General features: G+C 49.3%; 1 protein-coding gene across 5 annotated transcripts; it reads left to right on the forward strand.

The window, feature by feature from the left end:
- The first annotated feature begins 5,884 nt into the window (after window positions 1-5,884).
- Window positions 5,885-39,917, forward strand: MTHFS (methenyltetrahydrofolate synthetase). Of its 5 annotated transcripts, XM_072737489.1 has the most exons (4): window positions 6,669-7,200; window positions 7,446-7,550; window positions 10,297-10,558; window positions 36,965-39,917. In XM_072737489.1, exons 3-4 carry the CDS (start codon window positions 10,351-10,353, stop codon window positions 37,192-37,194), a joined length of 438 nt encoding a protein of 145 aa, XP_072593590.1. In that variant the 5' UTR covers window positions 6,669-7,200; window positions 7,446-7,550; window positions 10,297-10,350; the 3' UTR covers window positions 37,195-39,917. The 5 variants fall into 5 exon arrangements, with proteins under 5 accessions (XP_025855863.2, XP_025855872.2, XP_072593590.1 ...); XM_026000078.2 differs by lacking the exons at window positions 6,669-7,200; window positions 7,446-7,550 and adding an exon at window positions 5,885-6,175; XM_026000087.2 differs by lacking the exon at window positions 7,446-7,550 and having other exon boundaries at window positions 6,614-7,200.
- Window positions 39,918-70,806: the final 30,889 nt, after the last annotated feature.

Below are 70,806 nucleotides of genomic sequence, written 5' to 3' on the forward strand. Positions count from 1 at the left end.
CCACTGTGATCACCTCCTTAACTTGTGGCACCACAGGATTTCCCAGGCCCATCTTGCTCCTGCCTCAACTCTGGAAACCTATTTTTTTTTTTGTTTTTGTGGGAGAATGACATTTGGAAACCAACATCTGGATGCCAGATATCACTGCTATGGAGGGTCCTTGTTTCTAGATCCTCTGATGAACAGAACTAGGAAACCTGTGTATGTAATCTAACACACATACCTCTACTTATTTCTGTATCTATCCATTTGTATATGTATTTAAAATCACAAATTCATATCAATACTTCCAATTCCAAGCCAACACAGCAAGGTCATTCCCACCTGTATTCCTTCCTTATCTGTAACTAATTTTTCCTGACAAGGAGAGGCTGGGATTCTCAGTGTATTCACTTATGTGTTCAATTCTAGAGCACAGATAAAAATAGTTTCACAATTACTAATTTATAACCCTACTAAAAAATATCTTCACTAGAGCATCATATTAGTGTAATGTTACTTCAGCCTTTAATATTACAGTAGTACACAGTCAAAATGCTGGTTTCCAAAGTAACTTAAGTTTTTTTCTCCACCATTCATGGTGATTGTCAATCATGTAGTTGTGTCCCTGCTTGCTGTGTTCTGGCTTCCCTCCACACCCTGGCTATATGTACTTGTGCACCTGTGTATGCAGTTGTCTGCATGGTTCTGAGTGTTAGAACTACCCAGATAGGTGTCATCAAAGAAACATCATTTTCCTCTCGTCATATGGCTATCCCCTTCCCACTCTCCTACCCTGTCCTCACAGATTCCCTACAGGACTCAAGGATCATTTCGTTTATTGCATTTTTTTTTAAAGAAATGAGCAGATACATGTATATTTTCTTTTTTACTGTTCTTTATTTTATAGAGATGTGGTGGACAATAAATTCACCTTTTCAAAATGTATTAATTTGTAGTTTTTAGTACATTTACAGTGTTTTGCAGCTATCACTTCTAACTTTAGAATGTTTTCATTACCCCAAAAAGAAACCCTGTACTCTATGCCCCTTCCTTCCATCCCCAGGCAACCTCTCATCTACTTGCTGTCTCTATGAATTTGTCTGTTCTGGATATTTCAAATAATGGGATCTTACAATATGTGGCCTTCATGTCTGGCCTGTCACTGAGACCTATCCGTGCTGTATCGTCTCATATTCCCACAAGTATGAGAATTCATTTCTTCACACCCTCACCAACTCGTCTTATGTATTTTATTTTTTTAAAGATTTTATTTAATTTGAGAGAGAGAGAGAGAGAGAGAGAGAGAGAGAGAGAGAGAATGAGCAGTGGGGAGGGACAGAGGGAGAGAGGGAGAAGCAGGATCTCTGCTGAGTAGGGAGCCTGATGTGAGCCTTGATCCCAGGATCCTGGGATCATGACCTGAGCTGAAGGCAGATGCTTTGACTGAGCCCCCCAGATACCCCTGTATTTTAAAAAATATTTTCTTTATTAATGAGAGGCACAGAGGGAGAGGCAGAGACATAAGCAGAGGGAGAAGCAGGCTCCCTGTGGGGAGCATCATTTGGGACTCCATCCTGGGACCCCAGTATCACACCCTGAGCCAAAGGCAGATGCTCAACTGCTGAGCCACCCAGGCGTCCCTGTATTTTTTATTATAGCCACGTTAGTGTGTGTGAAGTGGTATTCCTTCATGGTTTTGGTTTGCATTTCTCTAATGACTAATGATGCTGAAATCTCTTCATGTGGTTATTAGCCATTTGTGTATCTTATGTGAAGACATGTCTATATTTAACTCTTCTGCCATTTAAAATTAGATTATCCTTTTTTATTTCTGAGTTGTTAGAGTTCTTTATATATTCCGGATTCAATTCCAGATAAATAAATATCTGATGAAGACATATGATTTGTTGATATTCCTCCCATTCTATAGCTTGTCTTTTCATTTTCTTGATGGTGCCCTTTAATGTACTAATGTTTTTCTTTTATTTTTTTAAGATTTTATTTATTCATGAGAGACAGGGAGAGAGAGAGAGGCAGAGACACAGGTGGAGGGAGAAGCATAATGTTTTAAATTCTGATAAAATCCAACTTACTTTTGTTACTTGTGTGTTTGGTGTACAGCTAAGAAATCATTGCCTGATCCAAGGTAATAAGGATTTATGCCTGCTTTCTTCTTAGAGTTTTGTTTCAGCACTTGTGTTTAGCCCTTTGATCTATTTTGAGTTACATTTTGAATATGGTGTTAGTTAAGGGTCCAACTTCCTTGTTTGCATATCCCAGGACTGTTTGTTAGAAAAGACTGTTCTTTCCCTATAGAATCATGTTGGCACTTTTTTTTCAGGAAAATCAATTGATCATGATTGTGAAGGCTCATTTCTGAGCTCTCAATTCTATGCCAAGTACCCATATTTTTATCCTTATGCCAGGACCACACTGTCTTATTGCAGCTCTGTAGTAACTTGTTAGGTTTGGTAGTGTGAGTTTTCCAACTTTGTTCTCTTTTATTAACTGTTTTGGTTATTCTGCATTCCTTGCATTTCCATGAGAATTTTAGGATCAGTTTATTGATTTTTGCAAAAAAGCCAAATTTGATAGGTATTATGTTGACTCTATAGAATCAGTTCAGGGAGTAGTGCTATCTTAACAATATCAAGTCCTCCAATCCATGAACATGGGACATCCTTTACCTTATACAGATCTTCTTTCTTTCAACAATGCCGTGTAGTTTTTGGAACTCTAACACTTGTTAAATTTATTAAGTACTTTTTTGGATGCTACTGCAAATGAAATTATTTTTTAAATTTGAGACTATTTACTTTATTATAAAAATCTGTGTTAGGGTTCTCTAGAGAAAGTGAATCAACAGGAGATCCATATGTATAGGCTTATTACATATACCTCATATATTATATGTACCTACTATCATATATACTCAATAACATACACATATCAGATATACATGTAAATCTCATTTATAATATATATTTCCTGGGATCCCTGGGTGGCGCAGCGGTTTAGCGCCTGCCTTTGGCCCAGGATGCGATCCTGGAGACCCGGGATCCAATCCCACGTCGGGCTCCCGGTGCATGGAGCCTGCTTCTCGCTCTGCCTGTGTCTCTGCCTCTCTCTCTCTCTCCCTCTGTGTGACTATCATAAATATATATAAAAAAATAATATATATTTCCTGATATATATCACATATATATATATACAAAATGAAATACCAGTCATGAACTGTGTGGGTCTGCTTACACAGGTCTTTTTTTTTATTTTTTAAAGAAGACTTTTTTTTTTTTTAAAGATTTTATTTATTTATTCATGAGAGACACACAGAGAAAGAGGCAGAGACACAGGCAGAGGGAGAAGCAGGCTCCATGTAGGGAGCCTGACATGGGACTTGACCCTGGGTCTCCAGGATCAGGCCCTGGGCCAAAGGTGGCACTAAACCGCTGAGCCACCCAGGCTGCCCCAGATCTTTTTCTTTTTCTTTTCTTTTTTTTTTAATAAGGAGTCTGGTACTGTATTTGCTCTTATGAGTTTACTAACATCCTTTTTTTTTCTCTAGCTTACTTTATTGGAAGAATATAGTCTATACTAACGCCTGGGTGATTCAGTAGTTGAGCATCTGCCTTTGGCTCAGGTCGTGATCCCAGGGTCCTGGGACTGAGTTCTGCATTGGGCTCCTGCAGGGACCCTGCCTCTCCCTCTGCCTATGTCTCTGCCTCTCTCTCTCTCATGAATAAAGTCTTAAAAAAAGTCTATAACACATATACAAAATAGGTGTTCATCAACTGTGTGTGTTATCTATAAAGCTTCTGTTAATGGTAGGCTATTAGTAGCCTATTAGTAGCCAACTGTGTGTGTTATCTGTAAAGCTTCTGTTAATGGTAGGCTATTAGTTAAATTTTTGGAGAGCTGTGTGTCGGTCAATGCCTCTACTCCCCATGTTGTCTGAGGGTCAGCTGTATATGTCGTATACACATATACATGTTGTATATGTGTATATGTTGCACAACAGAGCCAATAGGAGGTGTCTGTTGATAACAAGACTTATGTAAAGAGCTGACTCATGTGATTATGGAGGTCAGCAAAATCTTCAGAGCCATGGTCCCAATTTGAATCCAAAGGCCAAGAACTGCTGTAGAATCAGAACCAGAAATATGTTCCATATGTAGAGTGCTGGGCTGGAAGAGGTATATTTGTATACTGGTCTTGTATCCTGCAACTTTGTTGAGTCCCAGCTTATTAATTCTGGAATTTTTATATTTTTTAAATTTTTTATGGATTTCCCCAGGATGTCATACATGTAAGATCATGTCATCTGAAGAGAGAGTTTTACTTCTTTCTTTCCAGTCTGGATGCCTGTAACCCCATAACCCAATTTTTAATAGTTTCTTTGTTTGTGGTTTATGTTGCAAGTATCTTGTCTCAGTTTGTCAGTTGTTGTTACTTATGCATATGGCTTTTTATACTATGCAAAAATTACAAAAAGCTTTCACGTAGTCCAATATATCAAACTTTTTTCTTACCACCTTGCCTTATACTGTGGTTAAAGGGGAACTGCTGTCTCTCCCACTACTGCCTAGTCTCTGCTTTTACACTAGATCCTTAATCCATTTGGAGTTTTTTATGTATGGTGTTAGATATGGACATTTTATTTAAAAAAAAATGGCTGTCCAGCTCTCCTTGGACCATTTATTAAAAGATGATGCTGGCCCCAGTGATTTGAAATATCATCTCTGTCTATACTAAATTTCCATAAGACTTCTGGTCTATTTCTGTGCTTTCTAATGTTGTACTGCATGTTCAAGTGGCAGTGCCATGGTATTCTTTTTTAATTTATTATTTATGATAGTTATGATAGTCACAGGGAGAGAGAGAGAGAGAGAGAGAGAGGCAGAGACACAGGCAGAGGGAGAAGCAGGCTCCATGCAGGGAACCCGATGTGGGACTCGATCCCGGGTCTCCAGGATCATGCCCTGGGCCAAAGGCAGGCGCCAAATCGCTGCGCCACCCAGGGATCCCCATGGTGTTCTAATACTAGAGGCTTGATAGTTTGTTTCAAGGTTTGGAAGGGCCAGTTCCCGGGGTGGGGGTGGGGGGCTCTCATTTTCAGTGTTTCTCTATTCTTAAATGCTTGTTTTCCAATGGGAACTTCGGTAAAATTGACGTTAAACTTACGAAATTTTCTCCTTCTAATTGTTTTACAGCTCATTACCTGTGAAATAATGAGCCCTCTCACCTTTCTGTCACTGATGTAAACTGAGTTTAAGAGCCTTTCTCCACATGGAGTTACTCCTTGGAACTATGGTTTTCCCTCCTCCTGGTCCAGGTAAGCTCCGGCAAGCACGGGAAGCCCGGAGCGTCCACCCCGGTGCCCCAGGAGGCAGAGCTTGCACAAGAGGCGCGCGTTGCCCGCACTGCACGGCGAGCACACTGTGGGCCCCGAACTGGTGGCCTGAGTCCCGGGTTCTCTGCAGGTGAACAGGAAAGCTCTGTCGGCCCCTTGGTAATACGCCAGCTCCGTCCTACCCACGGAAGAGAAGAGAGGGGGAAGCGTTATTGCCAAAACCCCACATCATTTCCCCTTTGGCCAGTGGGTCTGCGTCGGCCTGCCGTGGGCTCGCGCAGGCCCAGGCCCAGGCCCCCCACTCCCCGAGGCCGGGCCGGCCACAGCCGCTCGGAGCGGGGCAGGCGTCACTAGGTCCCTGCCCGGAAGGGGAGGAAACGCCCCTTGGGCGGGCCGGCACCCAGGCTGGACCCTCCCTACCCCGCACCTGCCCCCGGGGCCTCCCCGCGGGACCTTTGCCTCCCCCGGGCCCTCCCCCTGGAGCCCCGTCCCCCAGGGCCCGCCCCTACCTCGGGCCCTTCCCCCTACCCCGTGGCCAGCTGCTCCGCCCCTGGGGCGCCGCCTCCCCACCCTCCCCCCACCCCCGTCTCCCTCCGACTCCCCCCCAGTCCCCGCCCCGACCGCGGACCCTCCCCGCGACGCCCGCAACGCGGTCCCGCAGGAGGCGTGCTGGGGGCGGGGCGGCCGCGAGCCGGAAGCGGGACGGACACGGGCACCCGAGGGATGGCGGCGGTGGCGGCAGTGAGCAGCGCCAAGCGGAGCCTGAGGGCAGAGCTGAAGCAGCGTCTGCGGGCGATGAGCGCCGAGGAGCGGCTGCGCCAGTCCCGCCTCTTGACCCAGAAGGTGCGACACCGAGGGGACCCCGCGCTCGGGGACGGCTGGCGACTCTAGGCTGGCAGACTGCGCAGGCGCAGCTCCCGGGCGCGTACGGCGTTCGCGGGCGCGCGCACGTCCTTCCGTGGGCAGCCCCGGGGGCGCGCACGTCCCTCCGTCGGGCCCCCGGGGGCGCGCACGTCCCTCCGTCGGGGGCTCCAGGGCGCGCGCACGTCCCTCCGTCGGGGTCCCCGGGGGCGCGCACGTCCCTCCGTCGGGGGCCCGCGGCTAGGGAGGGCGAGGGTGGCGGGGAAGGCCAGCAGGCGGGGTGAGAGCAGGGTGGGGTCCGGAAGCTCCGGCCCGCTGAGCGGGGGGCCCCGTGAGTTCCCGGGAGCGTGAGCGTCCAGCGGCCTCGGGGACACGAGCCAAGAGCGCGGCCGGGAGGGTGGGACGCCCGAGGGCGGGGGCGGGGCGGGGGCGGGGGCGAGCCGTCCGGCGGCTTCCCCCGGGCGCCGGGGCCCTCGGTGCGGAGCCTGCGGAGTTCCCTGGAGGCGCTTCAGGGAGCTGAGCCCGCGGAACCCCTTCCTCGCCTTTCCCTGCTCCGTCGTCCCCCCACCTCCCAAGCGCAGGGTCCCCAGGGGTCCCAGCGGCCCGGAGAGCCTCCGTCTCGCCCCACGCAGGGGTGCAGGGCGGGTGTGTGCATTTGCACCGAGTTCCTGGAGCAGCCGCCAGAGGCCTGGCCGGGTGCCTCGGTGGTGTAGACAGTACCGGAGCCCGGCCCGGCCCGCAGGTGCTCAGATCCTGGCGGGTTCTCTCCCGCCCTGGGAGCACCCGTCCTGGTCCACACTGGCTGTGTGCGGGTTGCAGGGACTAGACAGATTTGGCGGTTGCTGTGAAGTAGAGTCTGCAGGAGGAAATGGGCCTGAGAATAGAGAATCGCAGTGCCCTCAGGTGTACGATGAACACCAAAGCTCCAGAAACCACCAGTGGAAGATGTTCGAGATGCAGTTTGTAGTTGAAGACGGGATTTGTCCGGTGGAGGCGGGATGGCCTGGGTGAGCCCCTGCAGCGTGTCCTGGCGAGAGGTGGAAGGACACCGGTGAGCAGGGCCTGTGGAGCCGCACAGATCTGCATTTTAGCGGTGTGTGGTGGTGGCCCGGGCTCCTAATCTTTCCCAGTGTCTGATTCCTTTTCCAGTAAAAGGATCACGTCATCCTTGTAGGCCTACTGTGAGGGTTTAAACAGGTGTGTAGATGGATGCATTCAGTGCTTCACATTGGTTTTTTTTTTTTTTTTACAGAATAAAAAAATATTTATTTACTCGTGAGAGAGAAAGAGAGAGGCTCCCTGCAGGGAGCCCGATTCGGGACTCAGGACCCCAGGGGGATCATGACCTGAGTCAAAGGTAGATGCTCAACCACTGAGCCACCCAGGTGCCCCTACAGATTTTTTTAAAAGTAATCTCTACACACAAGGTGCGGCTTGAATTCACAACCCCGAGATCAAGAGTTGCATGCTTCACTGACTGAGCCAGTCAGGTGCCCCTACATGTGTTTTTGATATATCTTTTAGGAAAAGCATTTTGGAAAGTAGGAGTCGGTGCGGCGAAAATCAGCAAGACCTGCCAACTGGTTGGATAAAGCTCAGAGAACGGGGGAAAGGAGGGGAGTCCTGTGTGATTTCAGAATTCAGAGCTGGCGATTTAATGTCAATAGGCAGGAGGCCCATAGAAGTCGGAGCAGATTTCGGAATTGCCCAGGGAAAACCAAGATGAAGTCAGTTTGTCCACCTATAGAAGATTAGATTTCATAAATTCCAGGTCGGAATTATAGACAGAACCAGTGACAGAACACGATGGCAACTCAGAGCTGGCGGCAGATGAGAGAGAAAAGCTGAAAAACAGACCCATGACCCTCAGTAATAAGTACAATTTACCTCCTGCAAATACATCAAAGAAATGTTTCACAACCCGGTGTTTCACAATTCATACTTTATACAGTGAACTTTGAACGTGATTTAATCTGTTCTTAATTCGAATTCTGCATTTCTCACCTACCTCTATTTTTTTCAAGGAGTTTCTGATTGCCTTTATTTTTCCTTTTTGGCAGAACAAGACTTTATCTTCTCAGTAGATTCTTCTTCATTTTGTCTATTAAAATAAACCCGTTTTCTTCTTGAGAGTACTCTAGCCCCTTTTCCCTCTGCCCCAGCCCAGGGCACGACCACTGTCTGGGTTCCCTCCCACCCTGCTTCTAAGCTGGGGCTGCTGCTCAAACCCAGTGTCTTCTAGGTTAGATTTCTTTCTTTCCATCTTAAATCTTTTTTTTTTTTTAATTTTTATTTACTTATGATAGTCACAGAGAGAGAGAGAGAGGCAGAGACACAGGCAGAGGGAGAAGCAGGCTCCATGCACCGAGAGCCCGATGTGGGATTCGATCCTAGGTCTCCAGGATCGGGCCCTGGGCCAAAGGCAGGCGCCAAACCGCTGCGCCACCCAGGGATCCCTCTTTCCATCTTATTAGAGTATTTTCTCAAGTAATTATTTTTGTGGGTTTTTTTAATTTTTTTTTTTTTTTTAGAAATGTCTATAGGGGAAAACTTTTTAAGACTATATATCTTAGAAAATATCTGTATCCTCATATTTGATTGATAGTTTGAATTTTAAGTTTCAAAATATTTTTCCTTGTTCTGCTCAGCACCCATAGCCTCCCTTCAGCTTGAAGAGTGTTATTTTTATTTGTTTTATCTTTGGTTATTTCTTTTTTCTTTGTCCCTTTCTGCATTTCCTGGAAGTCAACTAGGGAAAATCCTGTATTGCCTTTCTGTATTTCATAAGATTTTTTTTTTTTACTTCCTCCATTTCTTTGTTTATTTCTCCTATTTTAAGACTTTCTCCTGAATTTTTAAATTTTGGTATTCTTAATTTTAATTTTCAAGTGTTACTTCTTAGTTCTCTGATTGCTTTCTTTCCATAGCAGTCTGTTGTTATTTTATTTGATGCAACTATCTTCTTGAACTTGTCTGAGAAAAGTAATGAGAATTTCAAAATTCCTTGTTCTTTGAATTATCTCCATTTCCTCCTGGATCATCCCTCTCACCCCTTTAGTCCTTCTCTTTTATGTTTTGGCTTTCTGAAATGTTTGCTGAAACTTTATTGTGGGGACTGTTTGTGAATGTAGGTGTGACAACTCCTGGGGATCTCCTTGCCCTTTGCAGGCACATTGGGAGGAATGGGCTACAGCCACGTCTGCTGAGGGCTGCCTGTGCTGCAGTTTGTCTGGAAGTACAGCCCTGTCTTCTCTCCGTCTCGCAGAAATTCTTCAAGTCTCTCGTTCCCTGCGCTCTAATGGTTTTCCTTTTTTGTGCTTCATTACTGTCCCATAAATGAGATTTTAGGAAGCCAGAAAGATAAATGTGTGCGCACAGCCTTACGCTGAATTTTAGCCGATGTGTGTTGCTGTTTGTTCAGCTCTGGTTGTTTTATATTCTCTTTAAAGAGAACATGGCAGACACTTTACTTTCTCAGCAGATACTTGGGTGCCAGAAGCTCCTGGTCTGCCCAGGGTTTGAGTGTCGCATTTTTCTTTGTTTTGCATTATGTCAGACCTCCTACCAGTGTTCTGAGTTCCCAGGGAGATGGAGTTAACCTCCTTGGCACCTGTCCTGCATCCTCTATCCACCGAATTTCTATGCGCTCCTTCCTGTGAGGGATACCTTGACTTTCTGTACCTGTTTCTTTCTGCTAGTCCTGGTTATCAGCCAGTGTTGCAGCATCTTTGTCTTTTTAGTTCAGAAGAACAGAAAAGGAAGGGGAGATGACAGATGAGGGCAGCTGGGATGGGCTGCAGCTGGGGGGCAGGCCTGGGGTTCTCATGGGTTTTCCCACCTGCTGGAGCAGGTATGTGAGACCAACATGGCAGGGGGTCAGGGAGGTAGATGCCGGGTTTGGAACCAAGCCCTGGCTTCAGGATGCAGCCCTGACTGGCCCCCTGGCACTCTGCTGTCTGTTGTTTTGTGTTTGAAGCATCCAAGAAGCCCCAGGAGGCTGAGAGACCAGGGAGAAAGTGTGACAACAGTGAAGGGGGGGAGCCACTGGTGTTTAAGAGCATAACCTGGGGGCAGCCACGTGACTGCCGTCATTTCCCATGCAGGTGATTGCCCATAGTCAGTATCAAAAGTCCAAGAGGATCTCCATCTTTCTGAGCATGCATGACGAGATCGAGACAGAAGAGATCATAAGGGACATCTTCCAGCAAGGCAAGACCTGCTTTATCCCACGCTACCAGTTCAGGAGCAATCACATGGACATGGTGAAGCTGGCGTCACCCGAGGAAATCTCCTCACTTCCCAAAACGTCCTGGAACATCCACCAGCCTGGAGAGGATGAGATTCGGGAGGAAGCTTTGTCCACAGGTGAGCGCTGATGGTGTTAGAACGGATCCCCTTGGGTGCCATCAGACAATGACCCGATGGTAACAGGTTGTCAGGCCCCTGACCCACCGGTTACATTCAGATTGTGGAGGTCACTTTCTTAAGGGGATGAACTGTATGGGGCTTCCATTCCAAGTACCCCTATTACCCTGCTTAGGATGAGCAGCCCTTGGTAAGCTGTGAGAGTGAGGTATTGAGATGTGGTCATCTTTGTGCAAACTCAGGCCCTTACCTGTCGGTCTAATTAGACATTTTCCGTGAGTAATTTTATCATTTCCCTTGATTTCCCTTGTGCTCTGTATATTAATGAGTACGTTATTATTGCTAATAAGCTTTCCTGCCTCCAGATCAGCTGATGGCTTCTGGACATCTCCTGGATGTCCTGTGGGCATCACCTGCTCCAGGCTGAATTCTGTTGCCCTCAGTCCCTCCTGCTGTGGGTCCCTCCTGGCATGTGGGACCGGCAGCCATGCAGCAGACGGTGCCAGGAGTGTCAGGGTCCTCCTCGACTCCCTGCCCCCTCTCTCTCACACCCCTTGTGTGGCCCATTGCCAAGTCCTTCTGATTTTACAGCTGAATGGGTACTGAGTGTGTCCACTGCAGGGACTGTAGCCTGAGCCACCAGGGTGGTCCTGATGGCCTCCTCGCTGCTCCTCACTGCTCTTCTTCACTACATCTTGCATCCTCTCCTGCTTGTCGGTCCATTCTCCACGCAGTACATGAAATGAGATTTCCAAAACACCCATCTGATGGTTTCTTTCCCGTTTCAAGTGTCTCTGGGGCCTCCTGTTGCCCTGCGGGGGTGGGGAGATGTGAACACTCCTTACAAGGCTTTTCCTGACTTGGAAAAGGTTCTGTGTGTCTGTTTTCAGGTATTTCCACTCCCCCACTGTGTAACCTGAGTTCCAGCTGCTCTGAGTGTGTTTCCCAGCTCTGCTTTGCTTCCTTTACCACTGGACCTTTGCACACACTCTTCCCTGGACAGCAGCCACTGGGGAGTTTAATTGTTAATGAGCAGTCAAATTGCTGAAAGCAAAACAAGCCAGGAGCACTATTTTGTCAAATGATGACTCAGACCTGCCTTAAAGATGTATGTTTGACTAAGACTTAAGTAGTGGCAAGGAACCGCAGAGCAGCTTTGTGCGGTCATCTCTCAATTTCTGCTTCCTTCCAAGCTAACTCTGTAGCCTACAAAATTGACATAATGGGGCAGGAGAGGATAAGGTCATGGGGCTCATAGTGAGGGGGGGTTGTCATCTGCTTTGTGACCTTTGTTTCCCCTCTATGATCCAGTCCTGCACTCTGCTAGAAGTTAGGCAAAGGTATACACAGATCTACCTCCTTCCTGTCCCACATTTGGTAGACTGGAGGAACGCCAGTATTGGACTGGAGGAACGTTCAACATTGTTGGACCATGGCATGTCTTCAGGGGCAGAGATTGCAAGCGTTTGAAGACAGTGAGACAGGAAGGGGTGTGACACATCTTGGGGAGTCACCCAGGCTTGTTAATTGAGACTGAGGCCTTGTTCAGACTTAATGTAGCTGCTTCTCCAGACTTGCAGGCCTAGGGCTGGGACCCAGGACCATCCAGTTCTGTCTGAGCCTGAGAGCTGCTCCTCCAATGCTTGCATCACCTTGGAATGTCCTGCGGAAATTCCTGTCACCAGTTCTTCAGGGACACAGCCTGTGGTCTTTGTACCAGCTCGGCCCACTGTGGAGTGTATTCCTTAGGTTCAGCTAAAGCGTGTCCATTTATGCCTTTGTTCTACTTGTATTTGAGGACGGCAGTGGGAAGAGTGAGGAAGAGACACGATCTTTCCCCTTAATCTAGTTGTGCTTCCTAGTTACGATAAGCTCTGTCCAAGTAAATGAGGATGGTTTTAGCACAGGATTTGTCTCTAGAAGCTATTTGGTAAATAGTAACTATTCTTTTTTGTGTGTGGTGGGGAGAGAGCGCACAAGCAGAGGGGAGGGACAGAGGGAGAGGGAGAGGGAGAAGCAGGCTCCCTGCTGAGCAGGGAAACCGACATGAAGCTTGATCCCACCACCCTGAGATCATGACCTGAGCCAAAAACCAGGAGTCAGACACTCAACCACCAGAGCCCCCCAGGCGCCCCTTTTCTGAAATTCCACAAAATATAGGAAACTATTTGCTCGTATCACTGTGTCAGGGCTGTTTTGTTTCTTCCTGGAGGCTCTCTGGGAACTCATACCTTTGTGTGGGCACCTGAGACATAACTTGAATGAATGATCCTAATGAAGGCTGTCTCGTCCTCAACCAGAACATTTTAAAGTAATTGAATGGGATGTTGTCCATAACAAGTGTCACGTCCTTCTCGGTTGCTTGTGATCGCTGCTTCTGGGAGGGTGACGGTTGGTTCACTCAAAGTAATTCCCATTAAATTGACCTCATTTGTTTCTTTAATAGGATTGCATGGCCTCAGAAAGAAAATAATGAGGGTGGGTGTGAAATTCATCAAGGTATTTGACAGAGTCATGATATCCTTGAGGATAAGCTGAATACATTGAGATTGGATCATAAGACTTCATCCAGAAAATATTTATGGAGCACCCCGTCGGCGTGGGGTGTGATGGGGGCAGGGCGGGGAGCAGGCCTGGTCCCCGTCGCCGCGAAGCTGATGACCTGTGGTCCCTGCCGACATGGATTTGTGCTGGCCAGTCACAGGGCTCTCTGCTCTGTGCTGTCCCGTTCAGTGCTTTGCTGCCATTTCAATGTCCCACTGACCCCAGATTTCAGCATGTCTGGCTTCACCCTTCTCATTCTCTGTGTCTTTCCCCTTCCTATGGGTAGACAGTTTGCAAGACTGTGATTATCATATAATTTCACATATCACATATTACATATCATGTGTTTCCACCACCCATCCAGTTTTCAGATATCGCCAGATTTTTCCTTATAACGTTTTTATCACCTGCCTCTAATCCCAGTTATGGGGGGAATCTTTTGTCTACAGTTTTGATTCTTCAGATTAGTTCCATTGGAATAATCTCCAGATCGGTTTCTTGGACATAATAACTTTCCTGAAATTCGTTTTGTGGCAGGTCCGCCACCCTGTTTGGGCCTCTTCCTGGGCAGACCCCAGCTCCCACTAGGTGATTTTTGCCAGCAGGAGGGACACTGAATACAGTTTACGTATGGAGGTCACTCTCTAATCCTCCTGTCCTTCCCTGTAGACTCTCACTTCTCTCTGGTGCTGTCCTTCTTCTTCAGCCATAGTGATCAGCTGGACTACTGTGTCTGGAGCCCAGAATACAGATGGGAATCACATAGGCCTGGGCCTGAGTTCTAATTTTGCTCCTTTCTACGGTATGGCTGGAAAGGTCGCATGTAGCCTTGGAACCTCAGATGTCTTGAGACCCTGGAGATGGATGTCACGGCTACCTTGTAGTGCGATGGGGAAGCTGACACGGGACCATGGTGGTGGCCTGCTCCGTGTGGGCACCTGTCTGGCTACTTTGGCTGTATTGTGTACTGCTGTTGACCTGTCTCCCGAGAGTGTGCTGTGTGCCCCACGGTGACCCTGTGCCCACTGTCTCTCCGGGCTGGGGTGTCTCATGTGTCTGTTCATGGAAGTGTCTGTTAGTCCATTGCTTGAGAGTGTTGCCTTTGACTCAGGCCGACCTGAGTTTGAATCTAGGCTTTACTGTTTGGACAAGTTATGTAACATCTTAAAGTACGAATTTCTTTCATGTGAAAATTGCAGATAATGGCAGTGCCTGTGTTGAGAGGATGGAGTGGAATGTGTGTGAAGTGCCTAGCGTGCTCCCTTGTGTAGTTGGGGCTCAATATGTGGCAGTTGGCCATTTGTGAGCTCAGCTGCCTTTTCTTTTTCTTTTTCTTTTTTTTTTTTTTCAGCTGCCTTTTCTAAACCTTCCTTGGCTGCACCCAAAACCTCACTCCTCTCCTGCTCTAATGCCCACTCACCTGGCATCTAACATATACCTTGTATTATTTCTCCTTGGGGATACATTTTTTTTATTGCTGTTAGACTTTTTTGTAAAGATTTATTTATTTATTTGAGAGAGAGAGTGTGCATACGTGTACACATGCAAACGGGGAGCGGCAGAGGGAGAAGGAGAAGCAGACTTCCTGCTGAGCATGGAGCCCAACATGGGTCTCGATCCCACAACCTCAAGATCAAGACCTGAGCCAAAATCAAGAGTCAGATGCTTAAAGTGACCAAGCCACCTAGGTGCCTCTTATTGCTGATAGATCCTATGACATTGTGACTTATAATAAGAAATATACCTATTTGGTCTTTGGCTCTGGTTTCTGGCACGGAGGCTTCTAAAACCCCTGTAATTTCCTTAGTGATAAGAGTGATAAACATATCTCGATTTTAATAAAAATATCTTTCAATGCCACCCGGGTTTGTGTCAATGAGATGACAGTCGGAAGGCACCGAAGGGTGGGGGCTGTTAGTGGGGGGAGCGAGTTGTGTCAACAAGGTTTGGGATTCCCAGTTTAGGGATGCCAGTGGTCAGTGATGTAATCCATTCTGTCTATGCAGTGAAGCCCCCAGCATGACCTGACAAGGACCGGTTAGCTCCCTGCTTGGGGAACACCTGGCACTGGTCACAGAAGCTCCGCCCCCTCCCCACACCTGCCCTCTGTGCCCCTTCCATCTGGGTATTCCCGAGTGACCACTTTCATGATCATCCAGTACTCTAGTGAGGGAAATGTCTCTCTAAGGTTGGTGAGCAACTCACAGGCCCAGGGAGGGGCCATGGGTCAGAGGCACAGATGACCACTAGGACTTGTGATTGGTGTCTGAGAGGGGACAGTCTTGGGGGACCGAGTCCTTCCCCTGTGGAATCTGATGCTGTCTCCAGGTGGGCAGTGTCAGAATTGATTTAACTGTAGGATGTTGGCCGGTGTCAGTGAGTTGCTTGGTGGAAAGAATACACACCAGAGACTGGGATTCTGGAAGACCAGCGCTCCTGATTCCCCGTGCTCCGAAGGCATCATGTGGTGCTCATTGTAGACTTGAGTTGAAGTTTGTAGAGGTGGGGCCAGCACTGAGATTATCATGAATCTCGAGAACACTTATGTAAATTAACAGATGAGCAGTGTTTTATATCCCTTCAAGGAAAGTGAGGTTTTAAAAATAATTAGAAGACATACACAGGGGCACTTAGACAAGTTGTCAGAAATAGCTGTTGTATAAGACACTAGGAGTTGTTATTTTGTGTTTGTGAGTAAGGGGTTCACATCAGTCTTGGGCTGCAGGGACCTTGGAACTGGTCTTGTCCTGGTGCTGGTTTGGGGATGCTGCAGAGCTAAGGTCGACGTGGAGTGTGACAGCCACCTGTCTGCTCTTGGTGCTGCACCTGGTCAGGTGCTGAGTCTGCGCGCTGACCTCGGGTCTGTGGGTCTCGGCTTATGTAAAAGATGGTGGTACCTGGCAGGTGTACCAGGGAGTCTGCACGCACCAGGCTCTCAGTGCTCTCTGCGTCGGCGAGGGGGAGAGAGGAGCCGTGGATGGACTGCTGCTGGGCCAGGTGAGTGGGGTGTGTGGCTTGTGCTCTGGAAACCCGTGTCCACGTTATAATTCAGAACTGGATTGTGTCTCTCAGATCACAGGGCCAAGTGAACCCTGGAATGGCATCTGGGATTATCCAGCAGCACCGTGAAGACTCCCAACACGAGTCTCTGGAGGCAACTGGCACAATGTGAATTTTTTTGTGTGTTTAATTTTCCTAAGCCAAGAAATAAGTAGTTCTAACATCTTTCGTGGTTTGATGTTTTGGTGGGATGTATGGCAACAGTTCATGCTCTTACTAGAAGTGGTGTTTCTAGACCTTTAATGTGTCTCTTCTTTTTCACGGAAATCCCCTTCACTCATTTTACATGGACTTTCACAATAAGTTGTCAGGACTAAACATCAAGCAGCTGTAGTTGGGAGGGCATCCCCTGTGGTGGTGTGGGGGTTTGGGGTGACCTGTGTGTGGGCAGCTAAGAGCTGCCCCCAGAGGTCGGCTCCGCAGGATAGGGAGGAAGCCCCACAGTCTTCATGCATCTTCATGGTGTTCACATAGGTGGCCGGGACTGCCTGAGGGCACATGGGCAGTTGATGAGGTTGGTCATCTGTTCTCCTGCTTCCCCTCCAGTTCCTGTGGGAGGGCCAGTTCTCTTCCCAGTGCCTCACTCTTGAAGATGCTGGACCAACAGGCGAGCTTTCTTTGCTTTGGCTACATTCTGCATGAGCGACCTTCATGGAGTGGGCACCCTGGGGACTGGGTTCCTGGGCACACTGTCCTGCTTTCCCAGGGAGGAACCTGTGTTCAGTCACTGTATCTGAAAGCACACTGGTCTTCAAGTTCAGATGCCTTTTTTTTTTTTTTCTGAAAGATTTTGTTTACTCATGAGAGAGACAGGCAGAGGGAGAAGCAGGCTCCCTGTGGGAAGCCCAATGTGGGACTTGATCCCAGGACCCCAGGATCACACCCTGAGTCAAAGGCAGACGCTCGGATCCCTGGGTGGCGCAGCGGTTTAGCGCCTGCCTTTGGCCCAGGGCGCGATCCTGGAGACCCGGGATTGAATCCCACGTCGGGCTCCCGGTGCATGGAGCCTGCTTCTCCCTCTGTTTGTGTCTCTGCCTCTCTCTCTCTCTCTCTGTATGACTATCATAAATAAATAAAAATTAAAAAAAAAAAAAGGCAGATGCTCAACCACTGAGCCACCCAAGTGCCCCAGACACTTTTTTCCAGTCACTGTATTTTCAGGTAAACACACAGGAAGAACCTCCAGGGCATTTGTTTGAGTGACAGGTGTGTTCTCTGTAGGCTTCTGGGTTCTGTCCCAGGACTGTCTGCTTTATCTTTTGCAGGACAACTTCACAGCATCAGTTCACAGAGTAGTGCTGTTCCCTTGTTAACTCCCAGCCCGTTCAGATTAAAAGATCATTTTATAGAGGTCATGGCCTGTTCTTGCCTTGACACATGATTGGGTTTAGCACTCTACGCTCTTGTGATGATGCATCTGGCATCCTGGCCCCCGCCTCGGCGTCACTTCCACGACTGGCCCACTTGCAGCTCCTCATCCCATATCTTCAGGGGCTCAAACTCTTTCTCTTATTCAGTTTTTATTTTCTGGCCTTTAATCAAAACATTAGAGTGTTTATCAGGCTTATGGCTGTTTCTGTAGACGTTCAGCTCAGAGTAGATGCGGACTTTTTCATAGGGATTTGAATTAGGAAAAAGGAAATTGTTTTTAGTTTAGCCTTGCGATCCTTCAAGGGAAGCCTGCGTGCAAACAGGTGCCACTGTGGGTTCATGTGCCTGCAGACAGCACCTTATCTTGCCCAGGTGCTTTCCTCGTCTGTCCGTCTGCCGCCCCCAGGGGTTAATGGACAGTTGCAGGCACACACCCAGGTACTCCGTCACCTCCCTCTGGGTCACCTGTTCTGCGGGCAGGAGCCAACACTGTCTGTTTCTGTGAGTGCCGTCAGCAGCGAATGCAGCCTGTCTATATTCTTCATAAGAATGTCTCAGAAGGTAATAACATTATGTTCCTTCATGATACGTTATGATGTGTTCTTTCTTGAAAAAGGGCTTAGAGAATTTCTCCCTTGAGACACAAGAGTAAGAGGTACATGAAATGAAATCTCCCCTTTGCCTGTCATGACCATATGTGCCAGGCTGCCCTTCTGCGGACACAGGGACCCAAGCTCTCATCTCGACTGTATTCCTCTTGTGCCTGAAACAGAAGTCCACTTTCTGTAGTGGGATAGTAGAGAGAGGACAGAGGTGTGTGTGTCACTGTGCTTCCTCATTTTGAGGTCTCTTTGCTGTCATCCTGATGTGCCCCTGGTTTCTGTCAGCCCTTTGGGATCTTAATTGTCCATTTTTAAGGCTAAGCTGAAATGCTTCTCCTCCCAGATATAGTGACTTGGCTGCTGAATGGCTCCACATATGGTGCTGTCAATATCAGATAAGTGGTACCTGTATGCACTTACTGTAAATACAACATAAGCGTGGCTTCAAAAACCATATGCTGTAAATCTGTCTGTCACCCCGAAAGTTTACTCCCACTCTCCTTATTATTAACTCTCATCATTATGAGAATAATGCTGGCAACTGTCCCAGCTGACAGACCATGCTGCTAGCTACAGGTGCACTGCCGTGTGGCCCGCCCCACCTCCAGAGTGTCGCCCACCTGGCTTTGCTGCATCTTTCCTCCTGCTCCCATTTAATTAACTTCTATTTTTTATTTTTTTTTGATTATCACATCCCTACTCTCCTGTGGTTTCTTTTTTTTCTGACTCTTCTTCATTTATTTTCATTCTTTCCTGTTTGTTAATAAAAAACATTTAAACCTTCTAATTCTTTTCTCTGAGCATAGCTTTAATGACATTCCATGGATTTTGACATGTCATGTACTTGGCCCCATTATCTTCTGTTTTATAACAATAGTACTGGATGCTTCACTGGCTCAGGAGGCAGGTAACATAATTTTAAAAATTTCTAAACTGTTTTGACCACTTTGGAATTTCACTGCTCTGTATTAAGGGAGTATTGACACATAGAATTTATCATTTTCAAGTTGATTAGTGCTTTTTTTCTGGGTTACATGTTTTGCTTACTGCGCTTGAGTTGAGAACTGCGTTTGGCTCTAAGAAACAAACCCTGTGGGATGGGCTTTACACAAGGAAAGGAGTTACTTTTATTTTCATGCCATGAGGACTTTAGCAGCAGTGGTTGTTGGTATTGGCCCCCTCAGGATAAGGATGCCAGGTGTGCAGTGGTCTTCCTGGCCTTCTTCCTGTGGTTACAGAACAGCTGCACAGATCCAGCCATCACGTCTGTATTGGGCTCGAAGATGGAGGAATGAAGCAAGGGGCATTGGTTGAGTCTCCCTGCTTTAAGAAGCTTCTCTGAAAACCCATACATCTCATGGACTTAAACTCTGATGACTCCTGTCCATAAAGGAGGAGTAGGAATATACTTAAAAAAAAAAAGTCCTTTTTTAAGATGTCATGGTTCTGGTAATAAGGAAGTACAGGCAGGGTGGGTACCAGGTCGGTAGCACTTACCGCCCATGAGTGTTGCGTAGGCTTGGAAAGTCCTGTCTGGGTGTGGGGATGGGGCGGGGTCTGTAGTAATATGCACACACACAGATTGCCACGCTTGTGAAGTGTGTTTCTGTGTGAAGGTAGGCGCCCAAGAGGGTTACCGTTCTGTCCTAGTGCGGTGAAGGTTTTGTTCATTTCTTTAATTAACATGCTCTGTGTCTGTGTTTCTTAGCACTAGAGAGTTATCATCTGTTACGGTCAATTGTGCATTTTTTAAATGGAGGGAAACCAACCCTCCTTTTCCATGAAAAGGCTAATGTCTTGAATTTTTCCTTATTATAGATTTTGCTCCTTGCGTTTGAGTGTGCGTTTGGTTCCCCCTTACCATGATCTTCAGCACCATGATCTTCAGCACCCTGGTCTATGGGCTGTGTCCCCTGTGGACAGCACGTGGCTGGGTTTCTGGATTGCTCTTGACTGGGAGTCGTTTCTGCCTTCCAGAGGGGAGTTGGCCTGCCCTCTGTTTCATGCTAACTGTTGCACTTGGCCTTCCTTCTGGTTACTTCTACCATCTTGGATTCTATTTTGGGGGGAAAAATGTGTTTTTCCACTTGCATTCCTTTGTATCCTTCCCCTCTAGAGCTTGGAGCTGCCCGCTCATGCCTGTTGGTTACCGTGAAACACCTCTCGAACCTTAGATTCTTGTGAGCTTTATCCAGAGGACTTCTGTTAACTTGACCGCTTGTAAGAGATAAGAAAGTGAATGTGCTTATTCTTCCCAGCGTTTATCAAAACAAACTGGGATTTTAAAATCATTAATAACTTGAAGATGTGTATCTATGCCTTAAAGTGTAATGTTTTTGACGTTTGGTTATTTTCTTAGTACGTTAATAAAGGACAGTCTTTTAAACTCAACTCTAAATTCTCCTGGGTCCATGGTTCGCTACTTCTGCTTTTAAAGCATCCCTTCCTCATTCTTGATTTCTATATTTTTATTGTTTTTCTGGTCAGATGGAGTATGCCTTTACATGAATTTTTCCAGTGTGGTATTTTCACAAGGCTTTTATTCTTGAAGCTGGCCCTCTGTGTACACTGGTGAATTCTTGCACCCAGATAGAATTCTTGGGTCGCCCTGATTTTTCCACTCATCATTCTAGACCAGGGAACTGCACACATTTTCTGTCTGGTGCCGTGTAGTAAATGTGAGAGGCTTGCAGAAGTCTTGCCATGGGGTTCGTGGACTCCTGAGTGAGGTCGTGGTTCCATGACTCAGGAGGAAGGGCAGAATGGATGCAGGAGGGGAAGGGGTGTTTGGATGGACAGCCCCAGGCTGGCAGTGACTTGGCAGATGGTTTCGGGCTGACTCCGAGTCGGGGACTCACAGGCCTTGTGAAGAATCATGCACGTCCTACACTTGGGGTTGAACCTCATTCTGGAAGTTTTGGGGAAATCCCAAAATACTTTAATTGGGGGAGTGATGTGGACAGTCTGTGTTTGCAAAGATCATTCTGCCAGCTGTAAGGGGGGTGGGCTGGGGAGACAAAGACCAAGGAGACTGGGAACCTGAAGGAGTAGGAGGGAAGAGAACTGACTGTCCCTGGAAGGAGAGAGAGGACACACGAGTTCTGATGCACAGCGTAGTGGCAGGCCCTGGTGACTGAGCACTCTAGGCCGCGGAGGCACAGCCTGGCTCTGCCTTCAGGGTATGGTCCTATTAACTGAGCCGGGGGTCAGGAGGTCTGGGGGCAGGGGATGAACCCCGTTGAAGTGGCTCTGGGGCCTCCAGGAGATGCTGTAGGTAGCTAGTGGGATGCATAGGTCGGGAGGTCAGGAAATAGTTACTGATGCAGGAGTCACTTCAGCATGTCTCCACTGCACCGTGGTAAAACCTGAGGCTGTAGACGGGAGCCAACGGTAGATGAGGCTGTGACAAACATGGGCCAGACGTAGTCGTTTCCCTCTCTAGATGAGGTTTTCTCAGATTGCGTGTTTTTGATGTTATTTCTTAGGTTACTATAGTTTGTGAAAGTGGAGAGAAAAACATAGATATATATTTAGAAAGGGTTAGCTGCAAGGAGAAGAGAGAACCCTGAAGTCCATGGAAATGGGTGTTAGCAATGTGCTAGGTGTCAGAGGCCACAGATAGAGTCTTTTTTCAGATGTCTGCTTTTGCCACTGAAAAGGCAAGAGGGAAGGGTTCTGGAGTAAGGAGCCGTATCTCTGGGCGAGACAATCTTTCGTTAGGACTGATGCGATGGATGGACGCAGCTAGTGAGATGCACGAGAACCGCCCTGCCACTCACCCGGATGCTTGTGGTTCCTCCATCCCCGAGTCATCGTGAACTGTGCGTTAGCTGCACATTCAGTTGGCAAAAAAGTATAAGGCAAAGCCACCCCTGGGCAAGACCAGCATCTCTTGTGTACCCTGTAGGCTTGACAAGTAAAATTAAAAAATGCTGAAGGCAAGGATGATTTTATGTATGTTACTTGTTTTTTGCTGGTGAGAAGGTGGCTTAGTTGAGTGCATGCCACCAATCCTGCTCTAAGGATATGGTCTTGGAGTGAAAGAAGACCTGGAATGTATGGAGACTGATTCTCAACAGGTGTCCTGGCCTGTCCACGCTAACCATACCCTGTTTCCGTGTGGTTTGTTGTGTACGAGACAGATGAGACAGGACAACCCCGAGTGGTAGAGCAACGGTTCCTTCATTCCTTCGTGAGTAATTACACGCTCAGGGTAAATCACCCCAGTGGTTTTGTAAGGGAGATGCAGAGGAGTCAAAGTCTACCCTCCATCTACCCCCCACAGACCTGAGCACCAGGAACATATCTGGGTACCCTTCTCTCTCTGTACGTGTACATTCTTTTTAAAAACTGTATGCACGTCGGATGATGCTCTACATTCTGTTTTATGTTTTGGTTTTTCACTTGTTAGTAAACCTTAGAATTACTTGCATAGCTACACATGGTGATCTGCCTTACTGTTTTAAATAGTTGTTTAGCATTGAGGTACTCTAATTCTTTTAACCAATTCTCCATTAGTGGACATTTAGATTGCTTCCATTTTTAAAAATATTACCAACAACAGCAGAAAGAGCACCCTGATATATTTTAGCATACCTACACAAATAACTCCAGACGGTCAGCTCTCAGCAGTGCCATGGGGACAGAGTCTAAATTTTTATAGATGTTTTGATATTGCTTTCAGAATAGGCTGTGCAGCTTTGCACAGCCACCACCATCCTGGAAGAAGATTGTTTCCCTTCCCTGGATGGATGGACAAGTGAAGGCAATAATGAACGTCCATGCACTCATGGTCCCCTGTGGTATGGCAGTCACAGGCGATGCCCTAGAAAGGCCGCACGGGAGGCGGGAGACTGTGGCCACTGGAGTTCAGTTTACTGAGGAAGAGAGGGTGAGCAGTGATTAAGTGGGGTGGGGTGGGGGGGTTGGCCTCCGAGGGAGCTGGGTTTAGTCTCTTGTTCTGTCGCAGACTGGTTGAGTGGACTTTGAGAGTCCTCTCATCCCTCTGAATCAAGGCTCCTCATTTGGAGATACAGATAATGGTGCTTGCTCTACTGACATGATGTGAATAAGAAAATTTGGATAAGGTGTGTACAGTGCCTGTGATATAGTAAGCGCTTGGTGGCAGCAGTGATGCCCATCGCATGTGGGATGGTGGTTTCAGGCCTGGCAACAGTGACCTCCATGGGGGAGCATTGTAGGGGCCCAGGGCAGAGGAGGGCACTCTTTGTCTGACATGTCTGGGGAGACATGTGAGAGCCATGTGAGCTGAGCCAGTGTGAGTCATGGCTCACCATGAGGTGGTGTCGGCAGGAAATAAAGCAGTAAGATTCCCAGGACAGGTGCGTGACAGGTGCGTGACCAGCAGGAAACCCACTCTAGTAAAAATTGGTTAGCAGTCTCAGAAGAAACCCATTGGGACATCTAATGACCTATGCTGCTTGAATTCTCAGCCTTCGAAAGGGACTTGGTGTTGTTGACTCATCATTGTTTCTGGTTTTGTGCTGAAGAATGAATGAAAAGAGGAATTCTCCAATCTTGTTTTATTTTTTTTAAGATTTCATTTATTCATAAGAGACACACACAGACACAGAGGCAGACACACACAGGCAGAGGGAGAAGCAGGCTTCATGCAGGGAGCCCGACGTGGAACTTGATCCTGGGTCTCCAAGATCACACCCTGGGCTGAAGGCAGATGCTTAACCACTGAGCCACCCAGGCTGCCCCCAATCTTGTTTTGATCTCCTTCCTTCTTTAAAGAATTGCAGTGATTAACATGTGTGCCTTATGGAAAATGTGAAAATACATAATGGCTATATGTTTTTTAATCTGCCTTTCATAAAGTACTGTTCGTTGCCTATTTATTTTGGGGAATAAATAAATATATATTTTTCATCATTTTCTTCCCAGTTGGTAACAGTTCTTTATTAAATCTAGCCATTAGTCTACCATACATACTATAAATATTTTTTTCATTTTCTTTTTAATTTTGTATATATTTCTGTTTTGAGGAATATAAATGTATTAAAATCTTATTAGTGAAATCAGTCTTTTCCTTTATGATTTTCTGCCTTTGGCTTCATTTTTAGGGAGACTTTCTTCATTCTGGAGAATATATAAATTTTTGTTTTATCCTAGTACTTTATTTTTTTCAATGTTAAAATATGAATTCCTTTTGAATATGTGTTGAGGTATAGGAAAGGAACCTAACTTATTTAAAAAAAAATAGGTATCACAACACATTTAATAAATAATCTACTCTCTTTCCTCTACTTTGAAATGCCACTGTTTTCATGGCCTGCATTCTTGCCTATTTTTGGGTCTGTTCCTGGGCATGCTGGTCTTCTCCACGGTTCTCTGCCTTCCTGGTGCTGGTGCATGATGTGTGCAGCCGTGTGTGCTCCCCCGGCGCGCTGTGATGCCTCGGAGAGGGGGTCTGGGTCCCTGCAATCCCTAGTTTAAAAAACTTAGCCGACTGTTCTGAACCATTGATTTTTGAGATTCACTTTAAAATTATCTTGGCAGTGTCCCTTTAAAATTATCTTCTGTTACACGTTATGAGAAATCCAAATCTTGTAGGATCTTGGTTGGAATTGTGTTAAATTTTATATTAGTTTGTGAAAATAAACTTCTTTATGACATCAAGCTATCTGTAGGAGCATGGCCTCTTCCGTTGTTCCAGGCTCCTTCTCTGATCCTCTGTGGATGTGTTTGCTCTGCATCATATTGTTTCTTCACATTGCCTGTTAAGTGCATTCCTAGGTGATTAATATTCATTGTTATCGTGAACAGAACATTTTTCCATTGTATCATCAAATTCTTTTGTAGAAAACAGAGGAACATGGTTTCAGATTTCCAGATGGAAACAGAAGTCCTTTTTTTTCTTTTCTTTTTTTTTTTTTAGATTTTATTTATTTATTCATGGGAGACACAGAAGGCAGAGACATAGGCAGAGGGAGAAGCTGGCTCCTCGCAGGGGGCCTGATGTGGGACTTGATCCCAAAACCTCGTGATCACGCCCCAAGCCAAAGGCAGATGCTCAACCACTGAGCCACCTAGGTGTCCCCAGAAGTCCTTGAAATCATGCTAAGTTATTTTCTTCAACATTTTCTTAAGTCCTAGGAAATCAAGTCCTAGGAAATCAGGAAAGTCAATTTCATAAGAAGCCTGCATCGCTGATGACATGTTTTCAAAGTGAAGTGTGCAAGGCTGGGTTTCTAAAGACTGCTAGATTTCAGGGCGCTGAGCGGTTCCCCGGTTTATAGGAGATATCAGTGAGGGTCTGTGGTGGCAGCTTTATCTGCAGAATCCTGCGTTTCACTTCCTCATTTGGTGAACTGGCACAATGGGGGCACAACAGGGGACTTTGGAGACCCTCTGAGTCGGTCTGTCTGTCCTGCAGTCAAGGGAGCAGAAACAGGCTGGAAATGACCAGTCCAAGGTCACGCAGGTGCGTTGGGGGGAGGCCAAAACCCAGATTCTTCTTGTCCCCAATTGACGGTAAAAATCAGCCCCCAAAGTCACAGAGGAGAGGAGAGGTTCAGGCCCAACAGAGAAGTTATGCAATAGAGAAGCATGCAGTTCAATTTGGGGAGATATATATTTAGAGATTCTTAACAAATAGGATGTTAGGTTCTTGAGTTATAATAATTGGGTGAAACAAACTGAAAGCAGCTAACTTTTGTTACCCTAAAGTAGAATTACTGGATGTGAAAGTGACCCTCAATCTATTATTGTCCCGTCCTTCCTCCTGACTGGGTAACACTCTTGTGTGGCCACTAGAATTACTCCGCACAGCCTCACTTGCCACGTCAGCAGGAGTGCCTGTGAACCATTCTGTTGCACCTGTGTCAGAACCTACCATCAAGGAGTCTGTGATCTTTTCCAGGAAAGACAATGAGCAATAGAAAAGTGTTTTGTGTTACATGTTATGAGAAATCAGGGCAAGGAAGCTAGATATACATTTACGGGCAGCATTAGACCACGTTAGGAAGTGGGCAAGATGTGCGTTTCAGAGAAATCCCCTTCCTGTAGCCCGCCAGCTCCACCTTCTCTAGGTCTGCTTGCAGAGAGTGTAGGGGGTGTTTAATCTATAGGGCGGAGGCGGTACTGCTTCCCTGACACCAATGCCCCCTGGGCTTGGTGGGGTGTGGGCGAGAGCCCCTTGTGTTGGTAGGAAGGTGAAGGAAGTCAGAGAAGCTTGAGTCTTAGAGGAATGGTAGGAATCACCAGGGCACAGATACTTGGCAGGCAGGACATGTGTGGGGAAGTCTGGAAAGCATGTTTGTCAGGGCAGGTAGTGAATAGGTTACACAGATCCCCCCTCTCCTGAGGGAGTGTGTCCCACATCCCCTGGAGACCCCTGCCAACCCCCTCCCTCAGCCCCCAAATATATGATGTTCATTCATATACGTACATACATAGGATGAAGTCTAGTTAATATATCAGGCATAGAGATGAACAACAGGAACCCACAATGGAATACACAATTATAACAATATACTGTAATAAAAGTTACATGGATGTGTGGTCTCTCTCGCTCTCAGGATACCTGTGATTCTGACTCAGCCCTCTGGCAATGGGAGAGTGTGCAGAGCCTATTTGAGGAGACGCGGTGAGGGGAGGGCGCAGTTGCTGTGAGCGCTAGGCTGCTGCCACCATCTGGTACTGCATCTTGGGGGAAAATCACCTGCTCATGGCCCATGGTTGACCATGCAAGTGAAGGGGCAATCACTCTATTATCTTTAGAACTTAAGGTCAATCAGAGGAAGGCAAGATTGAGAGTAGATTGGGGCTGATTTGGTTTTAGATTCTTTGAGTTGGAGGTCCCAGCAGGAGATATTTTTTTCTAAACATTTTTGAAACTTTTAATTTTGAAATAATTTATAAAAATAGTAGCGAGAGGTCCTGTGTTCTCTTCACCCAGCCTCCCTCCATGGTAACATCTCACAAAACTGCAGTAGAGTAGCAGCACCAGGGCACGGACTCTTGCAGTAGCCTTCCAGCCTGACTCAGTGTCAGCTGTCTACATGTGTACTTCCCGATGTGCAGGATGTGTATGCGCATCTCAGTGCGCTTGTGCAATTGGACAGATTTGTGTAACTACCACACAAATGCAGGACTTTCACTGCTACAAAGAAAGTCCTTTGTGCCACCCCTTCTAAAGATTTAAGAAGCTTTAGAGGAAATCCAGTTTTCTTGCTGGTTAAGTGGGGATATGTTGCTGATGTCTAGGGTCAGGGATAGGTTTGTGGCCTAGAGACCTGGCTGCCCAGGGTGCTCCCAGGAGACCTTCTTAGGTGTTGTTGATAGCACATGGGAAAGGCTGGCTGGGTTGTTATTTTGTGTGTGTTTGTTTTTAATGAGAGAGAGAAAATGAGCAGGTGAAGCAGCAAAGGGAGAGGGAGAAGCAGGCTTCCACTGAACAGGGAGCCCGATGTGGGACTTGATCCCAGAACCCCAGGATCATGACCTGAGCCAAAGGCAGATGCTCAGCTACTGAGCCACCCAGGTGCCCTAAATAAAGCCCTATTAAAAAAAAGAGAGACTTGGTGCAAAAGCAGGTGACAGGCCAGATTTGACCCTGGACTTGGGTGGGGGGAACCCCCGCTTCTTCCTCTTTGGTCCTTAGCACCTTGCTTGCTGTCCTTCACACAGGAGGCAGTTCTGTTGTTGTTTAGGGTGATGGTAATGATGATTTAAAAAATGCAAATCCAATTATCACTTCCTCCCGACTTTTAATAATTTAGTAAGACTTGGGCTTATTTTCTATATACCATGCTAACTAGCTTTGTGATATAATAAAAGATCTAAGAAAAGAGCTAACATGTTGGCAGTACGTCTTTGAACGGAGACTCAACATTTTTCTGAGTGTTCATAAAAATATTTTTCTAAAGGAAAATAGCTTTGTTCTGATTATAAGGATAAGATATACTTGAGCAGAGCAGAGAAATATAAAGAAATAACAAGCAAGCTGAATTCCCCAAACCTGGAGGTAAGCACGATTGCAGGCATGTGTAAAGCTTTGCTGAACTGTCAGCGTGGCCCCTTCCCGACCCATCCAGTGTCCGTCACCTGCGTGATGCTGGGGAGGGTCCCCCTGCATGCACCCCATAACAGGTGCCCTGGCTCCTAGCTCTTCAGCCAGCAGGAGGCACCCATGGAGACCAAAGGGTGTGGGAGGGTGAGGTGGATGTTTGCTCCCTCCTGCTCCCCTCTCACCCCAGTGCATCTTCTACTAAGAGCCTCTGCCCTGACAGCAGCCCCTCCCCCTGCAGCTCCCGGGGCCCAGGCTCCTGCACTCTTGCTCCCACCCCTCAGCCTTCAGGCCTGGAGCTGCCCTGGCTTCCCTTGCAGCACTGCCCGTGTGTTTGAGGGTGCAGGGGGTGTACGCTGCCTACCCCCCTCTCAGCCCTCCCTGCCCCCTGCCCTCTCCCTTACTCTGCTCTCACTTTCCTAGTTGGACTGTGCTGTGTGTCCCTCCCTGTGGCCCTAACCTGATGGTACAGGGTGGTGTCCATGGACCCCCCTACCCCCACCCCCCGACACCCAACTGAGGCCACTAAGGAGCACGTTCCTTGTCTGTTTTACCTCCCCAGGTGAGAAACAAAGGGCTTCCACCCACTGCAGGTGCTGGGAAATCAGAGATCACATGCCAGCCCTGGCATCTCCTGGCTGTGTGGCTTTGGGCAGGTCACATGCTCTCTTGAGCCTTGGTTTTCCCATCCGAGAAACAGGGAGAGTAACACCCCCGCTCTGTGGGGCTGCTGGGGAGACTCCATGAGGTTCTGCCCATTGAGGGCGCAGCATGGCGTCTGGCACATGGGAGATTTTTAAATGATGAAAGGGGTGCTTACAGAGTGACCCCACCTTCCCTGGTGTGCAGCAGATTCCCCTCCAGGTGGCTTTGGTGACAGGAAAGGCCCTGTGGAACAGGGAAAATGTCCCCGCAAAGCCGGGTTCAGGGACAGCGTGTGTCACAGTCCCCCTGGCTTCCTGCTTGGCACCGCCAGTACATTTCTAGCTGTGACAGCAGGTGGCTGTAGAGAGTCATAGCTGTCCTTGCAGGGGCCTTGTGCCACTAGGAGATCTGTGCAATCACCCCATCGTAGTCTTACTGTACAAGTTTTTGCATTAACTTGAGAAGAAATGACTTTCAGAGTCATTGTAAAGAGAACAGGTGTTGTTTGTACCCAGAGTTTAGGAATGGCAGTGCTTACTGAGCAAATGCTAGAGTCTTCACACGCTGTTTGTAGGTGGTAGTATTGTTTCCATCTCACAGAGAAGACACTGAGTTTTAGGAGGAGGTAAGTAATTTGATGAACATTTTTCTTCACCAGTAAGTGATAGTTAAGGGGCTCATGCACTGGCATCCTCTCTAGAAGTACGCTCACCTGCAGCATCATACTACTGCCAAGGCCCTTGTCCTACAAATGCTAGAAGGTCGATACTTCAAAAGGGTTTTAAAGAAATTTAGGGGGGCGCCTGGGTGATTCAGTTGGTTAAGTGTCTGACTTTTGATTTTGGCCCAGGTTGTGATCTCAGGATTGTGAGCTCAAGCCCCATGTGTTGGGCTCCAGGGTCAGCTGAGAGTCTGCTCGAGATTCTCTCTCCCTCTCCCTCTCTCTCTGCTCTTCCTTCTGCTCACAAGCTCTCTATAAGTAAATAAATACCTTAAAATAAGAAAGATGATTATTACTACAGTGTATTTGATTGTACATGGAGATCCCCAAATGGCCCAACTGCATTGTGACCAAACACAGCAGAATGAATGAAGGTACATTTACAATGTAATAAGAAACCCAAACAGCTCTCTGCCTTAGGTGGTTTAGTTGCTTACTCCTTAAGAGCGGTATGCAACTGCAGGGAAATAAATGTTTGAAAATCCTGGTGGTTATATACAATGAGAAGCAGAGAATATTTGATGCTGTGAGCACGTAAACACTTTATCCCCTTGCATGCTCTGTACAGTTAAACCATGAAGAGGGAGTCGGGCGGGGCGGGGGGGGGGGCGGTCCTGCTTCCATCTGTCCTTTCAGAGGCAATTATGGTGAGCTTCAAGCATCAGGTATTGATCTCTGGGAGTTCTGCTGCAAGAGCTGTCATGGATTATTGGTTTTGTATTTTATTTTAGGATTTCAGCTCGTTTGTGTTCCGGAGGCACATTTCTAATCAGCTGTGGGGCCTGAGGAGTATCATGCAGCAGTTGGTTGACACTTGGTATTAAGAGTGTAGAGACTCTCCACTTCCTAATATGCTTGTCCATCATAGGTTTCAGGTCAAGGCAATTTTGACTGATGTCTCCTAGCTACTAAGTGCCGGCACTGGGGTGCAGGCCCTACAGTGTGTTGAGAATCCTGTACACTCGGCCTCTCCACTCTGCTACCTGTAAAGTACAGGTGCTTCTGGTGCTTTCTCCGTCCCTTTGCCTGGTTCCATGTGCATCTCTTAGCATCAGGAGCCGTGTGTGTTGAATCTTCATCAGCCGGGGCGGCAAGGCCTCAGCTTTCTCTCCGAGAAGCTGATTGCCCTTCTGGAGGGATTTGACATGCTGCTCTCTTCTTCCTGAAACTCTTTCCTTATCTTCCAGGACAGGGTCAGTGCCCTGCAGCCCATGGGCCACACCTGGCCTGCCACCTGTGTCTGTGATAAAACTTCCTCAGAGCACAGCCATGCCTGTTTGTGGGCAGAGTACATGGTTGTGACACGGACCCCGTGGCCTGCAAAGCCTGAATTCCGTGTTCTCTGGCCCATTACAGGAAGTTTGCTCACCCTGTTCTACCACCTTGTCTTCCCCTGCCCTCCTTCCATACCCGGAGCTGAGAGGACGAGTGATAGCCTGTTCTAAGGGGAGGCTGGAAAAGCTCTGGCTGAAAAATCACTGAGTACTGAGGCGTCTCCAGCCCTTTCCCTGCTGCCTGACTCAAGAAAGAGTGTGACATTTCTTAGTTAAAAGAGGGAAGCTCTTAGTGTTATCCTCAGCATAGCCTGGGTCTGGGCTGAGGCAGTCACAGGCACAACCTCGTCTAATTGTTGTGCTCAGCCTGCAGCGGTGGCCATGGGTTCCAGCTGCATCGCCAGCTCAGGAGACGGAAGCCTGAAGCGTAGGAGCACAACCAGCCAAGAGCTGTGGGACCAGGGCCCAGGCCTCCACGGTGGGCTGCCTCCAGAGGGCACTGGTGCTTCAGAGCCAGCACGAACCCTAAGGCAGCCCATGTCTGAGCAGATGCACCATGGAGCTGGGCGACTGTCCTGAATCTTGGCCTTGTAGTTCTGGAGTGCAGAATCACATTCGAAATCTAGCAAAACTGGGAGAGAGACACCCTCCAAGCCATGACCCTGCAGAGGAGTCCTGTGACTCCCAGAGAGTACTTACTGAGCAGTGGGGTGCAGTCCAGGGGCCATGGGGGTGCTCTGAGGACTGTACAGGAGTGAACACATCAGGTGGGGTCTCCCCGTGTGTTGTACTGTGTCCTTGTCCTTTCTCACCGAGCATCTGGTGAAAGTAGAGCCATGCCAGCGGCTCATAGAGAATCTGGGCACAGACTGAGCGTTTTTACCTGTTCTCCTTGGTGAGTTTTGACTTTGCAGTGTGTGAGGGTACGTCTGGGGTCCACCCTGTTAGCAGGTCGGCCCAGGGTAGGAGCAGCGCATGCCAGGGGCACTTGTAAGCCTGTGTGTGATCATCAAGCCCAATCAGTGCCGTGCCTCTGGGGGAGGGAAAGCCTCCAGTACTGTGTTGTGAAAGTGTGAGGAGACCAGGGAGTGCGTGGGGGAGGGGGAGGCATGCGTGTGACCGGTGGGGAGGACACAGCAGGACCTTCTAGTGACAGCAAGTAGATTTCCTTCCATAGCAAGGAAACTGTGTTTCAGGAAAACACTTGGATTCATCAGGTGGATACAGGCCAGATGGGGATTCCAAGGACCTGAGCTGGGACTGCAGGTGACCCTGTGGTTGAAGGGTGTGGCAATGCCCATCCTGTGGGCTGGGGGGTCCAGCAGCAACACCCCACACAGGATGTCTGGACCTGCTCTTACCACATCCTGTCACCTGAGAACACCAGAGCCATTCTCCTTTCTCACTCGTAGGGCTCAGGTTGAACAACCGGGCGAGGTAACACTTACACCATCTCATCCCATGATGTTGCCTCCTTGATCCAAACCCAGACTTTGGAGTTGCTACATCAGGGGTTGCCATGCTCAGGTTGGCCCGTTCTGTAGAGGATAGACGTGTCTCTCAGGCCTCCTTTGGCCTAGAAGTCTTATTCAGACTTCACGCATGACGGGTACCTTGGACAGCGTTGTGGCGGTCACGGAGATTCTGGGGCGGGGTGGGGTGGGCGGGCAGAGACATGTCCTGTGAGGGACTAGAAATGGATATTTTCTTGTCTGTCTCCTTCCTTCCTTCTCTTCCTCTGGCGGCCTGGAGGTGTGTCCTCTGAAATTCTACCATCTATTTTTTTGTGTATTGACTGGTAGAAATCCCAGTTTCCTCCTGGCTTTCGTTTAGTATTTTTTTTTATGCCTTTTTTTATGGAAAAAAATGTGATAGGTATAACATGAGATCCACCCTGTAAACAAAATGTAGGTGTGCAGTGCATGCTGCCTGTGGGTGCAGTGTTGGACAGCAGACCTTTGCTGTATCTCCTCATCCTGCCCTGCTGACGCTGGTGCCCACAGCAGCCCCCATCTCTCCTCCCAGCCTCCCGCAGCCACTGCAGTACGTTCTGCTCCTGGGGGTTTGGCTGCTTCAGGTGCCTCCTGTGAGTGACTCATGCAGCATTTGTTCTCCTGCACCTGATTTATTTCCCTTCGCCTGATGTACTCAGAGCTCCTCTAGGCTGTTGCAGGTGACTGACCAGAGTCCCTTCTTTCTCATGGCCGAGTCGTATTCCAGTGGATGTGCCACATTGTGTTTATCCATTCATCCATCAGTGGACATCGAGGTGTTTCTTCCTCTGAACTACTATGAGTAAGGCTGCTCTGAACATGGGTATACAAATACCTCTTCAAGATGCAGATTTCAGGGGTGTTTTGGCTAAATACCCCAGAAATGAGACTACTAGTTGTTCTACTTTTAATTTTTTTAAGGAACTTTATACTGTCTTTCATAGTGGCTGTACCTTTTTATATTCCCAGCATCAACATACAAGGGTTCCAGTCTCTCCGTAGGCCTCACCAACATTTATTACTTATTTATTACTTATTTATTTATTACTTATTTATTTTTATTTTTTTTTAATGGACATCCTAACAGGTGTGAGGTGGTGTCTCATTGAGGTGTTGAATTGCATTTCCTGGATGATGAGTGATGCTGAACATCCTTTTATGTACCTCTTGGCTCCTACACTGAATCGGGGAGACAGGAAATCTGAACAGGCCAATTACTAGTAACAAAGTTGGATTGGTAATCAGGAAACTCCCAACAGGGGGGCCTGGTGGCTTAATCAGTTGAGCGTCTGACTCATGATCTCAGCTCAGGTCTTGAGCTCAAGGTTGGGCTCCACTCTAGGCATGGAACCTACTTCAAAAACAAAACAACAACAAAAAAACAACCAAAAACCAAAGCCAAAAAACTCCCAAAGAAGTCCAGGGCCAGATGGATTACAAGGGAACTCTATCAAACATTTAAAGAAGAGTTAATCCTTAGTCTCCTCAATCTATTCCAAAAAAAAAAAAAAAGTTTCCAAATTCATTCCATGAGGGCAACATTTTACCCTCACAACAAAACCAGATAAGGACACTACAAACGGAAAATTACAGGCCAGTGCCCCTGATGAACACAGAGCAAAAATCCTCAGCAAAGTGCTAGCAAACCACATTTAACAACATGTTTAAAGGGTCGCTCACCACAATCAAGTGGGATATATTCCAGGGTGGCAAGGATGGCTCAATATTCACACATCCGTCATCACAGCACACACATTCACAAAATGCAGAATAAAAGTCATGATCATTATAATAGTTGCAGAAAAAGCATTTGACAAAATTCAACATCTGTTTATGATGAAAGCTCTCAACGAAGTGGGTCCAGAGGGAACATATGTCTGCATAGTAAAGGCATATAGGAGAGACCCACAGCCAACATCACAGTCGAAGGGGAAGACCAGAGCTTGCCCCAAAGTCAGGAACAAGACAGGATGTCCATCTTCACCACTTTTATTCAACATAGTCCTGAGTGTTTTTTAGCCACTACAGTTAGAGAAGAAAAAGAAAAAGCATCCAGATTGATATGGAAGAAGTAAAACTTCCTCTATTTGCAGACGACCTGATACTGTATATAGATAGTCCTAAAGACTCCCACCAGAAAGCTGCTAGAATCGATAATGGAATTCAGTAAGGTCACAGGATACAAAATTCATCCGCAGGAATCCTATGCCTGTTGGCCGTTGCTGGTCTTCTCTGGAGAATTGTCAGTTCAGGTTGTTGAATCTGGCGTTGTCATTTTGCTCTTGAGCAGTGGGGATCACTTGGCCTGTACCTTCCATATCTTCATGCCCTGACCTGGCTGCCTTGCACGTTCTCTGATCCTTAGCGGGGTCCTTCCACCCTGACTGTTCCCTCCTTGTCATTCTGCTCCTGCCACCTTTTCCTTACTCTCTGAAACGTACTCAAACCCAGTTTTGGCACTTCCATGCAAGCCTTGGTCCCACCAGGTTCCGACAAGCCCTTCCCTGACCATCCAGCCAGGTGGGCTCTCCCTCTGTTGAAGCCTTCTAGAGCTTCCTGTCCTGTTGCTTTGGGGCAGTTGGCAGAGCATGCCGTGCATTGGAATAGGTGTTACACACATGCTTGCTTTATTTTAGCTGAGCCCCATTCCATTCCCTAGAGGGGGAGGAAGCATGCCCCCGGAGGACTTTATAGAAAGTGCCCTGATGGACTCTAAAGAGGCAGGAGCCTCAGAAAAAAACATGTGTGTGCATATGCTGTACAGATGACAGAGCTGAGCTTCCAGCCCAAGTCTGCTCGGCAACAAAAAGGACCCGGAGCCAGCAAAGTCTCTATGCACAAGCCGCTGTTAATCCCATGAGAGAAAAAGGAGCAGGACAGGGTCAGGGAGGGGAAAGGTCAGTGACCAGGGTTTGGGTTGGAAGAGACCAGCAGGTTTCACAGAAGGTCAGGACTGTGGTCTGAGGCGGGCTCTGCTGGGTTCTGGCAGGCACAGGTCAGCAGGTGTGTGCCGGGTTCAGCTCGCACTTCTGCAGGGACTCAGAGCAGCTGTTGATGGCGGGGGGCCGGCCTAGCTGGCAGTATGAACACCGCTACCCTGAACACCCCGTTCCCAGCCCTGGTATGTCCTTGGCAGCAGTGCTATGTGAGAGCTTCATCCATGCTAAGCTTCAGGTCCCCCAGAAGTTCCAGGTGGCTTTCCAGAGGCCAAGGACCGGCAGAGGAAGGCTGCTGGGCACAGCCCTGAGTTGGACATGTGGTGTGGCTCATGATTAGTGCTGGTCTGTCATGCTCCCTGCTAGAGCCTAGAAGGGCTGTTCTGTGGGCCTCACAAAATCCATGCAGGTTCTCCACCTTGTGATCTTTGCCGCCTTCTTCATGAGGCTCCCCACACCTTCCACTGCGGTCAGATCTCTGCAGCCTCCAAGACCCTGCCTCATGCCCTGAGCCTTAGCAACCTGCTCTGTCTTGATGATGCTACAGAGCATCATCTGATGGTCCCTGTGTCCCTGGGAGGGTTCCAGCCAGAAGACAGCTAGGGGGCCCCATGTGTACCTCTGGAATGTTCCTGGCTGGCTCAGCCTGCTCTCATGTGAATCCAGGGAAGCTGGCAACCTGGCAGGCCTTGGCTCTCCAGCGGGAGTGGAAATGAAGTGGGTACCTTGGTGCTCGTAGCAGCTAAACTGCTTTGCTCACTGCCTCTGACAACAGCTCCATCCTTCCTGGCTTCTTTCTGACCCTCTCTCCCTCCTCCATTTGTCATTATGCTGGGACATTGGCTCTCTAACCCGGCAGATAGGTAGGATCGCCTGGATTCTTTTTTTTTTTTTTTAAGATTTTATTTATTTATTTATTCATGAGAGACACACATACAGAGAGAGAGAGACAGAGGCAGAGAGAGAAGCAGGCTCCCTGCAGGGAGCCCGATGTAGGACTCGATCCCGGATCGTGGGATCATGCCCTGAGCCAAAGGCAGACGCGCAACTACTGAGCCACCTGGGTGCCCCGGATCACCTGGATTCTTGAAAGAAAGATTAAAAGTTCCTAGTCTCTGTCCTTGGAGATTCTGTTTAGGTGTGGACGGGCTCTGGGAACCTGATGATTTTATACATATAGATGAGCCTTGAACTACTTGGGGGATAGAGGTGCCAACCCTACATGCAGTCGAAAATCCATGTGCAACCTTTGATTCCTGCAGACCTAACCTGCTGATGGGCTCCTGGTGACCAGAAGCCTTGCCAATGATGTGAACAGTTGATGCTCACGTATTCTGTATGCTATTTGTGTCATGTACTGTGTTCTTAGAATAAAATAAGCTGTAGGAAGAGAAACATTAGGAAAGTCTCAGGAAGAGGGGGGTACGTGTATGGCACTGTTCTGTAGTGAAAACATTTCTGTATAACGACTTCCATAGGACAGACCCATGTTGTTCAAGGTACACACAGAACGTCGGGAGGGATGGATGACGGACATGCGGGGTGCTGGGTGTTACATCCTTCTCTGTCTGGCTCTGTACGTGTTGGATTTTCTAGAGTGCTCACACATTTCTTTAGCAATCAGAGAGGGGATCGATGTCATTCCAGAGTGGAACCCAGACTCCCGAGGGGTCATCTCTTTCAGGGACCATTCACCCTCTTCACTGTGTCCTTGTCTCCCACAGGCGGATTGGATCTCATCTTCATGCCGGGTCTCGGCTTTGACAAGCACGGCAACCGCTTGGGCCGGGGCAGAGGCTACTACGATGCATACCTGAGGCGCTGTTTGCAGCAGCAGGACGTGCCGCCCTACACCATGGCCTTGGCCTTCCGAGAGCAGATCTGCCCCCAGGTCCCTGTGGACGAGAATGACATGAAGGTTGATGAAGTCCTATACGAAGAGTCCTCGACATAAAGCCTGATGCCTGCCCCTGACATCAGGGTTTTGCCCCAGAGAAAAGCTAGAGACTGTCCCTTCTCCCTGGTCGGGGCATCAGTGTAAATATGGACTGCTGGCTTCCTACCTGTAAAACACCTGATGTTAAATCACCCTCCAAAATCAGTGGTAGATTGTGAATGAACATGGGGGTGGGGACCACATGACCTGCAGCCATCTCTCTGGTCAACGTGACAGGCGTGTTCCTGCAGCACACGCCCCTTGTTTGTGAAGGGCTGTGGTCTGCCCTGAGTGTGAGAGCAAGGTGAACCCAGCCGCTTGGACATGGTCTCGGCAAGTCCCGTCGTGGGCCTGGTCAGCTTTTGGCAGACGGCTGAGGATCTGTCCATGTGTTTGTGTACAGGGTTCCCCCAGAATATTCTAGGGCTTCATCATGACTTTATCTGCTCACCCTGAGATTCTGTGTCCGATGCTTTGTAGCTTTGGACGGTTAGTGGACTGGACCCTCAGATGATTTAAATGCTCTGCTTCTGTCTCTGCTGTGCCGTGTGTCAGTCAATTATGAGTTGACGATCTGATATTCTGTCTGTTAGTGATTGTTTGTTTGCTTGTGGTGTCTGCTTTGGAAATGAAATGTGCCGTGGGCTGCACGCTGGCAGATGGCATCACAGCGAGGGAGTGGTGATTTTGTGCGGCAGGTTTGCTCGTGACCAGAAGCCCATGAGATTTCCTGGACACTGTGCTCCCCCCCGCCGCCCCGCACTGCCTGCACCCGGTCCTGTGGCATTTGCCATCCAAGTGCTGCTGACATCCATTCCTTACCAGGTCCCATCCCATCCTGTCCGTCTGTCCTTGTGTCCAGGCTCTGGCATCTCTGGGCCAAGTGAGCAGGCGACTCTCATCTGGCCTCTGCTGCCTGCAGACTGGCACTTTGCACTCTGTTCCCCAAATGATCTAAGTGACCTTGTGGAGCGTGAATCCGACGGGGCAGCAGCCCTGCTTGGAGGCTTTCAGGGGGCATTGGGGGCCTCCCGGGGAGTGGGGAGTGGCTGGATGCTCTCCTGTAGGAGGTCCTTCCCCCTCGCTGATGGAGATCTCCCCCCTGAGCAGCATGGGTGTCTCTTGCCCCTTGCGCCTTGTGGGCATGCCTATGCCGCCAGCCATGGTGCCCTTTTTCCTCTCTAGCTGAAGCTTCCATCTCTCCTTTAAGACTCAGCTTAGGGTTACCTCTTCCGTGAGGTTCTCCTAGAGGCTCCTGGGCAGAGTTAGTGTCATTGCACTTATACAAACAGCCCTGGTCCACATCCTCCTGTCCTCCTGCCGTACGCATCCACTGTGAGCTCCAAAGAGGAGGGATGATGCTAGCATTTCTCATTCTTAACAAACACCTGCACATATGGCTGGTGTCTGAGGATCTGTGTGAATGAGTTCATTGAACATGCAGAAGTGTTCCATTTAAGGCATGGATCCATGTTCTCTCGATAATAGCATATGATTTGGTGTTCTGTGTGTAAAAGTAAAAAATATTTTAAAATGTGCGATTCTGAGATTCAGGAAGGCCAGAGGGGTACAGGCCTTCCACCTGGCAACAGTGAACACGGTGATTAGGAATGAGCAGTGACCCATTGTGCAGAGGGTGTCGGGAAGGAAAAAATCCCCGACGATGCAGGTAATGCCCATTAGGGCATCGGCAGAGGCTGAATACAAGGCCTTAAGGCCCAGAAGCGAGCCAGCGTGGTCTGGGGCCTGGACAAGGGGACAGTCTAGGTAGCAGCTCTCAACAGAGACGGTTCTTTGTACTGGGGAGTTGGAGATAGAGCAGAGCCCCAAAGTCTCTCTTCGATTCCTGCCCTGCCCTAGCATTGAGTGTAATTTGACAAGGTAAACTGTGGAGTCTAGTCCACCCAGCAGATGGTAACCAAGAATGTTTAGTCACCATTCCCACTAACGTGGGAGCGATGCGTGTTTCCAGGTGTGGATGGCTCCATGCAGAAGCCGAGGTCCTGGTCACGGTTCTCCGTTTTTTTCTTCCAGAGATCATTGAAATTCAGTTTGTCAAGCTGCATTTTAATCATGCGCTTGCACGCTCATCTCTTCCTCACGGGCACATGCGCTGCCAGGTGTGGGGCTCACTGAAAGCCCCCAGCACAAAATAAATAGTAAATTCTCGTGTGCAGGCTGCCCTGGCTGTGTTGTGCCCTCACTGTTGTTTATGCCGGCCGCTATCTGCTGCCCTTTCAGCTTTGTCTCGGGGCTGGGTCATTCTAGAGCACAGTGTCATTGTGGTTGCGTGACCCTCCCCCTCGGTCCATGCTCGGCCTTGTGCACACCCCACTTCACGCATCTCATAGTCATCGTCCCTCCTGGCCTCCTGCCCTCAGAGGGGTGAGCTCTCATGCCTGGGAGCCCCCTCCCCAAATGTAGGTTTCTATGCCTAAAAATAAACAACAAATTCTTTTCTGGATAACATTTTATGCACAAGTGAAAGAAGAGGAGACGGTTAAGACGGTCTGTTACCTGTAATCTGGATGTACTTAATTTCTAAAAGGGAAAGCAGTGATGGAAAGTTTTTGGAAATGTACTGTTTTTGAAAACCTTATTTTAATTCCCTTGGAATGATTGAAACGTGTGGTTTTTTAAGGGCTTTTATAGCTGAAAATGATACCTTCCAGAGATAAGCAGATCCATACGGAAGCACGACTGCACTTGTTAAAATTAAAATTTCTGATGCTGTTTAGTAATTTTGCAGAGGTCTTTTTTTTTAATCGAAATCGGTCTAGTAAATACCCATGTTCTTTTTTTAAATAAATTTACTTTTTATTGGTGTTCAATTTGCCAACATATAGAATAACACCCAGTGTTATCAAGTGCCCCCCTCGGTGCCCGTCTCCCAGTCACCCCCCACCCACCTCCCTTTCTACCACCCCTAGTTCATTTCCCAGGGTTAGGAGTTTCTCATGTTCTGTCTCCCTTTCTGATATTTCCCACTCATTTTTTCTCCTTTCCCCTTTATTCCCTTTCACTATTTTTTATATTCCCTAAATGAATGAGACCATATAATGTTTGTCCTTCTCCAATTGACTTATTTCACTCAGCATAATACCCTCCAGTTCCATCCACGTCGAAGCAAATGGTGGATACCCATGTTCTTGATGTGGATCATTCCTGCCTATTAATCAGAAGACGCTGCACATTTATTTTGTTAGCAGATGGGTTCAAAACCTATTGGAAGTCTTGAAAGGTTTTAAACCAAGCTAGAAAAATTTTGCTTCCAGGTTTTTCGGTTGCACAGATGTGGAAGTGTTTATAGATGCCATGCATCGTCTGTGACAGCAGGGTGATCACATAATGATGAGAATTTTCCAAATCACCATTTCTACTGTGCACTGTGTGTATCACAAGACATTCCGTCCTGTCTCATTGATGGAGCATGCCTTCTACCCACAAGATTCAGATAAGGTGTATTTATTCCGTGGCAGCACATGCCTAGGGGGTGGGCCACAGAAAAGTCAGAAAATGTGGAACAGTCACCTTTGTATAAGAAATACACGCAAACTCATCTTGAAGCTTCCTGGCTCTTTTAGAGAAGTATTTTACCCTGAAATAGAAAAATGTAGGTGAACCAAAATACTTTTCATGAGTCTCTCCTACCATACAGTATTGTAAATACTCTGTTCATTTCAAGAGCTCAGTGTGATGGAATCATGATACCGTCCATCACATGGTGCATTTCTTGTCTGTGAACTACGGGGTGATGCTGTGGCTGAGCCTTTCATGGTGGTCCACCCTGCCCTCTGTCACAAACACGTGCCAGCCAGAGGAATCCCATCCCAGCTAGGCATACATCATTTGTCCTAAAACACTGTTAACATGTTGACAGATTTTGAGGCACCTGTCCTCCTCATGACTTTAATGCCTTTAATATCTCCACTTTTCATTCATGCTTCTTGTGATGATTCTCTAAGCAGGGATGTGCCAGAAACTTCTGTCCCCTTACCCAACTGCCCACTTTGAGAAACGTATCCCTGAACGTACTTCTTTGGGTTGTGTTTTTTCCCCTGTTACCCAGTAAAAGATGTTTTTTTTTAAGAGTTTTATCCCGTCAACTGTTTGATGAGTATGTCACCCATAGTCCTGCGGCAGGAAGAACAAGTATTTTGTAGATGGTGTGCACCTGTTTGTGTTTTGCTCTTAAAAGACTTATAAACATTTATGATTATATTTAGTGAACATTGTTGAAAATGTGTTGGAATTAGTATTTTATAATGGTAACTTACTGGAAACATTGTGGAGGTTTGCCATCTTCTGGGTCTGTAGCCTCTGCTAACCATGGTGGCTTCACAGTTTTCATTAAATAGGAAGAGGCTCATTGTTAACTGTGATGAGCACAGATTCCTACTACGGAGTATCTTCATGAAAGTTTCTGATTTGGAAGCTCGCTTCTTGGCAGATGTTACTGTTTTTCCTTGTTGTAAGGCTGGTGAGTAGCTTTTATTGGGAGTAGAAGTATCAGCTCCTGTTGCTCATTCCCACTTGCCTCCTATGAATCATCTTCAGTCTGCTGTTTCTTTGCAAGAGTCTTTTAAAGCCACTTAGGCCATTGAAGAGGGTTGGCTCAATGAGAGCTATGTAGTAGGTAAATCCACATGCCCTGGAATAGAGGAGATGCAGTACACTCGCTACACTGAAAAAGCAGCATGGGACTTCTGATGGTAGGTGCAGCGAGGGTCGATCTATATTTGAACTTTCAGCTAAAGTTAACTTATTGTCTTGTCAAGATAAAAAAGTAAATACAAATAGAGATTCTAGTTTCTTCTTCCTAAACCCCAGCAGTCCCCTGGCCTGCTCCTGGGGTGTGTCCTTCCTGTGGAGACCACTGCTGGGCACCTGGCCAGGTGGGTTAGAGGGCTGGCTTTGCTGGTCCTGCACGAGGAGGTCCTGCCTAAGCTCCTCCTGACCCTGGGCTGGCGTCTTGTCTTCAGCTCACGTTAGTCTGTGACCCCTTCATCCTGTCTTCGTCTGGGTGCTCTGCTTGGGCAATATTTGTGTTGAAACACCAACTTGAGTTGGGCCTTTAAAAACAGCATGGGGGACACCTGGGTGGCTTAGTGGTTCAGCATCTGCCTTTGGCTCAGGTCGTGATCCTAGGGTCCTGGGATCAAGTCCTGTATCACTGCCCCCCCCTTCCCTGTGGGGAGCCTGCTTCTCCCTCTGCCCATGTCTCTGCCTCTCTCTGTGTCTTTCATGAATAAATAAATACAATCTTTAAAAATAAAAAATACACAGCATGTTACAGAACACTGTCACCTAGGAAACAATAGACCCCTCCTGGCTCTTCCCCTTCAGTCTTCCCCACCCACCGACTGGGATCTGCCCTGTGGGTGTAGTGAGGGATTTCTGGGACTGGATAAAAGACCAGAAACATTTTCTCAATCTCACACTTCTCTTTGCATTTTCTCCCTCTTCCCACCACCAGTGGTAGCTCTTCCGTCTTCATATTTGTGGTTTGTTGTGACAATAGATCACGTGAACACCAATGGACAAGATACCTGCAGGAGAATCCACTGTTTCATGGTTTTGATTATTATGTGTCCTGCGAATATCTTCTTTATACTTTGAATCTTAAACATGGTACATTTACAGACTGTGCTTTCATAGCAGACAGTTGTCTCAATCAATGGTGAGTCAGATCCCAAAGAGTTCACTCTGCTATAAATGGCCAACATTTATTTGGTTTATCACTGAAAATAATCTCTTCAGGACTGAAATGGAAGAAGTGTTTATTTCCTCCTCAGTTTAGAGATAAAGGATACTGTGTTATTCTGGAGATCTGGGTTGGGATACTTGTGGACGTTGATAGCGTGGAAGAGATACATTGTTGTAAGTCCTAAATTTTTCCTGTGTCTCAACTCTAGGGATGTGATAAGATAGCAGATGTTACTCCCTGAAATGATGCTGAATACAAGAAGCAGTGGACAGTGGAGAGTAGTGTGGTCACCTCCTCCAGCCTGTCCACCACACTGCCCCACGTTGTCATGAACCATTACTTGTGTCACTTGCCTTCTTAGCAGCGTTGGTTGTTTTGCTGTTGCTCAGCAAGTAAAGTGCAAATCCTTGGCATGCACGCAGGACCCTATCCATCTCGGCCCGACTTCCCTTCATCTCTGTCATCACAGTCACACACACACACACACACACACACACACGCCTCTTACCCCTCAGATCAGTAATGCTCATTATGTCAGGACCTGGTATTTCGGGTAAGAGCTAGATTATACAACTGGATATTAGAGTTAGTCTGTCACAAGGGAAGTGTGTTAGCAGTGGATGGTTCAGTGATGGGAGATTTCAGGCACCAGGATGTCCCAGAAAGTATCAGCCTATGGACAGATTGCTTGAGAATTTGGTTAAAATGCAGGTTTCTGATTCGGTAGGTCCTGAGCACACCTGAAATTCTGCATTTCTGACCACCTTCCCGGCGATGCCGCTGCGGCTGCAGGTGAGCTGGGCGCTTTGAGAAGCAAGGGTCTGAGCTGTGCTATACACCGTGGTAGCCCACGGTCACAGATGCTTCTAAAATTTAAATCGATTCAAAGTAAATTTAAAATTCACTTCCATAATCATATTAGCCACATTTCATGTGCCTACCGTACTGAGTAGTGTAGAGGTTAAACATTTCCACCATCACGGTTCCATTGGAGAGCACAGCTCACCTGCTTAATCACCTGCTAGATTAGGCCATCAGAATCCCTAGGGGCAGGAAACTGGAAGTTTGCATTTAAAACGAGCACTGTGTGTGTGTGTGTGTGTGGCGGGAGGGTGGGGGTCTTATGCATGCTAGAGCTATAGGAACAGATTCTACAGGAATCGGGAATCTGAAGTCCAGAGAGAACTAGAACGTGGGAATAGGCAGATCTATCACAGGCAGATAGGAAGGAGGCAGATCAGCTTAATTTGGAATGTCCTGGCCAGCCACCAAAACCCTATGCAGCTGTCTGCAGGGACCGAAGGTTCACCTGGTGGAGCTGACCTGCGACATCAGAGCTGCATTGGGTTGCTCAACCCAGCGATATTGTCACGTGTGCAGCTGGGCCCAGGTTAGGACAGTCTCTGGTCCCCTCTGCCTTCTGGTCTACCAGGTGCTAGCATCTGCTGAGGACCTGGGGCTGCATTGTTTCAGGGATGACTCCAGCTGGCGAGCACAATCAGGACTTCATCGCTGTCTCCTCCTCTCCTTCCTCCTCTTCCTCCCCTTCCTCTCCCTTCTTCCCCTCCTGCCTCCTCCTCTTCCCCCTACTACTCCCCCTTTCCCTCCTCCTCCACCCATTCTCTTTGTTCCTGGCCTCCTCCTCCTCCTCCTCCTCCTCCTCCTCTTCCTCTTCCATTTGCTCCTCACAGAACCCTGGAAGGATGGGGGCATCCACACTTCAAGGGGCGGCTGTGAGCAGCACAAGGTGAGGGTCAGTGGATAATTTCTCTCTCAATCTTGGGGCAGATGGCTCCACGGTGGGTTCTGCGTGGCTCCCCAGGGGTATCCAGGCTGGCAGCACCGAACCTCTGCCCATGGCGTGATGGGCTGCTGTGACCGTGGGTGAGTGACTGAGCTTCCTCATGTCTCTGTAAGGCCATTGCCTCTCAGGTGTGTAGTGTGAGGTTGAAGGAGACCGTGGATAAATGGGTAAGCGCTCACCAGAGCACCTGGCACCCACAAAGCCGGACAGATGGTGTAACTGTGGACCCACTTGGAATCGGAGGAAGTCTGTGAAAGCCTCATATGCATGATCAGGAATTCTCAGTCCCTTCCTGCCATCCTTCCTCTGGTCATGAGTCTCTGCAGGCCCTTGAGGTGACCGTCCACCCTCCAGCACACCGGGGTCCCGTGGCTGCCGGGTCCTAAGAGCTGTTTCCCAAACTTCCCCCGCTGCAGAATGCACAGCTGTGAGCTCACAGTGTGCCCTGGAGCTGTCCTCTGAGGGGTGGGGACAGGCTGGTTTGTGAACCTCTACAGAATCACCTCTGTGGCTGGTCGGAAATGCTGATTCACAGGCCTTGCCCAAGTTGACCAAATCAGTCTCCAGTGGAGAGGCCCTAGGACCTGCATTTGCAAAAAGCACACATCCCTGCCCCTGGACTCACGTTCTGGCCCAATTCTCAGAGATTCTGATGTCATTGGTCATTAACAAATAATACAAGTAAATAATAAATAAAATTTAATGTTTAACTTTTTTTAAAAAAGATTTTAATGTTTGTTTTTGGTTCTTAGCAGTTTTGCTACATGTTCTTAGATCTGGTATTCTCTGTATGTTTCCTGTTGGGGATGCACTTCTTATATTTTTGGTTTGATGTCTTCTGTCAGTTTTGGAAAATTGTGATGTAATACAAATCAATTGTGTCCTGCTTGCCCTTTCTCCTCCATGGCCCCAGCATACCCTGTCCTGTCCTGTGCACTCCCCTGCCTCCAGGATTTCCCATCTGTTGTTTCTTCTTCTCTCTGGTCTTCCAGCCTGGGTGTTCCCTACTGACCTATCTTCACAGTCACCGATCCTTTCTTCAGCTGCACCTTATTTGCAACCAAACCTACCCACAGAGTTCTTGGTTCTAGTTATTAGATACTTCAGTTCTAGAGTTTGTATTTGATCTTTTAAAATACATTCTCTTTGCTAAAATTCTCCATCTAGCTTTTCATTGTCTCAGACATCTGATAATTCGAAAAGGGGGGTGTCCCTGGGTCTATTTCTATGTCTGTTTTTTTCTCTTGGTTCTGAGCCTTCCACATCTCCTGTTGTGTGGTTTGCTTATTGAATGTCAGGTACAATATGTGAAAACCCAGAGGTGACTTGAGGGTTTGGATGATGCCATCTTTTTCCTGAAAGGATGCACTTTTGCTTTTGGAAGTGAGGGAGGGGAAGAACATCATAATGAGTCTGGGATTGAGCAGATTGGAAGCCAGGCTTTGGTCTTTGTGCAAACTGGTATGTTTCTGCTAGGCTTTGGATCCTGTCTAAAAGCTTGGGTTGCACGCCAGGCTCCCCCTGCCCACCCTGAGCCCAGCTTTGCTCTCTCAGGGGTCAGACTATAATGGCTGTGCTTGGCCTCACCACCTCTTGGCTGCTGGCTCTGTTTTTGTCCCTCTTTCCCTTGGCTTCTTCGCTGACCAGCTCCGACAAAGCACAGCTTCTCAGCTTTTAGGCTTTTTCTCAGAATCAGCAGATGCTTCAAGGTGAATAGCTGTGCCGAATTATCAGGTTCACCTTTGTGATTTTCTTCTGAGATCTCTCAGCTGCCTTAAGAACTCCCACATTTTATTGCTCTAGGATATTTTTAAACAGATTTTTTTTGAAACTCAACATTTTTTCATAGTTTCTGTTTGTTCTTCAGAGAAGAGCTGATCTGTGTACATTATTGGCCATAGGCAGAAGTGGAACTCCTTGGTATTTTTTTTATCTCCTTTTAATTTTAAATTAACAAAATTTTAATGTGAGAAATGCTAGACAAAAATCAGGTCTTTTTAAAAAATATTTTATTTATTTATTCATTCATGAGAGACAGAGAGAGGCTGAGACATAGGCAGAGGGAGAAGCAGGCTCCCTGTGGGGAGCCTGATGTAGGACTCGATCCTAGAATCATGCCCTGAGCTGAAGGCACATGCTCAACCACTGAGCCACCCAGGCATCCCCCAAAATCAGGTCTTTGCCCAGTCGTAAGAAGCACCTGAGGCCCTTGTTTAAAAATGCTGATTTCCTGGTCCTACCCTAGGCATATTGAGTTTGAATCCAGGAGAAACACCTGATGATTTGTAGTTCTAACAAGTGCATCCAACAAAGGTGTCCTTGGGAAAAGTTGAACAGGTGGCTTGTGAGTTTCTTAAGCAGGAATGTTGTACTCTGGTGGCCTAAGCATTCCTGTTCCCCTGGGAACCCACCTACCCGGTGAACCCTCACAATTGGTGGGAGGGAGCCCAGTTGTGCTGATAGGCTTCCTGCATCCAGAATTACAGTGTATCCTGCACCTCCAAGAGCTGGAGCTTCCTTTGCTGAATTATTTCCAATTTCTTCCTGAGACATTTTAATCAGAGATGAAAAATGATTGGCCTTTGGCCAGCATTTCAGTCTGAGAGGAAGTGATGTGCCTCTGAGAGGTACAGTGATTGCAGTGGCTTTGGTGCAGAAGGCAGAATGATGTAGCCGCAAGGGACCCAGATTCCAGGCATTGGGGTGTGTCTTGGGCACATGACGGTCCAGAGGTTGTAGAGGTCCCTCGCCACCTCCCACCCTCCCTCCGTGAGTGTAAGCTCGGTTTTCCTGTGTGACATCCTCCAGATAACTGGCCACAGGCCTGCAGCGTGGCTCTGAACCTCTCTGCAGACACCCTCTCTAGCCCTTGCTGGCACCTCTGCTGTCCCATGTATTCCCCACCGTCATGCTGAGTCCCCTGAATCTTTCCTGCATGAACCTCATCCCCTCCCTCCCTTCCTTCCTTCCTCCCTCCCTCCCTCCCTTCCTTCCTTCCTTCCTTCCTTCCTTCCTTCCTTCCTTCCTTCCTTCCTTCCTTCCTTCCTTCTTTCCTTCCTTCCTTCTTTCCTTCCTTCCTTCTCCCTGTTCTGAAATTGGAGCAGGGGCTGTGGTACCCTCTCCCTTCCCTCCCTGCGACTCGCTTACACAGATTAACTTGCTCAGGGCCACGTGTTGCTCAGCCAGGAGGGCCGAGTTGTCACACGCCCTCTTTCTGGCCCACGTGGCGGGACCTCGGGTCTCTCTGGCTGTGGAGGGCGGGTCCAATGGGAGGTCTCTCATCGTCCCGCTCCACCTGCTCCCCAGGTCGGGAAGAAAACAGTGAGGCGTGCCCAGGAGAAACAGAAAAGACACACAAAGGTAATTCATAAACAAAGAGACACAGATAGTGCCAACTAGATGAGAAATGTTCAGTCATGCATATCATCGAAGAAACGCAGATTGGAGTGTGCGAGGGGTGAAAGCTAATGGGAGCAGTAATGTTGGGTTTGGCTGCGATGCAGGGAGATCGCACTCTCACATGCTGCTGTGCGAGTATGAACTTTTCAGTCTTTCTGGAAAGTATTTTGGCAAAACATAGCAAAAATCTTCTAGTTTAACATGACTTTTGACGCTGCATTTTCACTTTCCGTGAAATAGCATAAGCTGTTTGCAGAGTGTCGTGCTCAAGGACCTTCAGCCTGGGGCTGTTTGCACAGTGGTGACTGTGGTGTGAGTGTGGATTGCAGCCACATGGCAATGGCGGGCTGGTCATTTATACCACTGGACGCTAGGAGGCTGTTAAAAGTACTGTTGACAAATGTTTAAAGAGGAGGAATGTTCAAGTTCTAGAATTAAAAAAAAGCAGGTTACAAAGTGGTATGTCACAGTGTAATTCCATTTTGTGAGGAAAAAACCTTATCAATTGCATTTTGTAGGAAAAAATCAATGGAAAAAGACATAAGATCCTGTTAGTGTGACTGTGTCTCCGTTTGCTTCATCGTACACAGAGATCTGGGAAACGACTTATTAAAACAAGACAGAGAGAAAGCAGGCCGTCTGCTTACTGGCGTGTAGAAGGAGGGTCTGCATCCTGGGCCCGGGGTGGCCCCGGCGTCGTGTGAGGACCGGCTTCCTCGCCTGCAGAGCCAGCGGTCCTGGTCCCATGCAGGTGCAGTCGCATGTGCTCGAGGACTTCCCGATCACAGACCTTCTTCTGTCTTCACAACAGCATTGCAGCCCTGGGCAGAGGACATCAGCCTTTAGGAGGCCGCTGGAGATTCTGTTGTTGGCTCATGATCGACAAACCCATTGTGTATTTCTATGCTCCGCTGCAATGAAAAGCTCCCCGTGGGTCACAGAGGCAGGGGTTTGAGGGAGCCAGAATGGACAGGTGAGTTGAAGCTGGCTGGGACCTGGGCGCAGAGGGTCCATGCAGTGCATCTGGGTCATCACCAGGTGAGGGCGCAGAGGTTGCTAGCAGCCCGGGCAAGATGAAGGAGGCCGGGCAAGAGCTGGAAAGCCAACAGGTGGCCCTGAATTCAGGGGCCATCCCAGGAGTGGTGGCCTTGCCACAGGAACTGCATAGGGTCCTGGTGGCCAGACACCGGTGGGTGGAGGCTGTGTTAGAGAGTGGAGGCTGGCTGGGCCGGGGAGAGACTTGGGTTCTGTTTCTCAGGCCGGGAGCAGGCATGGCAGGAGTGACCGGGGAGCCCAGAAACAGAGACTGGGCACGGGACTCGTGTGCTGGATGCAGGGCCACACTTGTGCGGATAGGAGGCGGTGGAGGAGCGGTAGCAGATGGGCGTAGAAGGGTGAACTCGCCCAAGTGAAAAGCAGGCACTTAACTCCTGCCCATTACTAGCTCCAAGCGTGACCTTTAATGCTGATGCACACCACGAGGCCATCGCTGGCATGGGGTCTCTTGTTTGCACAAACACTTATGTCTAACAAACGAACAACCGCACAGCCTTTCTGCCGTGGGGCCTCTTCTGGTTCCAAGTGTGCCCTGAACTGAACCCCTCGGTTCTGGCAGAGGCGCCACGTGAACCTGCATGCTGACTCTTTCATCACTGTCCTTTTAATTACTGCACGTACCCGATTTTATTATCCAATTATGGGCAAGATTAAAGTTCGTCAGACTACTTGTTTTATGTGAAATTCCTTCATTTCCGAAAGATCAGAGGAACATTACAGAACAAATGAAACCGTCGGTTTCAAATTATACAGCTTGATTTATCACCGATCCTCCATAAACAGCAGCACCGGCTCCGAGCGTCTCCCCAGCATAATGGGCCCGTGTATACAGTGTACTGTATATCTTTTCATTTCAGCCCTGGAAAAAAACACGATATATCCCCAGAGGGAGTCATAATTTCACGGAATGTATAGGCTGCAGGCTCCAGGGCGCCCAGCCAGTTTGTTACAGCAGATGGATGAGAGCCCACTGTTTCATGAAATTGCTTTTGAATATTTGCAGAATGACCTTTCCCCACTCCATCTCACCAAAAATGCATTAACTCCTACTACACATGATGGAAAAACGCAACGTGGAACGCCTCTCCCGTGAGGCCCGCCTGGAACACCACATCCTCTTCTGCGACAGCTTTCTGGACATGGTCCCCACCATCAGAGACGCCGTCCCCTGGCATTCCGTCCCAGAAAGGAGAGGGGAGGGCACACAGGCACCCGCGGGGTGACACGGCCTGCAGCATGCAGCCAGCAGGTGCATTTCCATGTCCCTGGAGCTCGTGGTGTATGTCCTATTATGGTCTGTGTACCCTTTCCCTTGGATTTGAGCAATCTGATCCCTATTTCCTGCTCTTCATTTGGGATCTCCTGATGGAGCTCCATGCCCACTCCTCTTCTGCGTCTTCAAGGGCATCTTGCCCTTGGTAGGGGGCCCATGTGTCGGGGGAGGGGGCAGTCAGGAAGGCAGAACTGTTAGGAGGCTGTCCACATATGTATTTGGTTCTGTTATAGGGTCAGGACTTTGGTTTCTCCTCTGGTGTGGGAGCGTGAAGTTCGGAGGCTGGCCCTAGGGGAGGTGACCAAGGACGGGCTGGGGACTGCAAGGATGAGCTGGAGCCAGCTCCGTTCTTTGCCTCTGACTGTGGTGCCGTTGCTCTGCAGAAGTCAGGACCCTGGTCTGCAGTGAATTAACCATGCCTGGCCCAGGAGCTGGGGAAGTTCAAGAGGGATTTGGGGAGGTTGGGTGGCGGCCAGCCTGCTGCCACATTGCACCAACAAGCTGGGTCTGCAGGTCAGTGAAGTGCACGTGGGCAGAATGGCTGCTGTTTCCACCGGCTGCATAGACCTGGCACCGTGCACTCGCCTGGCCTGGCCCAGTGCAGCCTAAAACATGGTTCCACTCTAGAAAGTCACCTCGCCCACCCTGTCTACTTGGCGCCTCACATGTCTCGTGATACCACTTACTCTCCAGATACAGACAATGTATCTGTGTTACGTGAGACAGCCAAGCCCACATGCAACCAAACTGTCACTAACGCATCCCCAGAGTTGGACATAAAGTCCCTCTTTTTGTCTTGGGATAATGTTTAGTTTTCTCTTAGCTGATTAAAACTCTGCCTCTGGTGTTTGAAGGACATGTGCATATATATATATATATATGAGATGTGAGGTTAGGTGGTATTGACACATCTTATGTAGATGATAGAGGGTTGATGGAGGGAGAAAAATATATTTGGTTTGTCTACCCAAACGTTTGTATCAAAATAGGAAAGAAGCATCTATATGCATTATAGTTTCATTTCTACAAGTCGCTAGTGGTCGTAGCTGGTCTTGGTCATTATCTTCCACTAGATCTGCTACTCACTCCATGTTCCCTTTGCCTTCCGTGGGCACCCCAGGTGGTGGGCCGAGGCCGGGATTTGGTGAACCTATTTTGTAAAGGCTCAGGGAGTAAACATTCGGGCTTCAAGGGCCATATAGTCACTGTCCTGCCTGCTCAGCTCTGCTGTGCAAAAGCAGCCACAGACAACGCACACACCAATGGCTGTTGCTGTGTTACAATAAAGCTTTATTGACACAAGTAGGTGCAGGGCCAGATTTGGCCTGTGGGCTGTTGTTTGTTGACAGCTGCCCATGGCCCTTAGAATTGTATTGGTATCATTTTCCAAATAACTTTGATCGCAGGACGTAGGAGACCCGGGAGGCAGCCCAGAGAACATCCTGCGTTGCACACGCTTGTCCTTCGTGGCACAGAACCAACCCGTTGTACCCTTGATAGTTGGTACCAGTCATCTCAGTTGGGACAGGAAGCCCCTGGGCTGTCGATTCAGTGGGAAGAGGAGCCCAGGGTGCTGATTGACAGTGTTACCTTCTAGGTCAGCAGAGTCACTGTCATGTACCCTGGTGGAAGCATTCTTCCCTTGGGAATGAACGCCTCTAAACCTGGTTCCTAATGGATTTACCACAGATTACAGGGAGAAGCCCCTTTCCCCCTGGAGAATACAGCTCCCCAGAGGGAGCTGCTGGGCCCTGACCAGATCGGGAGAGCTTAGCATGCCTGCATCTTTATTCGGTACACAAGCATTTATTGAATACCTACTGTGTGCCAGGCAGGCATTTTTCTCATCATGCCCTCCCTGGAGCTCCCGATCTGGCCGTGGATGCACATCAAACAACTCAATAGATGCATAATTGCAAATGGATGTTATGTCAGAGACAGCCGAGAGGCTCCCGTGCTTGGGGGCCAGGGGATGCCTCTCTGAGGAGGTGACTTTCAGGGAGTTGCCTGAAGGATGAGAAAGATGCACTTGTGCTGCAAGCAGCCCAGGAAAGGGCTTTGACAAAGGCCCTGGTGTGTTCGGTGCAGTTTGGCTGGAGTCCTTGCCCCACGGGGAATGTGGTACAGAAGCTGAAGAGTGAGTCGGGAACGGGATTATGCAGGGCTGGGTGCCAGGAGGCGTGGATGCGGCTGCAGGTGCATTGGGCAGCTGTGGAGAGGTGGTAGGCAGGGAGGCGGCCTGCCCTGGCGAGGAGATCAGGGAGGTCAGGCAGGGCCCTCCCGTCTGCACAGGGAGACATGAGGGTGCTCTGGATCACCGTGGTGGCCACGAGAAGACCTGGGTTGAAACATGGGGCCATATTAGAAGGTGGCGTGGACAGCACTTGCAGATGGTCTGTTGGTGGGACGCTGGGAGGTGGGGTGAAGGATGCCTCCCCGGGTGTTGGGAAGGTGGTGCTTCTGTGACAAGTGCACATACAGGGAAGGTTGGCTGACGAGAGGGAGGGCAAAACACTTAACAAATTGTGGTAAAATAAACACAACACAAAACGCATTCTCTTCACAGTGTGGAAGTGTGCAGTCCAGGAGCAGGACGCACGCGGACACTGCTGTGCAGTCGTCCCCACCTTCCATCTCCAGAACTTTCTCATTTTCCCACACGGAGCTTGGTCTCCATCCAGCACCAATCCCCCATTTCTGCCCCCCCGGCTCCTGCCATCCGCTCAGTCTCTGTGAGTGTGACTGTGGCAGGGACCCCCCCTCCCGTAAGTGGAATCATGCCACCTTCATTCTCTCGAGATTGCCGTGTTTCCCTCAGCGTGATGTCCTCAGGGCTCTCCTGTGTGGTGGCAGGTGCCAGGCTGTCTGCTCTCTTCGGGGCTGAATAACATTCCACGGGGTGGGGGCCATCGTTGCTTCTCTGTTCATCCACCAGTGGACACTTGGTTGCTTCCATGAATGTGGGTGCACAGGGATCTGCTTGAGACCCTGCCTTCCCTTCTTTGGGTGCCCCGGAGGAGAACTGCTGGATCATATGCTAATTCTTTATTTCATTTTTGGAAGAGTCTCTAGACTGTTTTCACAGCGGCTGCCCCATTTTACATTCCCACCAGCAATTTCTTCACACCCTTGTCAACATTTTTTATTTCCATTTTTTTTTTTAAATAACAGCCATTCTCATGGGCATGACGTGCTTCTCGCAGTGGTTTCGATTTACATGAGATGAACCTCTAAGTGTGGACATTGAGGCTTGAGATCCTTCTGAGCCGTCCCCGTGGTGGTATCAGGCACACGGCATGTATCTGGGGCCGCGTTGCAGAGGAGAGAAGGGTTAGCATCCTTGGCACGCAGGTGATCGTGTGGCCCAGCCTGGGGGAGGATGCAGGGAAGAAGGACACCAGATCGGGTCTCAGTGGAAATCCACCAAACACAAGTGGGCAAAGTCGGGGAGAGACAGTAGCCCCTGGGGAGGAAGAGCCAGTGCTGCCAAGGAAAGGCAGGAGGAGAGGGTGCTGTAGGCCAGAGATGGAGGCGACCCCTGTGAAAGATTTGCTGTGAGGCCAGTGACCGTGGGCAGCAGGGGCACCAGACAGCGTGCCACCACAGAGGGGTCTGTGGGGCCTGGGCTCCAGCCGGGGCGCTCCAGCCCCCAGAGGTAGTGGTCCTGAGAGATCACATTACTCATTTCTGCATTTCCAGCCTGCAGGCAGAGGAGCCTGTTTCAGGTGCATGGAGGATGGCCTTCGGTGATGCCCACGTCTCCTCTGAGCATGGAGAGTGGGTGAGATGCCAGGTCCAGCAGAGTAGAGCTCCCGCAGACGTGTTGGCTTAGCTGACTCTGCAAGTCCTGTTATCTAGAAATGTATGTCATTCGGGGCTTGCATTGGCCGATCTAACAGTGACTAAAACACATAGGAATTAGTTTTTCACAGATCACAAGACTCCTAAGGAAGCTGATTCAGGACCAGTGCAGCTGAGCCTAGGGTTTTGTTTGGTTTTTTTTTTTTTTGGCTCTCTGCTCTGGCGTTCTTAACATGTAAGCTTTATCCTCATGGTTGCAGAATGACTGCTCCTCCCCCCGCCATCACTCTCACATTCCAGGCAGGAGGAAGACAGAAAGGCAAAGGCACGGGCATATGCTAGCTGAGTCAGCTTCGTTTTCCCTGAGGCCACACACGGTAGATTTCTGTTTGCCTCTCTCTGGCCAGACATGTTCACCCGAGAAGCATTTTAAATTGGACACCTTGCCATGTTGCACAAAATCAATGTTCTGTTACTAAAATAGAACATTGAGGGAAGGAGAGAATGGGTTTTGGTGGGGCCACTAGCATTGGCTCCTGCAGCCAGGAAGACAGAGTTGGCGGGTGGGGCCAGCAGAGAAGGGACACCCAGAGGTGCTCATTACAGAACCAAAATGTCACATCAAGAATCTTTAAACGGGGCTTGAACTATTTTCACCTGTTTTGACTCAGCAACTACTCCAAATGTCTCTTTCTTTACAAATTCCCAACTCATGAGACCATAGCATTTCCCTTTATTCATAAACAATTCTTTCTGGCTGCTAAGGAAAAAAAAATAAGATAATTTGAAAATACATAATTATCCAAAGACGATATTAATTCTACTTCCATGTCCCAGCAGGGAACTCCATCCTGGAGAATTCATGAATGCCTGACCCATAGAATTGTAATGAAAAAAAAAAAAGTCACAGGAGACCAACATTTTGAATTATTAATTAGATGAGGGTTTCCTGGGCTCTTTGGGTTTAATTACCCAGAAGACGAAGAGCAGACAGAGAGAGAAAAGACACAGATTTAAAGGAGCTGCGGTCTTGGGCACTGCTACACGGCACCCCCTTTCTGGAAGGCGGTAGCTGTGGGCTCCAGGGCAGAGACTCCCAAGAAGGGGTCTTGGGAGCAGGAGTGAAGGAGTGAGTGAGAAGGACCCTGCTGTGACAAGGAGAGCGCCAGCTACGAGCACCACACCACGCTCCATCCCGGTGCGTGAGTGACCTGGGCGCCCGGCAGGTGGCAGGTGCGGGGCTTCCCTCGGCGCACACGCGCGTCCGGAGATGCCCAGGATCTCAGCCCGGCTCCCGGAGCCCCGCTGTCCTGAGGATTCTCTGGGCTTCCCGAGAGAGAAATCGCGGAGAAGCCTCTTGGAACTAAGGTCCTATTTGGATGTAAGGGGATGGAGATTTTGCAGCGAAGCTGCCCTATTCCGTGGGGGGATGTCTACTAAATGAGGACCCACCCCGTGAGGGTGCCCCGCACCCTGCGATGGTGCGCTGCTGTGTGGTGTGGGGCCGCCGATCTGACAGAGGCACATAGGCCCTGGGAGCCTGCCGCGGCCTCCTGTGGGGATGGGCAGTGCCCTCTGACCCCTGCCCTGGCCAGCTGCTTTCTGCCTCGCCCTCTGTGACCTCCTCTCATGCCCCGCAAGTGCCAGCTCCTTCCCACCTGTGTGCTGCCCCGCCCGTCTCTCTCCCTTCTGGAATGTGCTTCTCCTGGGCCGACCCCGTGGCCCCTTGAGCACTGTGGACAGTCCCTGCTCAGCTGGGAGGGCTCCAGGAGGACCTGTACCTCCTCCAGGTCAAGGCCTCCTGTTACCCTGTCTCCAGCCTCTCATATTGCTTTTGCAGTTTTTAAAATTTCATGTGATGAGGCTCCAAGCAGACCTCGTTCGGTGCCCAGGCAGTGGCCTGGAGGATGAGTGTCCCAGGCCTGGAGCAGAGTGTGAGATCCTGATGCCAGAGAGAGAATGTCCGGGAAAGTCAGGGCGGCAGATGCAGGGGCTTCCATTGACTTCTGAGATAAATGCAGGGTGGACAGGGGCCCAGGGGCTTGTTCTGCTGTGGGCCAGGGGATGCCTATCTTCAGGCCCAGATGGTGGCAGTGGCCGTGGTCCCGGTGCTCGTGGTGTGCCGGCCGGGCTCCATGGGCTCTGAGCGCTATTCCCAGGAAAGAAGGGGCCGGGGCCCCAGTGTGGACTCCTAGCAGGTGGCTGGGTCCGTTTGGAGTTGGCACGGAGGGGAGACCCACAGCGTGACATGCACCAGATCCCCACGTGCATTAACACCCTCATGTTCCCATCAGTTTGGACCATCCGAGGCTGGACGTGAAGCTCAAGTGAGTTGGTGGGTTGGAAACCACATAACGTGGATGCTTTGCCTTCTACCTGCAGCGTTTTTTCTTCTTGTGCCAGAAACCTAAAAATGTTTGTTATGAGCAAATTAAATTTTACTTGTTTGTTTTGTAAAGAGCTGGCGAGTCAGAGGGTGGCCGCAGAGCACATGCTGTCAGAGATGAGACTTTGTCACCCGTGTCCTGAGTGCAGAGAAGCCACGACCCAACCTGTGAGCGCCGACCCTACCAGGCTATGTCCTTTGTCCAGGCAGGACCGCAGGCATTTCCCTGGTAAACTGTCAGAATTCTGAGACCACGTGAAAATGGCATACTTATATTTCAGAGCCAACTTATGTGGAGTGTTTTGAAAGGCTTTCGATAAAGAAATATTGTCTGGGATGCCCAACCCTGGCGCCAGATGAGAATTTCATTCCTTCCAGGAGCCGAAGGGTGTCCTGGACTCTAGGAGCCAGCAAACCTTCTGCGCACAGAGAGGTGCCTGCTCACGTTTTTCCTGCCTTCCGGGGTCTGCGAGGTGGGGATGGTGAGGTTACACCCAGGGCCGGGGAATTTCTGTGGGGGTTAAATCAGGTGCTTCCTGCAGGTGCTCAGGGAGCTCAGGCTGTTCATTCCTTGCACACCGACAGGGAGGTGTGTTCGTGGATGCTTGCAAAGATGTATTCACACTGACACGTGTGCATGCACACACACATGCAGGTCTCCTGAAATGCCCAAGAGAAAACTGGTTTTAAGTGGTTATTCATGTGTGTTAGGTTTGAACGGAGCCAGGGCGAGTTTGACTAGAGGGTGGGAAGCCCACCCAACAGCCCAGCCAGCAGGTGCTGAGCCAGCAGGTGCCCCACTGTGCTCGTGGGTGGCTTCCTGCTGCCTCCTAGGTGTATTTGCCCTCCAGCCCGGGCTGTGCCATCATCGCCCCTCAATGGGATCAGGACCGCCACTCCCGATGCGTGAGCCACCACCATGACCTGCGCTGGCAGCTGGGATGCAGAGTGGTAGCACAATAAGCAGAGGAGCTGGGCCCCCACCAGGCCACCTCCCACATAGACACCGAGGACGGCTACCTGGTCTGGCCCCTCGGCCACGGACACCCTCTCCATGCCAACCACAGCCCACCGTCACCCACGCTGTGGGGCCTGGCTCCAGGGCAATCCCCCCAGGAGGCCTTTGGACCCTCCTGCACCTCCTTTGAACCTTTCATTTGGACCCCACTTGTAGGACTTGGCGTTTCTGTTGTGCACTGGCCCCAGCAAAGCTCCTCGGAGAACTGCCACCCCAGGCTGGGCCAGGGGTCTTTAATGGCTGGAGCCTCCGCAGCTGCCCATCCCCACATAGCCGCTCTCCCAAATCCCAGTCTGATCAGGACACTCCCAGGCGGCAAAGCCATCATCGGCCCCCCGTTGCTCCCAGGCTAAGGTCTGGAACCTTCCTCATCCCCATCTCCAGCCTCATTTCCGGTCACGCTCCCTTTCCCCGGCCACAAACACCTTTGCCAGCACACAGTGGCAGGCTCTTCCCTGCCTCGGGGCCCTTGCACACGCTCTGCCATCTGCTCAGACTTTCCCTCCCCTACTTGGCCTTCAAGTCTGAGCTTGGATGTCACTGACTCAGAGAAGTCTCCCCTGGGGTGTCCTTGCCCCCGCCCAGTCTCCCCAGATGGCGCATGCCCGCTCACCACCGCAGGTAACTGTGCACCTGTCCTTGCCCTGGGCTGAGTCGGGTGTCCCCACCGGGTGTCCTGGACGGCAGAGCCCCGTCTGTCATCTTCGCCACCGTGCCTGCAGCTGTCAGCACAGGGTCTGCACAGGGCATCTGCTCAAAAGTAGTTGTGTTTGTGACTCCGTGGAAGGCCTGCACAAGCTCCCTCTCTGGCTCACCCGTCCCGGAAATGGCCCCTCCTACACTTCGGGTTGTGGAATCCAGGCCTGCCCTAATGAGGTGTTTGCAGTGAGACCTGGCTTTGTGGGGTTGCTGCTCTATCCTGGAACCAGACACTAGCTGCTCTCTGCTCTCGGCCCTCAGGCCCTGTGCTCGGGGTGAGCGGCCATACTCCCAGGGCAGGGTGTGCAGATGGCAGGTGACCCCCCCCCAGCACCCCACTTGCGAGCATCAGAGCTGGCATGGGACCCGTAGCCCCCCTCCTGGCAGGGTGGGCTCACATCTGGGGAGGTGTCTGCACAGTTCCCCAGCGTGGCCCTGTGGGGGGAAGCCGTCCCTAGAGTAGTGGTGGGTTTGGTGATGTGCCCTTCCCGCCGGATCCTGCTGGATCCCCCCCCCCAGGGACCTGGGAACTAGGGAGTTTTTCTTTGTTTTGCAGATGAGGAGTGGAAACGCAGAGAGGAAAGAGGTTTGCCTCATGCTGAACAGCTGGCCAGTTGCAGCCCCAGCCTGTGGCTCAGGGCACTTTTCTTTCTGTCCCTGGGCCCCTGAGGCTGTGTGTGACTGGTGGGTCCATGCCACGTGGGCGACCTGTGGGGACCGGCCCAGGCTGTGAAGGGTGAACTGACATCCAAGACCAGCAGTACTCGGAGAGACGTATTCATTCAGATAATGGGGTGTAGATGTTCACACACAAGTCCCCTGAGACTCATGCAGACCTCCCAATACCAGCGTGAGCACACCCAGACCGATACAGGCAGAAATGTGTGCACCTGTTAGTGGCAACTGCAGTTTCCTGGTTCAGAACGTCCGAGTCGGACACATTCTGTCCAGTGTCTCAGATCCCAGCTGAGAGGATCTCGGGGCATCCTTGGGCCCAGCCTCCTACTTCTAAAGTGTTCAGACACCCAAAGCAGCACGGGATAAGGCCCTGTCTGCTCAAAAAGGGACCCAGTGAGCCACCCAGTGAGCATTGGGGTCCCTGCAAAAATGACAGGCTTCTTTTTGGCAGTTTGAGGTTTAAAATTGCACCGTAGAACCAATAGGTCCGTCTGTCTCATTATGATGTTTGTCATGATACAAATACTGAAATGTTTGGTTGTGGGTGCCCCTGGATGAAACTTAGGGTGTCCAATGGAATTGTAATGCCGTGGCGAGCCGTCCCGCCGTGGCAGGGGACAGCTCCCGTGCAGTGCTCGCCGTCCAGCAGTGCTGTGGTTCTGAGCCACTGTGTGGGAGCCAGTGCCCAGGAGGAGCACCGTGATTTCCATGGGGTGTCCCAGGGGCCCCAGGACCAGGAGGCGGGAGCCCCCGCCCTGGATGGGCCTTAGCGCTCCAAGTTCCCCATCTGGAAGCACAGAGCTGCCCGGATGCCACGGTCCCGACCAGGGCAGCGCTGGAGAGACGGCATGTTCGTGTGTTAGTGCCATTGCCGCGACCGAGTCATCGCAGAGAATTGAACTTTAAATTGTGTGATATGCAGGAAGAATGAACACGGAAACCGTTCTGCCCGGAACATCTTAATTTCTGGAATCATTATAGTCTGATGAGTTTAGTTCTCAAATGGACTCGGTGCCAGTTGGATGGTGAATCGCTCTGATTACGCGCAGAGTGATATTAGGAGGACGGCAAGCTGAAATTAGCACTCCAGAAGGGAGGGAGCCGTCTGAATACAATATTAGAAGATTCTATGAGATTCTATTTCTAGGTAATTTGGACTTCCTGAGTTACTCGAGAAACTTAATTTTTTCCCATCAAGCAATATCTTAGCCTGAACTCTTCTGGTTACAAAAGTGATAAATCAGTGTAAGGCAAAGGGAGATGTTTTAGAAGTGAGGATTACCTGCCAGGGAAGTGAGGTGTGTTCTCCATCCTTCTCTCAAGGGGCAGCTCTGCAGGATGCTTGGGTGGCTCAACAGTTGAGCATCTGCCTTTGGCTCAAGTCGTGACCCCAGCGTCCTGAGATCGAGTTTCGCATCGGGCTCCCTCCGGGGAGCCTGCTTCTCCCTCTGCCTGTGTCTCTGCCTCTCTCTCTGTATCTCTCATGAATAAATAAATAAAATATTTTAAAAAACAAAACAAAAACCCAAAAGGGTAGCTCTGCTGTGCTGGAGGCCTGCTGGGTCCTCTACTCTAGGAGAGGAGAGGATTTTTTAAGTTAGTTTTTTTTTAAGTTTAAAAAAATCAGTTTCATTGAAATCGTTTACATGTAGTGCAATACATCAGTGTAAAAGTACAATTTTTGTACTTGATGACTGTTGAGGAAGATACACAATAATGTAACCGCTGCCATAGCCGTGACGGAGAATACCTCCATGCCCCAGAAAGTTCCCCTGTGCCTCTGGGGGCCAGTCCCAGCCCCACGTGGGTCCCGGCATCTTTGCTTCTGATCATGGTTTCGCTTTGTGCCGAGTGTCTCACACACGGATTTGCAGCATGTGTGCTTGCGTCTGACGTCTCTTACTTAGCGTAACGCTTTTGCTGCCCGTCCACAGTCTCGCTGAGTGCTGGGCTGCTGCACGGCTCTGTGGTGGTTTGCTTACCTTTCACCAGTCAGTAGATATTTAGGTTGTTTCTAGCTTGGAGTACAGGACACGCCTTGTGTGGACTTAGGTTTTCTTATTGCGTCGTAAACACCCAGGAGTGAGATCACTGGGTCACAGAACAGGTGTGTGTGTCTGATTTTGTAAGAAACTGCCAGGCTCCCCCAAAGAGGGTGTGTCCTTGCCCAGCAACATGTGGGCATCTGGGTTTCTCTGCATCCTCGCCCACCTTGGTACCATCGGTCTACTTTCAGCCGTTCCGGTGAGCGTGGTTTTAGTTTCCACTTCCCTGACGATTAACAATGTTGACCAACTTTTCTTTTATTTCCACTTGTTCCTCTTCTTTGGTGAGCTAACGTTCAAATGACTCATCCTTTTAAGAAAATTGAGTTGTCTTCTCGTTATTTAGATGACAGAGTTCTTTGTAAATTTGGGTATAAGTCAGTCCTTTGTGAAATAAATGTTTCGAAAAATTTATCTTCTAGTCTACCCTGTCCTGTCATTTTCTTAACAATGTCTTTTATTTAAGATTTTACTTATTTGTTCATGAGAGAATTTTTTTTTTTACTTTAGCTCACTTTACAATTTATTCAATGGTGGGTTATGAAAATTATCAACAGCCCAATTTGTAGGTGAAGAAACACTTGGGGGGTGGGGGCAAAGTCCTGCAGAAGCTGATGAGTGGCCAAGCCAAGTTTCAGATGCAGCAGTGCTCTCGGCCCCATAACTTTCCTGCCCCATGGTGGAGGCGCGGGCTATAGGGTAGGCAGAGAGAGAGGCAGAGGGAGAAGCAGGCTCCCTGCGGGGAGCCCTATGTGGGACTTGATTCCAGGACTCTGAGATCACATCCTGAGCCAAAGGCAGAGGCTTCACTGACTGAGCTCCCCAGTCCCCCCCCACCAACATTTGGATTTCTAACCTGCAGAACTGTAAGAGAATAAATTTATGTGTTTCTGAGCCAGCCAGCTTGTTGGAATGTGTCATAACAGCTGAAAGGAATGAACACACAATCCAAAGGGAAGGAGGCCATTTGTTCCCACATCAATTCACTAAACCACACAGAGGATGTCTGGTTCCATGTGTCCACTTCTTGGACCAAACACAGGGCACAGGAGGGTGAGGCTGCCCAAGTGGCCTGGGGGTCAGGACACAGGGGCAGGCCATCCCTCCACAGACAGAAGGCTGCTGGCCAGCTCGAGAACCCCGGTGCCCTGTGTCCTGCCCCCCCCCCAGCCCCCCTGCCCACCTGGCCTTTGCTCCAAATGACCTTGGAAAGCCTGCTCCATCCTTCAGTGATGGAGCCTGACTGCAGGCTGGGTTGGGCTCCCAAATCTGTGTCTCTGGAAGGCTGTGCTGTCATCCCTCCAGGCATCCCTGGGCATAGGGAAGGGCTGGTGCTTCCGTTGTCAGTACCTCCGTGGTCACAAGAGGGATCCCAGCCTGTGCTCAGAGTCTCCATCTGCCTGCCAGCTGCCCTGTGTTCCCGTCTGTGATATGGATGTACTTATGCTGCCTGAGTCTTGTGGAAAGGATGAAAAAGATGCTCGTGTAAAACCGAGCACTGTCTCGAGAGTGGATTCAAAGCTCAGTGTGCCAGTGCACAGGAAGGTGGCCATGCAGGCCATGTCACGGGGTCCTGGTGGGCGACGGCGTGGTGTTTTGGCAGATGCATTGCCAAAACCAGCCAACAGGCTGCTCACAGCGACCCGTACACACATGTACACATGGGCTGACTGTTTTAAAAGCTAAAAATTGGGCAGTGGTTTAGCGCCGCCTTCAGTCCAGGGCATGATCCAGGAGACCTAGGATCAAGTCCCACGTCAGGCTCCCTACATGGAGCCTGCTTCTCCCTTTAAAAAAGAAAAAAAAATCCTAACATTCTTCTTCTTCTTCTTTCTTCTTTCTTCTTTCTTCCTCTTCTTTTTTCTTCTTCTTCTTTCTCTCACTCTTCTGGTTTCTTCTGCTGGCTACGTTCCTTGCTGACTTTGAGTTTTCAGTGTTTAGCCTGTTCCACAGGATAGGAGGGATGACTGGGTGGGATTCCTGTGGGAAGCTGGAAGGGAGGAAGAAGAGCTCCCAGTTGCCCAGCAGCGGTCCCATGAGGTGAGGGAGGGATCCCGAGTGCCCCCGAAGACCCCTGGTCCCCCAGCAGCCTCCTGGGGGGACATCCTCTCCGCATGTATCCCCAGGTCCAGGCTTCTGCCCCAGCTCTGACACCCTGCTATCCTACTGGTGTCTGGGCCCCATGCCCTCAGATCTATGTGTCGGGCAGTGTACCTGACTTGTCCTGCGGTTCTTCTGCTGCAGGGGATGTGGATGCTGGTAGCAGACCTCTAGGGATGCACATCCGTGGGGCTGGGCTGTGTCCTGGAATAGGCTCCATGGAGCCTGGGATCCAAGAGGTGGAAACCAGCCGTGTTTTGTTTATGGGCCAGAGAGGCACTTGATTTTATGGGAAGGAAGCCTAGGGCAAGAGAGGGGGGAGGACATAGTGGAGGGCCAGGGCTGGGGAGAGCCATGTTCTGCTCAGGACCTGGCCATGTGGATCTGCAGTAGAGCTATCTGTGTCTTGCTTGGATACCCCTTGTGGGGCTGGGGCACCCCTGCTCCGGCCATGGGGCATACTCTTGGCTCCTGGCTCTGCCTCTGGTCAGTGGGGCTGCTTCCCTGGCAGGCAGGCCACATGGCCCCGTCCCCCTGTGCAGTCTGCAGCTACATCTAGCTCCCGCTGCCCTGCTCAAGGGGACCTGAGCCTGGTATGACTCCTGTCCTTGCCCTACTCCCCATCCTGCTTCCTTTAGGACACTGACAGACCCCCTCACTAAATCACATGCCCCCAGATCCCCGCTGTAGGCTCTGGGAAACATGATGGAGGACACCCTTCAGCCCCGCCCATCACATTTCCTCCCCCTAAATGGCCTTCCACGAGCTCTTCCCTCTGCCTTGCATGGTCTTCCTGCGCCTGCTTATCTCCTGAGCCCTGTTCTGCCCTCCAGCGCTTCGCAGGCCTCACTTCCTCTGGGAAGGCTTTCTTGGCTTGCCTAACTAGATCCAAGTCCCTGATAGGAGACCTCTGCTCCCCCCACCCCCCTGTGCTGGGTCCCTCTCCCATGAATCGGCTGCTACAGTTACTATCTGACATTTATTTGTACACTTGTTTGCTGAATGTATGACTTTCCTATTAGAGTGTAGCTTCCATAAGGATAGGAATCGATCACTGCCATATTCCCAGTGCCCAGGCCAGTGCCTGGGGGACACTGGTAGAAGGAATATTTGTAGGAGGGATTGCAAACACAGCTGGAGAAAACGCCAAGGAGGAGAGGTTGCAGTGGCCAACGCTGGCAGTTGCTCCGGAAGGGCATGTGTGACAAGGCCTGGGAACTGTCCCCTGGATTGGGCAAGCTGGAGGTCCCAGCTGGAGGACAGCAAGGTCATGCAGTGACAGAAGTCACCGTGGGCCAGTCAGTGTGGCGGGGACCTGGGGGAGGGGGTGGCGGTGATGCCTCCTAGGATGGCAGGGTGCCAGGAAAGAGCCACCCAGGGTGAGCCTGACTCTTCTTCTGTGAGACTGATTTTCACTCCAGGCATGGATCCCCTCCTATATGTCCACCATTTCCTCTACAGCGCATCCCTGGGGAGCTAGTGGAACTGCCGAATTCCTGGGGGAGGCAGAGAGGCCAGCCTTTTGTGGCCTCCCCAGGGCTGTATGAGCCTGGAGCCTCCACACTGAAGCCTTAGCACCTAGTGCTCCTGCCAGTGCTCCCATCAGGGTGGCTGGTGTCCAGTCCACGCCCAGCAGAAGTGCCCATGTCTCCAGGGGTGGTGGGACTGGAATCCAGCTGGTCACTGGGGCTTCCTTCAAGGTCTAGAACAGGAGGAAGCCATGTAAGAGTTGATGGACTGTGGTCATTTCCATGGAGAACTAAATTGGGCGTTCGGGGTGTGGGGGGGAGCTCTGTATTGTCCCAGTGCTAAGATATTGGAAGTGGACAGACTCACCTTTGTGTTTACCTCACTGGCCGTCAGGTTCAGCACCCCACTCCCCACCCCCATGTCATGTACCCAAATCCCTGCAAAGTATCCACAGTCCTGTGACCACACACCTCCAGTGACAGGGGCTGCCCTGCTTCCAAGCCAATGCTACCTTGGGGCAGCTCCTAAGGTATGGTTTTATAAAGCTCTACTATTTTTTTCTAAAAATAGGGTCTCCCTTCACATGAAAAAAAAAAAGCCTGTCTCCTCCTCTGCTAACCCTTTCTTTCCTGTTGCCTCTCCCTGGCCCATCCCTCCGTATGGGCAAGTGCAAACAGAGCTACAGAGTATATTGGCTGTTTCCTTTGGGGCTGACCCCGTCCTCTCTGAGCTGGTCTCTTTGCACATGCTGTGTCGGCCCTGTGTGATGGACACAGGGAGGTAGAGGTGGATGGAAGCGCCTAGGCTGCCATGCTGTCTAAGGAAGGCCTGGCAAAGCCACTGGAGTTCCCTGAGCCAACATCAGCCATGGGAGGAGTCCTCTGTCCCCCCAACAGGCCTGGCGTTGTAGCCCTACTGCTCTCTGTCACTGGAGGAGGCCACATCGGGGAAGTTTCTCCTCTGTACAGATATGAGGGTGGATTTCAGAGGCAGCTGGATTAGTAGGTCCGTGACAACGTACCTCATGGCCAGGACACCAGCCTGGAATAGGATGAAAAGATGGCCCGTGATTCCTGAAAAGGGCTGTTGGTGACCACGGATATGCCCACGTTTGGATCTACGGTTCCCCTTTACCTGTCCCTGGGCTCACCTCCCAGAGAGGTCTGCATGCCCCACATTGGCTCCTTTGCAGGGAAAACCGCTATCTGCAGTGATTTTGTCTGTGGGCTAACACTGATGTGCTCACTAGCTCGCCACAGTGGTGGGGGCCCAGGAGACTCTCCATGGACTCAGCATAGTTTGGTTCAAAGGGTTTCGCCACCCATTATCTCATTGGACCCTCACCAAAACCTTGTCAGGTTGGTAGCTCATGGATCTCCCTCTTACAGATGAAGAGATCAAGACTTAAAAATGTTAAACAAGAGTGGCCAGGGTCCCATGGCTGATTGGGGGAGGGGAGAGCTGGGACTCAAATCTGTGATGTCTCACTCCAGATCCTGGAGCATTTCCAGTACAGCACGCCATGGAAGTAGAGTCTTAGGGACCAAGGAGCCAGGATGAGACTCCTGTTTTTCTGCCTCTGGTGGGATTTGTCCAGAGGTCCCTTAACCCCTTAGTCTTCCGTGCTCCTACTGAGTCCAGCTGATGACACTTATGACAGCTTCAGAGTGGCCGGAGAAGGAGCACACCTGTTTCACCATCTTTGCAGCAACCACACAGAGACAGCAGTGTCTAGCTGCCTGGGGAACAGGATGTGGTGGTCTGTCTGTATACCTGGGTCCATATGGCATTCTTCCTCGACTCCAAACCAGAGCCATTTAGCACTGTTTGCTCATCATCTTACCACATGTCTTGGGTCGCCATTTCTAGCTTGCTGAGTAGGATAGGAGAGATGGTGCCTCCTCGAATCCTGTGTGTTTGCACACATCTGTCACCGAGGAGCCGTATTTTCAAGGCTCAGCTTTCCTGGTAGTGATGGCAGGTGGTAGGTGGAGGCAGAAGGATTGGGAGGAGAAAGATTGGGAGAGATAGAGAGTCCAGGAGCTTGGAATCAGGCTCTATGGGTTAACCTCAAAGCCAGAGGTCTATTGCCTTCAACCTTTCCCTTCCCTGTGGCATGGAAATCCTGCTCTGCCCATTGGGTACCATGATGGGAAAGGTCAGTGTCTGTTGTAATGGGTCAAGGATGCCCCAGAGCATCAGAAAGAAAAAAAAAAGTATATGTAGCCAGGGAATAGAATAAAAATCAAAGCCTCCTGGTTCCTGCTCTAATAATAATTATCATGATAGTAATATAGTTATAAACAACTAACATTTTAAAAATCATACGATTTTTAAAGCACCATTTGTATAAATTAACTTATTTCATTTACTTTCTTTCCTACATGTGGGTTGTCCGCACTCCAGAAATACAAGTGACCCTGTAGATATGATGAGAGCCAGAGGGTCAGGTGTTACTAAATTCACCTGATTCCTACAGACAGAGTGTGCAAAGTGTAGGTCTGGTCCCTGAAGAGTAAATCCACGAAGAATGCATTTAGTACATGGTCAAACCTGAATTTCAACTATGTGTACTTATTCATAGAGTCAGCCTCCACTCCACATTCATTATGAGTTAAAAATAAATTTACTTAAAGCAAAGTTAGTTCATTTTTAGGGCACAGATGTGAGAATGATTTTCTATCCGATGCAATTTGATATCCTGGCTCTTAACTTACCAAAAGATGGCTGAGGTCTAAGTGAATATTTAAATTTTGTCAGACTAAGGCATCCCCTACCATATTTTTGCTAGGGAAGAGAAGTTAGGGATACTGGCCTAATTTGCATATGCAAATATGACCAACAAACTATGCATTCCTTGCTTGTTATCATGTATGTGCAGTCAGAAGCCTCACGGCTGAGCATCAGCTTTTGCCAGGACCATCTTGAAACTACAACTGAATAAAGGGAAAAGCACTTCTCTGTTCATAATCAAGCTTCTCTAGAAGTTAAGCCTTTGTAGGGTGAATGGGGGCTGAGTGTGCGTGCACACGTGCGTGTGTGTGTGTGTGTGTGTGTGTGTGTGTGTTGGGTATGGATTCACATTGATGCAAGTTAGTGGAAGGTCTGATTTATATTCCCTCCTGGCTTAAGAACATTAATTACAGTAACTGGACAGGGTTTCTAGTTTGGAAGAGTGTTTGGAAGGGGGTCAGGGAGGACTTTCTGTTTCCTCTGTCAGGCCTCCTGCCTGACCTCTTGCTGTGGTCCATGGACTCATGGGATGGCACAGGGGAGGATAGACTGGTTTGGCTCAGTGGCTTTCAGGGGCACATTGTAGACATTAGTACATCTGCCGGCATCACAGGGGCAAACTACACCATGTCTCCTGCTTCATGGAGTACACTTCAATCAATGTCCATGAACCAAAATTCCATCATTCAGACCAAATGAAGCAAAATAAGGACAGGTAAGAAGTACAATGGGACAATTCTTACCAAAATTCCAGCTGCCATTTAGGATCAGGACAAGCTGATCCTAAAATTCATATGAAATGCAAAGGCCCTGAGGTGTGTGGGTGGCTCTCTTGGTTGAGTGTCTGACTCTTGGTTTTGAGTTAGGTCCCCGTCTCAGGGTCCTGGAATTGAGCCCCATGTGGGACTTCACGTCAGCAGGAAGTCTGCTCAGGATTCTTTCTCCTTCTGTCCCTCCCCCACAGAATAAAGAAATAAATCTTAAAAAAATAAAAAGAAATGCAAAGAATCCAAAATGGCCAAGAAAAATTCATTGAACAACTCACACTTCCCAGGCTCAAACTTACTACAAAGCTCAGTAATCCAGAGTGTGACACTAACATGTGGATAAATATGTAAGTTAATGGGATATAGTAGACAGGAATAAACCTTCACCTCTATGGTCAGTTGAGATTTGACAGAGATGCTAATACAATTCAGTGGGGAAAGAACAGTGTTTTCAAGGCATGCTGCTGGGACCTCAGGATAGCCACTTACAAAAGGGTGAGGTTGGACTCTTGCCTCAAAGCATGGGCAAAAATTAACTCGAGAGGAATAAGAAGATTTAAATTATCAAACTCTTAAAAGAACATATAGGAATAAATATTTGTGGCATTGGATTAGGAATTGTTTTTTTTAGGCATGATGCCAAAAGCCAATGTGACAAAAGAAAATATAGGTATATTAGACTGTATTCAAACTAGACATGTTTGTGTCCCAGAGATGCTATGAAGAAAGCAAAGAGACGACCCAGGGGATGGAAGAAATACTTGCAAGTCATGTGCAAAGGTCCTGGTTGTCAGAACTCTTAGAACCTAATAACAAAAAGTTAGCGATGGGCAAAGAGTCCGAGGAGACAGTCCTCCAAGGAAGTTATGCGAATGACCAATAGACATAAGAGAAAATGTTCACCTCACTTATTATTAGGGAAATGAGAGTCAAAGCCACAATGAAATACTGTTTCACAGCCTCTAGTCCATGTAAAATGAAACACGCAGGTGATCACAAGTGTTGGTGAGCATGCACAGAAATTGGCACCAGGGCCTGCTCTACTTCATTCTTCTCCGTCTTCCTGTCTGGCCTTAGTAGGGTCCCTTCACTTATCCATTAGTGATCAGTGATGACATGGTATGTGATTGTCTCTAGCATTCTGACAAGACTACATGGTGGTTTCATCCTTAGAAACATCAAGGAGCCCACTGACAACACGATTTGGTGATTGTGCATCAGCCAGAAGGGATTAAGGATCTCTTGCTTTCTCAAAATCATCTCATCAGCTTGATGCTCAGTGGTTTTTGGTTTTGAACCAATTGGCTTTTGCTTCGCTCGCTCCAGAGATCTTAGCCAAGATCTCAGAGTGTCAGATGGGAGGAAGGTGGAGAGGCAGAGGGTAAGGTAAGCTGTAAGTAGGGGCAGGTGGACTCTGGCTGTGGCTTCTCATTGGTCAAGAGACGCACAGGAATTTGGGGCCAACCAAGGTGACTTGGAGGGGCCTCCTCACATGGCCTGCTTAGGAGGAACAAATACAGGTGTCAATCCTGGGGGCTGTTCTCTACAGACCCAACCGATTAGATTGCTGTTTGGAGCAGGACCACATCCAGGGAGTTGGATGTTCGGATCGTGCATCCTGCTGGGGGGACCAGAGCAGTCTGGAGTTAGAAGAATAGCTTGGCCTCCAGCCGAGGAGACCCCCAGCGCCTTTCCCACTGTGGCAGTAGAAGTCTACCTCAGTTCTTCACCTCGCCCCCAAGGAGTGATGTGGCAGGTGGTTGGAATGAAGCCTGAGCGCCGTGGCCCTCTGTGCAGCCCGGGGAGTGCGGCGGGAGCCGGCTGCCTGGTCTCACGGGGCTGGGCGCTGCCGGCAGGCTCATTCTGGAAATCGAAGTGTCCAGCTATGAATACAAATGTAAGGAAGCGCTTCAGACCCTGAGACAAAGGAAATGATAAATGGGTCCACTTCGTTCATCTGATTTCTTTTTTTCTTTTTCATCGAATTTCAAATTACCGCATGGAGGCACATTTTATTAATAAATCACTACTTTGGAAGTAACAGAAGATGAATTCGATAACGGGATTGTGCCCCGTGGAAAGTAGTGGCAGATAGCCAGGGGTCCCTCCTTGCCTGTGAGTGCTTTCAGGGGGTGCCTGCGTCTCACCCACCTCTGCAGCGCCCTTTCCTCCTGGTCCTGTCCAGGCGCTCTGTGTGGCGCCTTCCACAGTGAATGTCAGAAGGAGGAAGGCTGAGAGCGCTGGGATCCCTGTGCCGTCAGCTGCTCGTCGTGGCTGACCCTGCACGGTCTGGCCCCCACCAAGAGCTGCTCTGAGCATTCCAGTGTGTGGAGGCAACTTACAGGATACAGTAGATCTTTCTTCCCATCATGTGTTACCAGGCTGGGACAGGGTGAGACGAGTGACCCTGAGAGTGAGCTCCTCCTTGAATTTTGGCCCTAGGTTCCTTATTGTTTCACCCTGATCCTGGCCATGGGTATTGCACAAATGTAGTGCATGCAGGAAACCTCCCTCCAGGAGCTCATGGAGGAGCGGGCCAGACGACTCAATACCAAAGTGGGCAACGACAGAGTCCATAAGAGTGATTCACATCCCATGCTGTTCAGAGGAAGGGGGCATCCTGGAAGACTTCACAGAGTAGGTGAGGTCGGCTTGACAGTCCTGAAGGATGGATAGGACGATGCAGCTCAATGA

This window comes from Vulpes vulpes, chromosome 14 (assembly GCF_048418805.1).
Source record: "Vulpes vulpes isolate BD-2025 chromosome 14, VulVul3, whole genome shotgun sequence".
NCBI lineage: Eukaryota > Metazoa > Chordata > Mammalia > Carnivora > Canidae > Vulpes > Vulpes vulpes.

Bases quoted from the DNA above. Each gene is read 5' to 3' on its own strand.
- MTHFS (XM_026000078.2), top strand. From the start codon at position 6,056: ATGGCGGCGGTGGCGGCAGTGAGCAGCGCCAAGCGGAGCCTGAGGGCA. The intron at 6,176-10,296 runs GTGCGACACCGA...TTTCCCATGCAG, and splicing joins CCCGCCTCTTGACCCAGAAG to GTGATTGCCCATAGTCAGTA. The intron at 10,559-36,964 runs GTGAGCGCTGAT...TGTCTCCCACAG, and splicing joins GGAGGAAGCTTTGTCCACAG to GCGGATTGGATCTCATCTTC.